The 72,089-nt window shown below is 41.9% G+C and overlaps 3 protein-coding genes across 4 annotated transcripts; 1 reads left to right on the forward strand and 2 right to left on the reverse strand.

Annotated features, from left to right (window-relative positions):
• Positions 1-22,460: 22,460 nt before the first annotated feature.
• LOC147903457 (uncharacterized) lies at positions 22,461-26,514 on the reverse strand. Its single transcript, XM_087371771.1, has 2 exons — positions 24,342-26,514; positions 22,461-23,510 (listed from the first exon to the last, which is right to left on the reverse strand). Exons 1-2 carry the CDS (start codon positions 25,731-25,733, stop codon positions 22,461-22,463), a joined length of 2,442 nt encoding a protein of 813 aa, XP_087227897.1. The 5' UTR covers positions 25,734-26,514.
• Positions 26,515-48,404: 21,890 nt separating this feature from the next.
• On the forward strand, positions 48,405-50,345 carry LOC147903458 (baccatin III:3-amino-3-phenylpropanoyltransferase-like). Its single transcript, XM_087372917.1, has 2 exons — positions 48,405-49,021; positions 49,148-50,345. The coding sequence occupies exons 1-2, from the start codon at positions 48,581-48,583 to the stop codon at positions 50,069-50,071; spliced, it is 1,365 nt and encodes a 454-aa protein (XP_087229043.1). The 5' UTR covers positions 48,405-48,580; the 3' UTR covers positions 50,072-50,345.
• Positions 50,346-55,392: 5,047 nt separating this feature from the next.
• LOC147903459 (peptidyl-prolyl cis-trans isomerase CYP40-like) lies at positions 55,393-72,059 on the reverse strand. Of its 2 annotated transcripts, none has more exons than XM_087399081.1 (9): positions 71,977-72,059; positions 70,772-70,962; positions 69,247-69,705; positions 69,051-69,138; positions 68,840-68,892; positions 68,656-68,760; positions 56,592-56,667; positions 56,383-56,420; positions 55,393-56,202 (listed from the first exon to the last, which is right to left on the reverse strand). In XM_087399081.1, exons 2-9 carry the CDS (start codon positions 70,940-70,942, stop codon positions 56,149-56,151), a joined length of 1,044 nt encoding a protein of 347 aa, XP_087255207.1. In that variant the 5' UTR covers positions 70,943-70,962; positions 71,977-72,059; the 3' UTR covers positions 55,393-56,148. The 2 variants fall into 2 exon arrangements, with proteins under 2 accessions (XP_087255207.1, XP_087255198.1); XM_087399072.1 differs by having other exon boundaries at positions 69,247-69,747; positions 71,977-72,055.
• Between the last annotated feature and the right edge of the window lie 30 nt (positions 72,060-72,089).

Below are 72,089 nucleotides of genomic sequence, written 5' to 3' on the forward strand. Positions count from 1 at the left end.
AGTTTGCAAGTTTGTGTATGAGGATATCTGTTGTTGTTATGGCATGCCCTTGAATTGGTGTCTCACAGAGGGCCTGGCATTAGGAGTGAATTAATGGATTTGCTCTATGATAAATTGAAAATCAATCATAGATATGCTACACCTTATCACCCCCAATGTAATGCTATGAATGAGCATTTCAATGGTGAAGTTTCAAATATCATGGCTAAGATTATGAGAACTTATGAAAAGAGTTGGGATCAAGCTTTGCCATCGGCTTTATGGGCATATAGGATTGCAGTAAAGGAGGGAACTCAGTTTTCACCCTTCCATTTGATTTATGGGAAGGAAGCACTATTGCCACTAGAAGTAGAGATGTCAGCTCTCCAGATGCTGATGAAGATGGAAGAGACACCAAATACAAGTGTCAGCATCATACACTACACACCGAACACCATAAAAAAGTACTTGATAGCCACAAGTAGCTATGGCTGAAATAGAGATAAGGTTCTTGCAAATTCCTGGAGCATAAAGCACATTCTCTAGAGTGACAAGACTGCCAGAAACAGAAGTAAGAGCAACTTGCCTAACACCTTTCACTGTATATGATGCATTATTGGCACATGTGACAGTCCCCCCCTTAAGATGTATGCTCAAGTGAGATAAATAACTTCTTGCAAGAAGTAATGTGCTTGCTAGCACCATTATCAAAGAACCAAGCATCAAATACATAAAAAATTGTCATGTAAGCATCATGAATATTATGAACATCAAGATTATACTCACATGTTAGAAAAGCCCAATACTGGTCTTGTGCAAAAGTAGCTAACTCATGTCGATATTTTGGACTAGGAGAACCAGATAATGCAAGACCAGACTCTTTCTTCTTTTCAGATGCAATTCTCTTCTTGCATTTAGAAATATCATACCCAGGTTTCCTGTAATAGTTGCATCTCTTCTTCTTCTTGTTATCCCCTGAAGAAGAGGCACTATGGGAGTGACCAGCATGTGAATGAGGGGGTTTACCAACTGAAACCTTGCCTTTGCCTTTGTTTTTATGTGGGCAGCAACGACTTGATCATCACTAGCCAAAGAAGCATTGTAGTTTGCATGGCTTTGCTCCTCCTAAAGTAGAAGAGCAACCAACTGGTCAAAAGAATAATGGTTGGCAATGCCACCTGCAACCAAATTCAATGTAGTAGCAAATTCCTAATAAGAGTCAGACACGTCATCTATATTAGCCAATTTCTCTTTCAAATCCTTCACACAAGTAAGATAGGCATCCATGTTACCACCCTCTTCAAGCTTCAAGTCCTTCAACTGCTTGCGGAGATAGGCAACCCTTGCCTCATTCTGCACTAGATATAATGATGCAAGCTGATCTCGCACTTGCTTTGTTGTCTTGCAAGACCAAATATGAGGGATAATGATCCTTTTAACTGAAAGAGAAATCAAGGCATATGATTTGGCATCATGACCATCCCACTGAATCTGCTCAAGGCAAAGTACCTCTAGTAGAAGATGCAACCTCAAGCTTCAAAGCTTATCGCTACAAAAGACTTTGCTACCTCAAGGTGTACCTGTTGCAAAAATTCCCCAAAAGGCAACATGAGGCCTTCCAAGGCAACATGAGGCCTTTCCAAAATGCAAATGAAGCAAAAATTGGAAAGAACCAATGCAACAAAGGCTTACCCAATGGTGGAGCTAAAAATTATAGTAGGGAAAAAGCTCGATGTGAGCAAAGGGTTTCACCCTTAAGGGAGAGATGAAAAAATACAGCAATGGTAATTAGGAATCCCAAGAGAGGGCTAGAAAAGAGAGTTACAGCAAGAAAGAAATGCTCCCACAAGGAGGAGAACACTTGAAAGTGATCCAATGGAGGGAAAATCATAGCCTGAGGCAAGGGAAAGCCAAAAGAGAAGGAATGGGTTCAAGGAAAGACCTCTGGATTGCAACAACAACAAACTCCAAAAACCAAGAATGAGCCACCAAATTAATAAATCGGCTATGTGGAGGCTTCAAATGCTGGAACACTTTACGAGCTAGGTCCATATAGCAATGGAACCCATCCACATTCAAAAAAGTGAGTTGTAATCTCATGACAAGGATGTGGAATGACCCAAATAGATTCTTGTTTGGGTTGGAAGATGAGGCTGATGAAGAGCTGCAAGCATTCTTGCAAAATTTCTTAGCTTCATAGCCCCGAATTTGAGCAAGAGCCTTCTTGCCCTGCAAGTTTGATTTTTAGATTTAAAAAAATAGCGTTTAGTAGCTGTCCATGCTCTTACATCAACGTCTTTTGCCCAAACTATGAGCAAGAGTATTCTTGATGCAGCTGAGCACCAACATTCTTGGTTATTGGGTAACCTTAAGAGCTGTTCTCTACTAAAAACAAACAAGAATTGTTCTAGAATACAATCAAAGCACCATCTTCAAGAAGAACATAAAAGTAAAGTAGTAAAAGATATGACAAAATAGATTGAATTGAGAAGGGAGATGCAACAAAGCAGTCCAATCCCACCTCCACTACCTAAATCACAACCTCCAAACCCCTGTGCATGGGTATCAATAGTGTAATGTTCATCATACAAATTGACAATCAACAAAAATAGGAAATACTTGATTTTCCCTCCCTCCCCCCCTCCCTCCCTCCCTCTCTCTCTCTCTCTATGTGTGTGTGTGTGTGTGTGTGCGCACATGTGCATGCATGTGTGAGTGCATGAGTGTGTGCATTCGTGTGTGCGTGCATGCATGTGTGTGTGTGTGTGTGTGACATTAGGGTTTTGATATTAGAGTTTGCTATTTTTTGCACATTGAAGTTTTATTTTAGGGTTGTTGCAAGTTTTAGGGCTTCATTTGATGGCTCTCTCTCTCTCTCTCTCTCTCTCTCTCCCTCCCTCCCTCACTCCCTCCCTCCATCCGTCCGTCTCTTTGTCTATCCCTCTCTCCTATCTCTCTCTCTCTCTCTCTCTCTCTCTCTCTCTCTCCAACGTTGGCCTCTATACTTCCCTGCAAAACACTCACACAGAGACGTGCAACATAATGTAAACATTCTCTTATGCACATAATATACAAAAACGTGGGTTACCTCAGGTCTCACTCTATAGATTATGTTCCATAGAGCTCTCCTTATTGAGTCTTCATCCTCACTCAAAACTTGGAAAATCTCCAAAGTAACTTTTTTATATGAGAAAAGAAAGAAAATCTATGTATAGAAAACCATATTGAATTTTACCTTGAGGATGACATCTCCACATCAGATAAGGAATCCTCAAAATGTTGGACATCGACCCGTGCACTAATGGAGTAAAGAATATAACGTTGTTCTTGACCATCATCTCCTATGACACGTGGGATGCCATTGTGAGGTATCACAATTCTAATCATTCCTCTAAGGTATGGAGCCATTGCATCATATGCATATAAAAGCTTCTCCTTGGCTATATCCATGCCTCCCAACTAAACAGGCAACAAAAGAGAAACATCCAGTAGAACAAGATTAGGGGTATCATACTCAGATTTGAGATCTTTAGAAAAGACCAGATGACTTTCATTAAATTGAGAACTAGGGAATATGGACATTGCATAAATATCCACATCCCAAATGCAAGATCCATTATTTGTAGCCAATACCTTGATGACCTTCCATTTCATAGTACTTCTTTTGTGGGTTACATGTACTTCATGGTTGTTTGTTAGTTACTTGGTCTCCAAGCTGGTGCCATTTGAAGATTTTTTTTTGTTTTCTCTTGTAGCAAATACTTCCATTGTTTGCATGAACCTTAGCCTCATGCTTAATTCTATCAAATTTTTTATTGCTTTTCAATTCGTCCTATAAGTTTTAGTTCTCCATTTTTCATGGACTATAGGCTGGTCATGTAAAGATAATAGACAATCTCCAAATAACGCAATTGGAATCATTTTATTAGAAAAGGAGTTTCTTTTGGGATTGAAACAATGTAATAATTCCATTGTTTATGACCCTTAGGGTTGGTGGTTTTGAGTCACACTCAAATTCCATTGGAAAAAGAAATAAGGGTTTATTTAAAGTAGCAGTGAAGAAACAATGATGGATCCTTTTGATTACACTTCAATGATAATATTTTAGATCAGGGTGTAGGGCATGAGGTGGAATCACTCATTGATGGATGTAGTGTCTACAACCAAATCTAAATTTCGATAAGATCAAGAGAATATTACCCTAATCACAAAATGGTACACTATCTCAGTCAGAACTTTTAGAATCCTAATGTTTTAAAAGTTCATGGTTATTTCAAGAGTTTTGGGTGATTTTTTAACAATATTTATTGGTGACTTCTTGTTTTTTCGGTTAAAGGAAAAGCATTTAGAGCATCTATTGCAAAGAGGTCTAGTTTTTGGTTAATCCATGAATAGTATTATTTATCTACTTTTTGAAGTACTTTAAGGGAATTGTATCTTAAAGGATGGGGTTCATGACCAAGAAAATGAAACAAGAATGCCACCCAAAGGTACAAGATTCAAATATTGTCAAATATTGCAACGTCACCTAAGCTTCTATTAAAGATGTATACACAAAATTTCCAAGATTTTAAAGGAAAATTTCTTATGTTAGTGAAGTATAAAGCTTGATGCATATAAGTCTTCTTAAGGGGATTGGATAGATGGTTATACTACAACATGGACTTTGACACTTTTGTTATTGCTGTTTAGATTTGATAGTGGTGGTTGATTATGAACCTATTACAAATAGCTAAAATTAAGAAGAGGCAAAATATTAGAAGACCTCCTAGGCTAAGTTAGTATATGGGTTTGGGTTGAGGTTTCTTGACGTGATAAAGTCAAAATAAAATGGCTAATGCACATAGAACAATTTATATTTTAACGTAAAGTAATAAGGTTTCACCAAAGTCAATTTACATTCTAAGGTGAAGTACTAATGTTTCACCAAAGCTGATGTGACCTTCCTTTAAAGCTCTTAAGACCATCTCGCTCCTCTTACTGCCCCTTCTAGAGTTTTGCTACCTTCCTAGCATAGTTTCTCTCTCCAAGCTAGAGATCCTTTTTGTTCATTGAATTTCACAAGTAGTCTACACACCACTCCATCAAGAGATAAACTTCTACTATAACCCCTGGGAACCTGCTTCAAACACCTATCTGCTTTGAGGAAAAATGCCAGTCTAGGAGCTATCTTCTATGCCTTTTCCTCCCCTGTCAAATATGTTTAGGTTGAAGGCTATGCAAGCTGAATTGGATTCTATCTATCAGAATAACACTTGGGAGTTATGTGACTTGCCTCCCGGCAAGAATGCCATTGGAACTAATTGGGTTTACAAGATAAAATGGAAAGCATATGGTTTAGTGGACCATTACAAAGCCCGTCTTGTTGCTAAGGGCTATGCTCAGAAGCAAGGCATTGACTTTGAGGAGACTTTTTCCCCCACTTCCAAGATCACTACTATTTGCATTGTTATTGCCTTTGCTACCCACTTTCATTGGGATGCACATCATACAGTGCGTCTTTTCTACACTTTATATTTATTTGCCTATTTTTTTGTCAATTAAGAATCATAGCCTTGCCTTCGAAGGCCTCAAGGAGCTACACCAATTTCTCCTTCTAATCAGGCATCCTCAAAGTTGGTGATCAAGTACAATTGTCACAAATGGAGAAGGCATCATATAGCTTGAAAGTGGTTGGAACGACCAAGGGTGCATGCAAGAGGGGCAGAGATGTGGAAGGTATGGCTGCAGAGCAGCCCAGTGGGACAAGGTGAGGGTAGGAAGCATGTTAGAGAGAGCTAAGAGCAAGCCTAGACCAGAAGGGCAGTAAATGATTACAATCAAGTATATATGATCAACATTCTTATTAGTGCCAACAATTTTAGTATGAATATAGATTCTCTCCCTTTGTCAGTTACACTCCATGACCATATTGTGGACAATTACATATGTGCAAGAACTGAAGTGATTTTCCCATTTTCCACTTTTGAGAGCTTGAAAGCAAGTGACTAGTATTGTGCTCTAGAGATTAGATTGAAGGAAGTGGCAAGTAGTTGTTTGCAAGCATGAAAACAACTAGTTGCCACTTCAAATATTTTCGAGGCCTTGAAGCAAGTGGCAAGTAGTTGTTTCATAGAGATTCGATTGAAGCAAGTAGCAAGTATATGTTTGCAAGCTTGCAAATATCATGCTTACAACTACATATCTAGTGCTCAATTTGATACCTACATTTTAAGTCCTTATATCTTTCTAGTCACCTATATAGGATGCCATGGGTGGTGTTATGGATAAATTTGACCAAAGTAAAAAGGCATAAATATGAGTGTGTGCTTGTATGTGTGGCAATAGTATAATAAAATATGGAGTGCAGAGGGCCCAGGGTTGAGGTGGTAGGGCATGACCATGTGCCACCCTTCCACGTAAAAGGACCCATAAGGTGTGTTGTACATAATCCATGGTAGAAATATTATAAAATGTTAAGGTGGCATGGCTCCTCCATGTGCCACCCCTCCACCTAGGCGGTCCCATGCCTACATTTAGTGAGATATGGCCCAAAGTCCATGGGAGAAGTAATATAAAATAGGTGGAGATGGATATTATATTGGGTTATTCCCTCCATATAGGATAGGCCCATGTGCGGGAGGTATAGAAGGTCCAAGAGTGCAAGTTAAATAATGGGGAAAGTAGGATGAGGTGGCAAGATTCCTTGTGCCAACCCTCCACTTGTCCTCCTAGATGTTTGAACGTATTATAAAATTGGGAAGAGACCAAGGGAGTATCATAGACTTGGGATATGGGAGTTGATATATGCGGAAAAATGTGGCCAAGCATTATCGCACACAATTGAGAGTGTGTAACCGCCTAGTCCACATGGGAGACTCTTCCACACACACCATGCATGTGGGAGGATGCATTTATTGGGAGAGACCCTCTCTCTTGGCTATAAAAGGAGGGGGCTATTCCTTGATGAGACATGCTCATTCTTGTAAAGCCACCTACCTAGTACTTTGATATTTCCCCTCATCTTTCCTTTCAAATAAAGCATGACCCTCTTCCCTTGATGTCTCCATCTCTACATTCCTCCTCCACCCATGTACATACTCCTCCTTCCCCTCTCCCTCTCCCCTTGTGCCATAGGCTCCCTCTTCTTTCCCTTCCTCTTAATCCCTTTTTCCCACCCATGTTAACGCTCCTCCCCTCATGTTCCCTATTCCTCTATGGCCCTCGAGCATCGCCATACCTATCCTCTAGCCTCTTATCTTGATTTCTTTTCCAGCTAATGAAAATGGTGTGGCTGTTGGGATCAAAATCTCCACGGCTAGTGGTGTAAAACTTGTTACTCCTATGACTGGGTGTGGCTCTGTGGCCTCTTCCGTGCATAGTTCTCTACTTTTACACCTCCAAACTACGTGCCTTCCCTGTCCCTACGGCTGCAAAACCCCCCTTCTTCTACGCTTCCAGTCTGCCTGTTTTCTACTCGCGGTTCCTACGTGTATTCTGACTGGTGAATCCTTTGCTCATACCGGTCACATCTGCAAAACTGTAACATTCGTGCTCCCTCTGAGTTCTCACATGTGCATTCGCACATCTACCATGTACACCCGTGAGCATCGCGGACAGATCACGACGGTTTTCTAGACTCCTATGTCTTCTGGTCGCGGATGGTTTTTCTTTGCAAAACTGTAACAGAGATCCCGCCCCCCCCCCATCCTTCTCTTCTCCTTCTCCTCTCCTCTCTTTTTATTAAAGAGTGGGATTTGAACCCAAGACCTCCCCCTTCACAAAAGGGAGACTTATCATTGGGCCAGCAGATAAGAAGTGATGAAAATGTAATGATTTTTTGTTATATATTGAAATCTCGGGAACTGTAACTCTCTAACCGTGGGGAGTTTTCACATGCTGTAAAAAGAAAAAGTACTTCACTTCATGTGCTCTACTCATATCTCCTACTAGATTGTAGATTCTGAACCTTTTCAAGTTCACTTCACGGATGCACACCACACGAGGAGGGTGGATATTTATGTCACTTCTCGACGAGTTCAAGGATTTGGTGCCTAGTCCTCCGCACCTTACGGCTACCAATGGGCAAGATCTCTTTCTTGATCTTCATGTCGATCTTCAACAATTGATTGTACAATGCATTGCTCAACGAGACGATGGGTGGGATGATACACCATGGATGATTCAAGGTGAAGAACTAGTGATACATTGGGAGGACTTTGATTTCAATTCTACTCATTGTGCGGTGATCGAGCTACTTGCTGCTTCGAAGGTAATTAAAAGGGTGTCCTTCTTCAAAGGGTGGGATGCTCCCCAAGCTTGGGGGAAGATTTGGCATATGCTTATTAATTCCTATGGATAAGCTCATCTTGAATGGTTTATTCTCAATCTCACTACAAAGGTTTCTAGGGCTCGGCTATGGTTGGTAATGTTTCGACCAAGGAATCCCTTTGTACCTAATCAACCCTTTGTGCCTCATTTTGAGATTCAAGTTGTAATTCTTTCTGGTCTAAAGATAAACTATCAACAAAGGATTGCAAGTTTATTTGGTGCTGAATGTTTGGCTCAAGTATTGAATTCTCCCCACCCTTTCCTTCTACCTATCTTGGACTACCGAGAAACTTGGGATGTCCGAATTTTAGTCTTGGTGTGATGACATTTTGGATCCTTCAATTTGATGGAGCTTACAAACCTTCGACCAAGGCTACTGGCACGGGTGTGAAGCTCACTTCACCAAGTGGTGAGGAGTATTGTTATAGCAAGTCTACACCTGCAAGTACATGCAACCAAGCTGAGTACTCGGCACTCATTTTTGGGCTACAAAAGGCACAAGAACATCACATCAAGCAACTTGAGGTGCAAGGAGATTCTCAACTAGTGTGCGAACAAGTTAGTGGAAGGTGGAAGGTGCCGCGCAAAGGCTTGGTTCCACGACATCAACAAGCATTGGAACTTTGCAACCAATTTGAAGAGGTAAAAATTCAGCATATCCCTCGAGCTCGAAATATAGTTGCTGATTTCTTGGCACGTGAAGCTTGTACTTCAATCACGCATGAAGCGAGTGAAAGCACCGTCCCAACAAAGCCGCAAGCCATGAAGGAGGGTGATCATTTGTAAGGAATGCAAAGGTTTTGGTCATCATGAATCTAAGTGTTGGGCATATTTGATACGAGTTTACCGACTTCAGAAGATCATCAGGAAGGTCCTCAAGGACATTGCTCAAAAGAAGGATGCCAGACCGCACCCCTTGAAGAAATAGCATGGCGATTAAAGAACTGGAAGAAGCTGAAAGTGATGTGCAAGCTCTCCAATTGTTGACATTTGTCATGGCATTCTTATTTGCCTTGATGAACAACCTCATGCAGCGCCATGTCTCTAACCCTCGCTTGTAAATATGGATGCAATATCATGAGGGTTGGTCCTTTTAAGATTGTCTATGAGCTATTCTATGATGAAGATTCTTCCTGTGTAGTATTTCACAATACACCAGTCACACCCTACCCTGCCTATGTATGCTTTGTGGATGTATCTTCACCTGATTTTTAGTTCAAGCTTCCTCTTTCTATTGTTTGTCAATAGATAAGCCTCATTTCACCTCTCTCTTTTCCATTTTCCAAGCATGGTAGACATTCCTGTGTTCTGTGGATGGGTTGAAGAAAATCCAAATGAGTATCTTGTGGCCTTCAAGCGCCATTGTGTTTCTCTCAACTTTCTTACTGAAGATAGATGGCTGTTGGTTCTTCCCACATTTCTAAAGGGTTTGGCTCAAGTGTGGTATGAGAAGCAGGCTGAAGACGTTCACCAAAGCTAGCTAAGGTTGATAGCAGCGATGATTGAGTATTTTGGCAAAGAAGAGGAGCCAGAGAACGTGTACCTACAGGTGGCAAACTTGAAGCAGCTAGAACGTGAGATGGCACATTGATATGTGGATCGAGCGATCGTGCTCTTGGACCATTTAATTGCCACACAAGAGGACAATGCCAGATTTTGAGCTGGAATGACTCAGCATGTGCTTGGCTACCTTGTAGTAGGAGCAAGTGATGAATTCTGCCTCAAGCTTAAATGGGAGAATCCAGAAACAATGGTGCTAGCACATGAGATTGCTCAAAAGTTTGATAAAGTTCAGTCTGACCCCGCTTCAAAGAAGACGATTGTCCCTCTACAACCCCCTCAATTCTTGCAACAACAAGCTGGGGGGTCTAACTCAGGGGCATACCCCCACCCCTCATCAGGGATGTATCCACCGCCTCCACCTCAAATTAATGGTCCTCCCTTAGATGCTTACCCTCAATAAGGAGTATATCCTCAACCTCCGCCTGGAAGATTTCCCCAGCCTTGCCCACAAGCCCCCCTCCTTCCTATTCCCTCGGCCCCTCTTGCTAAAGAACCCGGGGTCAATGACCTAGCCTGAATGATCTTTGGCTTGAGATGGTGGGCATCAAAAAATCAATCCAATCGCCCTCCAAGAGAACGTGCCAATGTTGTGTGCTACGAGTGCCACCAGAAGGGTCATTATCACATGAAATATCCCAATATTCCAAGAATGAATCTTCTAAGTGAATTAGGCTCTAAGGATTCTAATGTAGAGATCCTTGACCTCGGGAAAAGAAGTCGTACCACCTCGGACCCCTCTCCAAATCGTGGACCGGGCCACCCCAAGAAGAAGGTGTCCTTCTGAGAGCCCTCAGATGCTGAGATGGCAGACCGACCAATAGAGAAGACTAAAAGATCCCACAGGAGTAAGTGGTCACCCTTGGATTTTCCCATAGCTTGGAGCAAGAGGACTATTCGGTCATTCAAGACCTTGCTCATCGGTTTTTGAGCATCACGCTCCCTCAACTAATAGCATTAAGCCCTAAGGTGAGATGTGAGCTACAGCAAGGGCTCTCAACAAGGAGGAGCAAGAAAAAGGGAAAGGAACGAGAGGTCTCTTCTATCTTTGAAGAAATTGATCAGCACCCACATACAGTAGATATCATCATAGATAATTGTCGTGTCAAAAGTGTGTGTGTTGATGGGGGAGCTGCATGTAATATCATGGTGCCCTGAATCATGAAGAAATTGAATTTGAAATGCACAAGGCATTCCTCCACTCGAATCAAGGTAGCAGATGGTCGACGACTCGCCACCTTGGGAGTCATTGAGGATTTGCCCATCACTATCAATGGGTTGACCACCATCGTCAATTTCTATGTAGTGGACATCGAAGATGTAGGCAGGAGTTACCCAGCCATACTCGGGAGACCATGGTTGAGAAAGAGTGATGCAGTCAGCTATTGGAAGATAGGACACATGTCTTTTGGTGCTTCTAAGGAGAAGATCCTGATGCAACCAGGTGCCACGAAACCAGAAGAAGAAGAGGAGCAAGACAGTGATATTCTCTCATCCTCAGTGTCTGAATCAATGGAAGAATCAGATAGGGGGGAGGAGTTCTCAGAGGAGGAAGTTTACATGATGGGGGTGTCTCCAACCTCGCCACCTATAGAAAAGGTAATAGCTAATCCTCAACAACTTGAATCTATGCTTTCCCCAGACCTCACTCCAAGTGAGAAAGACGAGTTCCTAGAAATGTTCAAAGATTTCCGTGACCTCTTTGCAACTAGCTATTGCCACCTTCGCCATGTGACTGCCATAGAACACAAGATAGAGCTAAAGCCTGATGCGAAGCCTGTGGCTCAGAAGTATCGGAGATTAGGGCCCCTATAGACCGATGCTTTGCGCTTAGAGTTGCAAAAACTTATAGAAGCTGGGTTTATTGTTCCAGTTCACAATACTGAATGGGTTTCACCAGTGGTAGTCACCCCAAAGAAAAACAACAAGTGGCGGGTCTGCATCAACTATAAGAAACTCAATGCAGCCATAAAGAGGGACCATCATCCTCTTCCCTTTCAAGACCTCATTCTTGAGAAGGTAAGTGGTCATGAGATGTATACTTTCTATGATGGTTACTTCGGGCTTTATCAAATCAAAATTGCCGAAGAAGATGTGCTTAAAAACACATTTGCCACACTCTAGGGGACATTTGCATTCAAAGTAATGCCATTTGGCCTCACCAATGCTCCTGCTACCTTTTAAAGATTTATGCAGATGGTGTTTGCTCCTTATTTGGGGGATTTCTTGGAGTTGTTTTTAGATGATTTTTGTATATTCTCGTCATGTAAGGAGCACGCCATGAAGGTTAAGTTGGCCTTCCAAAGGGTCAATGATGTGAATGGCAGTCTCAACCCTGAGAAATGCACCATTGGAGCTGCTCAAGGTTACTGGGACATATTGTCTCATCCAAGGGCATCAAACCTGACCCCGAGAAGGTAGAAGCCATCCTCAAGCTCTCCCCACCAACAACCAAACATCAGGTATGCTTATTTGTCAATCTAGTAGGATACTATCGCCGCTTCATTGCTGCTTTGACATGACCCATGACTATGCTATTAAAAGATGGGGTTGATTTCTCTTGGGATGAGGATTGTGATCATGGGTTTGCACAAATCAAGAATGCTCTGGCTTTAGAACCCATTCTATGCAATCCTGATTGGTCAAAGACTTTCTATATCAATCCTGGGTTTGGTGAGCACACTTTGGTGGGTATTCTTCTCCAGCAAGGGGAGGTCGGTTCATGTATCCTGTTCGATTTGCTTCTCGACAATTGCTCAAAACTGAACGATGCTACTCTGAGGCTAACAAGAATGCCTTGTATTTGGTGTTTTGCATTGAGAAATTTAAGCATTATGTGGCTGGAAAGTCCTTCATTATAATCTCTAGCAATGGTCTTACAAAGCAGGTTCTTCAATCACCAAATCCCATGGGCCGGTTGGCCAAATGGTTGGCAGTTCTACAAGAATATGATTTTTCTTTCAAAATTGTAAAAGGGGGTTGTTCCAACTTAAAGAATGCTTTGATTGATTTAGAGGAATGCCTTGATGTAACACTTGTACCGGCCATAGAAGTTGGGGATCCATGGTATGGTGGTATCTATAGGTTTATGACTGCTTTCTCCTTTCCTCCAAAAAGTACTAGCTATGAGAGAAAGAAGATCCAAAGAGATAGTAGGCACTACACTATCTTTGATGGGGTCTTGTACCGTCAAGGCATGGATGGGGTACTAAGATGGGCCATTGATGCAGATGAAGTGCCTAAGGTATTGAAGCATTATCATGATGGATTTTGTGGAGGCCACTATGCCAGTGACTATACAGCTAAGAAGAATTTACATGCTGGATACTATTGGCCGACCTTGTTCAAGGATGCCACTTTGTATTGCAAAACCTATGAACCATGCCAATTCTTTGGTAGGAAGGATTTCTGTCCTAGGCAACATCACCCAGTGATGTCCATCCATCCCTTTCAGAAGTGGGGAATAGATTTTGTCAGGCCCTTGCCCATGACTGCCCGCAAAAAGAAGTATCTTTTGGTAGCCACTTAGTATGTCACTAAGTGGGCTAAAGCTATTGCCCTCCCCACTACAAATGGTAAGGTAGTTTCAAATTTCATATTTGAACGTATCTGCACAAGGTTTGGGACACCCATGGAAATAGTATCTGACCATGGGAGTCCATTCTTAAATGAAGCAGTGGAATTGCTCATGGATCACATGGGTATTGATCACCACACTTCTAGCATCTATCATCCAGTGTCCATGGGACAAACGGAGCGGACCAATGGCCTCCTTTGTAAAACCATGGGGAAAATGGCCACGAGGAACAGGAGCCAGTGGGATCAGAAGGTCACTGAAGTCGTGTGGGCTTACAACATCACCCATAAAATGTCTATAGGTCACAGTCCTTTTGAGTTGGTGTATGGTACTGAGGCAGTTTTACCACTAGAGATAGAGATTCTAGCCTTGATATTGGCACAAGAATAGAGGATGACAGAAGATGAACATGTAGAGGCCAGATTGGTACAACTTGAGAAGTTAGATGAAACCTGACACCTTGCACTACGTCAAATAGAGATCTAAAAGAATCGACAAAAGGCCCGCTTGGATGCTAAGATTCATAAGGGATGGGAAAGACACTTTGCTGAGGGGGATGTTGTGCTATGCTTTGATAACAGGTTGGACCACCAAATGGATAAGAAGTTTCTGCCACTATGGACCGGTCCATACAAAGTCATCAAGGAACGTAGCAATGGGTCTGTACAAGTTCAGGAGCTGCATGAGCCATATGGCAAGAAGGTGATCAACAAGCGTTATCTCAAGCCCTTCTTTGTGCGTGATGGTCCCAGGCATGGAAATGCTGTGCAGTCCTTGCCTGGGGGGGGGGGGGAACTGTTATGGATAAATTTGACCAAAGTAAAAAGGCATAAATATGAGTGTGTGCTTGTATGTGTGGCAATAGTATAATAAAATATGGAGTGCATAGGGCCCAGGGTTGAGGTGGCAGGGCATGACCATGTGCCACCCTTCCACGTAAGAGGACCCATAAGGTGTGTTGTACATAATCCATGGTAGTAATATTATAAAATGTTAAGGTGGCATGGCTCCTCCATGTGCCACCCCTCCACCTAGGCGGTCCCATGCCTACATTTAGTGAGATATGGCCCAAAGTCCATGGGAGAAGTAATATAAAATAGGTGGAGATGGATATTATATTGGGTTATTCCCTCCATATAGGATAGGCCCATGTGCGGGAGGTATAGAAGGTCCAAGAGTGCAAGTTAAATAATGGGGAAAGTAGGATGAGGTGGCAAGATTCCTTGTGCCAACCCTCCACTTGTCCTCCTAGAAGGTTTTAGAAACCTTTAGTAAAATGAATTCAAAGGTTTCCTTGAACCAATGGGGACTTTCAACAACTCAACAAGGATCTCCTAACAAGGCTACCTTCTAGTTTGCTTTAATGTTGACATCAGTCCTACCTTCTTACCACCGAGCATGACCACATCAAATGGAGCCTTCTCTTCACAGCTAGAGGAAAATCAAAAGCTGAGCAAATTCCTTTATGGGCTGCATTCCAACATCTAGTGGTACGTCCATAGTTTTCGACCATGGGACTCTGAGTGTGCATATGAGCTTGCACAGATCAAGCACAAGGGTCAAGGAACCAAACAAGTCAATGGTAAGAAGTCCATGGATTCCACTGCTCTTGATGGACGGAAGAAATCTGGCACATGGCAACAAAAGAAAAACTAGATGGCAAAAGGCAACAATGGCTATGGAGTGTACTTGGATGCAACAACCCGAGGTACCTATGCCAAAGAAAATCGATGCTTCTTTTGCCATGAACAGGGGCACAAAAAGCAGGATTACCCACGTTTTAAGAAGCTTCAAGCAGATGGAGCCACATCAAGTGGTTCTTCTATAGCTTTGACTCTAACCAAGACCACCTCAATGGTTATAGAGGAGATTGAAGATCCATAAGAGGGGGACTCTCAATAGTTTCCCTCTATGTTTCAGTTTCAGTTATACAGCTAGAAAGTCCTTATTCTTGTAGATTCAGGGAGTTTCGAGGACATTATTTCTACCAAAGCTGCTCAACGAGCCAAGTTGACTCTCATGCCCTCAAAAATCATCGCCTTGAATGGGGCATTCATAGGACAACAAGCGGAGAGCAACAAGGTGGCCTCGGCAACCACTCTGAAGATAAGAGGATGGGCAAATAATTGTACTTTCAGTGTAGCACAAACTCAAGCCACAGACATCATCTTGGGAGCACGATGGTAGCACCGGTTTGAGGTTCATCCAGACTACCAGAACCAGGGTTTGGATCTAAAAATTCACTTGGCCAAAGAACACTTTGCCTTGCCCTTTGATATCCATAATCCAGATGGCACAGGAGATCCGCAAGGGAGGAGAGGCATACATCGTCTATGTCAATGTGACCAGTACAGAAGTTCCATCCAGGACCCTCGAGTAGGAAGCTTTGCTTCAACAGTAGTACCAAGACATTTTCCTCACATCGAGCCTTCCTCCAACCTTACCACCGAGTCGGCCAGAGGACCATCGTATTGAGCTCTTGCCTAGATCATCACCCCCCAGCAAGCATCCTTACCGTCTGAGCAAGATGATGGAGGAGGAGCTTGAGTAGCAGTAAGAGGAGTTGTTATGTGGTGGCTTCATCTGCCCCAATAATTCACCGTATATAACTTCAATCCTTTTCGTCTAGGAGGACAACTCAGCTGGGATCTATGTAGTTTACCGCACACTGAACAAGCTGACCATCAAGAGCATGTTCCCCATGTCGAGGATCGACTACATTGGCCATCAAAACAGTAAGTAGTTAAACCAACCAAAGGTGATTACATTTTTAAAATGATTAAGGCATCTTTTGATACTTTGTTAAAGTTTTTAACTTTAATGATTTATTGACTCAATGAGCATTAAGTATTTCTGCACTCACAAGGTAGGGGGCTAAGGGGCACCACGACATAGGACCAAGTTTCCTAGATCCAACTGACAACCTGAAGAAAAATATGCTTATTTATTTTTTAAAAGTTTATGTTGTGGATATGCATATCCCTCATTGTCTGGTATGCATGATGTGATGTGCTCTTTCTTTGTTAATGTATTTATTGGTCCTTTGTATAGAGTAAGTTGAAATTGGTATGGGATGCTTTATGTAGTGTAGTATTATGATATCAAACATGAAAGAAGGGCTTGGTTCAGGAAGTGGTGTCTGGTTCCTATGCTCACAAGGCAAGGGGCTAAGAGGCACTACGACCTAGGACCAAGTTTCTTAGATCTAGTTAACAAGCTGAAGAAATGTATGCTTATTTATTTTGTAAAAGTTTCTATTGTGAATATGCATATGCATCATTGTCTGTGATGTGCTATTTCTTTGTTAATGTATTTATTGGTGCATTGTATAGAGTAAGTTAAAATTGGTTTGGCATGCTTTATGTAGTGTAGTATTATGATATCAAACATAAAGAAGGACTTGGTTCAAGAAGTGGTGTCTAGTTCCTGTGCTCACAAGGCAGGGGGCTAAGAGGCACCATGACCTAGGACCAAGTTTCTTAGATCTAGTTAACAAGCTAAAGAAATGTATGCTTATTTATTTTGTAAAAGTTTTTGTTGTGAATATGCATATGCATCATTGTCTGTGATGTGCTCTTTCTTTTTTAATGTATTTATTGGTGCATTGTATAGAGTAAGTTGAAATTGGTTTGGCATGCTTTATGTAGTGTAGTATTATGATTTCAAACATGAAAGAAGGGCTTGGTTCAGGAAGTGGTGTCTGGTTCCTGTGCTCACAAGGCAGGGGGCTAAGAGGCACCATGACCTAGGACCAAGTTCCTTAGTTCTAGCTGACAAGCTGAAGAAATATATGCTTATTTATTTTTTTAAAGTTTATGTTGTGAATATGCATATGCATTATTGTTTGGTATGCATGATGTGATGTGATTCTTCTTTTTTTAATAAGTTGATACCAATTTCATGTATGTTGGGCTGTGATAAAGTTGTTCCATTTCTTAGATTTAGAACTATTTTTGAATGCTCTTTTGTTTTGATCCTACATATGGTTTAGGGATGGAAGGATCTAAGCGTAAGGCTATTGATTTTGAGTTATCTAAAGGACAACGGAAGTATGTCAATCAGGTCCTTTGAGATGAGCTTCTTGCAGAGATAAATAACATGAGTACAAAGGAGATGGAGATGACCATAGAAAGCACTTCTAGATTGCATACTCTAAAGAGCAAAGTTGTTTTGAATACAAGGTGTCAAGTAGAACTGGATCCTAATAGGAAACACCTTGTAGGGATCACAAAATGGGACACTGATGTTATGCTATGGGTAGAGAGCAACATTGGGAATGTCTTGGCTCAGTTTAATGAAGCATGCAAGGTACCCAACATTTACAAATGATATTAATGAGGAAAAGATGCATTTATGGAATTCCTTCTGGGCTAAAAATAAGACAAAGGTTATAAGGTCAGATGTGAAAACCATACTAGCCATAAGTTGGGAGAAAAAGTCAGCAATTGCTTTTGGAAGGGCGGAGGAAGTAGCAAAGGCAGAAGAAAGTGCAAGGATTTTGAATGGAAAAATGCGAGAAGTGCAAGGTAGTGTTTTTCAAAAGCTACAGATCAGGGCAAGTCATATAAGCAATGTGTCCATGATGTACATAACTGAAAATGAGATCCAAGTTGGTGAAAAGATAGGTTCTGGCACATATGGATTTGTCTACAAAGTATAACTCACAGGTGCTCCAAGATTATTACAGCATATATGCTATGCTGGAAAGCAATATAAGGGTGACATACGGGATCGTACACGAGAGGCAAGGAAGGAGGGACAAATGCAAATTCGGCATCCTGTGCTTGTTCGTGTTATTGCAGCAACTCCAGAAGAGCCCTTGTGGATTATCACACCATATTTTAACAATGGTAGCTTAATGCACTTCATGAGAACTTTACCATATGAGCAAGGTAGGTTTAGGCACTATGTTGACATAGTCCTAAAAAGAGGCAAAGAAACGAAGGCAAGGGCACAAGGAACATTGGAAGATGTATGCACAAGGGAGAAAATAGAGCAAATTAACTACTTTAGTTCAAATGTGCATCACATTATACATGCACTCATTGCTGGATTAGCAAGGTTACATAAGGGTCAATGGATTCATACAGACTTACATCCTGGTAACATTCTCTTAGATTTTACAGCAAATGGTGCATGTAGAGTTGGCATAATTGATTAGGGGATGGCACTAGTTTCTTCAGAGTTTCTTCAGAGACTAGAAAAGCTTTTAAGGATATGAAGAAGACATCTCTAGCAACTGACCAACAATTTACACAAAGGAAGCATAAGAAAGAGCAAGAGCATGCACGAAAGAAGTGGTTTGCACCTGAGCTTAAATGTTTTTCTAGGAGAGGTGTGTATAGCCCTCAGTCAGACATATATGCATTAGGATGGATAATTACGGAGATTATACAGTTTTGGGAAGATGCAGTTGGGTATTTTGAACAGTCTCGCCACATGCCTGATAGTGCACTATTAAAGTGTATTAAAAAACATGCCTTTGAAAAGATGATGACTGAGAATTCTATAGAGAGAATAGCACTTATGGATAACTATAGTATCCTATCAACATTTGGATGTAATGCAAGTCTAGCAATGTGGCCCCTTGATGAGATGAATGTTGCTTTGAAGCTAGCAACATAGAAAATATACTCAGACTACCTTTGAATGTTGCATTAGCTTTTTTGGACTATTTGAACTAGACTTTGAGAATTTTCTTCCCCCATTGGATTTGAAGGATATTCATTATCCTTAAACAATTTTATGTTTTGCATACTCTACAGTATCCTAAATGCTAGCTATTTCATGTATTTTGAAATTATGTAAAACAGAAAAGACAAAGTTTTCAATATAACTAGTTTTTAGTATATTTGTGAAAATTGAAAGTTTTTTAAATGCCCTAGAATATTTAGCAACATAGAAAATATACTCAGACTACCTTTGAATGTTGCATTAGCTTTTTTGGACTATTTGAACTAGACTTTGAGAATTTTCTTCCCCCATTGGATTTGAAGGATATTCATTATCCTTAAACAATTTTATGTTTTGCATACTCTACAGTATCCTAAATGCTAGCTATTTCATGTATTTTGAAATTATGTAAAACGGAAAAGACAGAGTTTTCAATATAACTAGTTTTTAGTATATTTGTGAAAATTGAAAGTTTTTTAAATGCCCTAGAATATTTAGCCAAGTTTTGAAACAAAAATTATAACAAAAGATATAATTCGCCAATTCTTTGAAACTTTTAAAAATAATTTATGAAAAATTTTGCCAGTATATTATAATACTATATTTCTATACCTTCTATAATAACATCCCTGATGGGCTGGTGGACTGAGTCTAGTCAAACCCAACGGGCCTCTCAAGGTTCACATGATCAAGTCGCAAAAAAGGTGAAGATTTCCACGTGGGCAGGTTGGTGGCTCCGAAGCCCAATGAAGGGGGAACACATGGTAGTTTCTACTATTATCAGATCATGCCCTCGTGTCATGGGTCTTCCACAACCCCCACAAAATTGGCAGGTCCTTGGAGATCCCTTATAAATTTGATGAGAGATTTCTCATGTCAAAAAAGTTTTGTGTAGCTATTAGGGAGGAATGGAGGAAAGCTGAGCCATTGTGTCAAGATCTATTGGCCAAGTTGGACACGACAATTAGAATGACCCATCTCAAAGCAAGGATAGAAGATTGAGCTAGAAAGGCTGATAGAAAGGGGGGATAGGGAAGCTTTGGCGGCGGCCATTAAAGACCTACGAGCTACGAAGATGGCGGCCCCTAAAGATGAGTGCCTCACCACACTATTAGTTGAAATGGAGGTGGCCATGCAATAGTGGGAATGGGAAGAGTTGAACCATGCAAGGATGATCAGCCGGCAGCAGGCATGGCGTGCAGTAGGAGATTTTCCATCTAAAGCTTTTTTCCAATCTGTCAACCGAAAGCAAATGCATGAGACAATCGACCGAGTCAATGATGCTAATGGGAACGTGGCTATAGAGTTTTGGCACATCGCAGAAGTGTTCAAGCAAGAACATAGGCGAAGAACCCCACATTCAGTTCGTGAAACGAGGACACGTGATCCAATATCTAGAGGCCCCAATAGGGCTTGACATCTCAGGTAGGCAGCGGTCCAATTGGTTTTTAGATAAGCTTAGATCCAAGGAGTGGGATAGAGCTTGGATGGAATGCCCGCTTATTAGTAATCCAACACATATTGGCTATAGCCATGACATATATCGCAACCATTTGTGGGTTTAGCAAAGGAAGCTGGCTTGAAGTAGAGCAATTACCAAGGGCCATCCTATGGGTAGAAGAAAAAGGTAAACACAGGATGCACACCATTCTGTGGGAGCCCCTCAAAATCTTGAAACTTCAAGGAGGCCTGTGGGCATCTCGGATGTGAGAGTCAAAAACACAACACTGATCATGAAATGGCTCCCCAAGCTGTTTACGGAGGAGGCAACATGAATCAAAATTATGAAGGAGTCCATCTCCAAGGTAAAGTCGAGGCATAGGCTGGTGGCTGGACCTTACATTGTATGACAAACTCTTCTCTTTGTTTCCCTTAAAGATTATTGGCTCAGACCTCATCGCAGGGCTAACAGTGTGGAAGGAGAGCATTGGCCACCTCTCGTGGTGTGGCAGAAAAGGGCTTAGTGGTGACGCCAGCCTTCTAGAAGGCATTTGTTGGAGCGCAGCTCCAGGAAGGGTAAGTAGCCCCTTCGTTAAGCATGACCTGACACGGGCCCATAATGCTAGCAACAAAGGAATTAGATGATGGGCCAACCTTTGGAACCTGACAGTGGCAAATTGGTACATAGCGGAGGAAATCCAACGCAAACTCAACCTCAACGTCGGTGAAACATATCTCATAATGGTGGTCCTAGTGTGCATAGCAAAAGACTAGCCTATGAATTACATTCAGTGTGATTCGGACTGCAATCGGAAGTGGAAGCTGGGACACACTCAGCTAAACAAAATCTCCTCCAGCACTGCGTACCATGTCCTAGCATAGGCTCAATCCCTAGCCTCGGATCTAAATAAGAAATGGTCCTTGAGGTGTGGGCAAGTGTGGTGCAAGGCCAAGCTCTGGGAAGTGTGGAGGGGTTGCAAAGTAGGGAAGGCCAGTTCCCTGTTTCGGAAAATTATTCACCAATGGTTGTCTCTCAGAGCAAAGCTGGCAAAAAGGCTCCTTGTCAGCTCACAATCACCTGTACATGTCTGTGTATTTTGGAATTGCCCTGTGGCAGCGGAGGTGTGGCATGGACTAGAGAAGGCAATTTGCGATGCGTTAGCCAATGGAGGCTCTCTCTGCTAGGGGACGCCTCCAAGTTGGCGGCTTGTTGGCCCTATGTAAGAGCAACCATACTTCTCGCAATCTGACAAGCAGGTATTTCAACGGAAGGCGATGTTCGCTCTGGCAACAAATCTTAGGGACTTGAGCGTCGTAGTGAGGGATAGAGAACCTACAGCGCGCAGGCCTTAGTCGTGTAATCCATTTTGGGCCAATTTTTGTATCAATGGTCTTTCTTGAGAGTTGACCACCCACTTAACATATGCTGGAAGTTTCTTTTATTTAAAAAAAAAACACATACTATTTTTGTGAGAAAAAATATTTGAAATTTCTCGTTAGGACCAACTACTGGAAATTGTGTTAGTACGATTAATTTTAATTTTAATGTAACTAAGTAATTAAAACTAGTTTTATGCAACATCGGAAATTCGGAAAACGTAAATTTGTCAATCTCAATCCCATATCGGTTCACGAATCACAATGTTTGAAATTTGCATCGACCAAGACAACATGAGTTACATCTCTCAGCTCTGATTGCGGTGATGGTTATGGAAGTACAGAATCAAAGATCTTCTCGAATCGTTTTGTGGATAGAGAAGGACACAAGCTTTGTGAATAAGCGGATAACGAAATACGGATGTTTAGCCATGTGGACGGACTGGAAAGCTGCATCCTGATTCAGCTGCCTGGCCCTGGATCTTATTTTATGACGACAAAAGAAGTGGAAATCTTATTTGCAGTGATGCAACGTAGTCATTGACTACATTTTACTGTCCTTGCAAGCGTAGGTGGGCATGTTGCCAACCAAGGATCGGAGCTTCTCCACGGAACCCAGTGGAATGTTGTTCATCAGAATCTGCAGGGAGTCGTAATTGTGAGAGTGATAAGCGACGGCGGCAATGTTCACCTGAGGGGGGAGCCGGACGGTGTCCATGAAGTTGGCGGGCACACCCACGCCAAAGTCGAGCTCGCTCTTGTGGACGTTGGGGACGTCGGTGAGGAGGAGGACCTCGGGAGGGGCGAAGCCGCAGGGGCAGTGGAGGCGGGAGAATTCGTGGATGCAGGAGGAGAAGTTGTGGTGGAGGCGAGAGATGGAGTCACGGATGAGGCGGATGGCGTAGGAGAGGGGGCGAGAGAGGAGGTCAAGGGAGGGGGAGGAGGCGAGGCAGTTGAAGGTGAAGAGGCCATAGTAACCGAGGGGGGAAGGGGGGGAGGAAGGGGTGGAGGGGGGCGGGGCGAGGAAGAAGAGGTGAAGGGTGAGGTCGGAGGAGGGGCGGAGGGAGAGAGCGGAGGCGCGTTGGAGCCAGAGGTGAGCAGCCATGGCTTCGAAACACGAGGAAGAAGAAGGGACGGAGATCGACGAAGGGACGGAAATCGAAGCAGAACTCGACGGAACTGAGCTCGAGGTCGACGGAATTTGCTGCTTACTGAGAGAGACTATGGCTTCGAACGGAATCTCCATACTCACCATCGACGCAAACTCTTCACGATTCACCTTCGGATGCCCGCATGAGCTTCGAACTCTTCTTCCTCCTCCTCTTCCGTTAGTTGTGTCAACTTCCAGTTTCTTTTGCATCGGAAAATGTGGTACATGTAGCTTGTATGGCTTCAACTTCCACCCCACCTTTCGCGACGACGTACTTTTATCCTCCTCCCCCGCCGCCACCCAGTTTGGCATCACCGACACCCCCTCCACCCCCCTCGCCATCTCCGCCCACCCCCTCAGAAAATGCACCAGCCCTTCCCCGTCGCACACCCCGTTCCATAGCTTTATGCTCAGTATGAAACCTCCGCACTCCAGCTCCGTTACCTGATACCGTTCACATTCACTCACAGTCATTGCCCGCGCTCCTACCGCCAATCCACCGTTTCTTTCGATTTTTACAACAACCCGCGTTTTTTAGCGATTCTAGCTCATTTTGCATCCTAGATGCTGTCGGATCTAATGCTAGCGATTGCTGGATGGAGCATTCAAAAGAAAATCAGAACGAGCTTGTCATAAAGAGCGCAATTGTCGGAAGCATCGAGCATTCAGCGGCGCAAAGCAAAAGCGACGGACTGATCCATCAATTATCCGTTCATATCGGACTAGAACGTCGCGCAAATGGATCGTTCTTGCAGAGGTAAACCCGACTGAAACCGTGAACAATCGAGCAGTTTTCAAATCACGGCAAAATCTAGAGTGAAATTGTCGGAAACATCGAGCATTCAAAATTCAAGTACTGGAAAAACAAACGAAACTGTGGGAAGCATCGATCAATATTCAAAACGAGCAGCAAAGCAACAGCATGAAACTGTACAATGAGTATACAATCTTGAGTAGAGCTTCTAAGGAGCTCATGCAAGGCAATGTCGATGTGAATAAACTGAACCAGCTCAGCGACCGACTGGTCCGTTCAAATGAGACGACAGGATCGTTTTTGCAAAGGTAAACCGTGAATTTATTCAAATCAAGCAATTTAACCGCAAATCAAGCAATTTTTTTGTCGAAGATGAGAGGCAAAATCTCGAGCGAGTATCCCAAAAGTACTCGACATACTAACAAATACGTTCAAAGCTAGCATATTTCTGTCGGACTTATAGAATCGAGCAGTTCCGGCAAGAATATCAGAGCAGAAAATGAACGAACGATGAGACGCACCTGAACAGTGAGGGCCGGAGCTTCGAATTTGGTGATCTCGCGTATTGCTTTGCCGGATGGAATGGCGATTGCCTGATCTGATTTGCGAAAGCTTTCGACATCGTAGATTTTCTTCCGCTCCTCCTCGTGATGGATCTCTTCGACTAGGCGATGAGTCTGCTCATCCATGGAGACAAGGTGCTGTCGATCGGTGATGACGTCTTGCTGTCGACGGCTAATGCGAAGCTCACCAGAGGCTTTCTTTTCTTGCTCGAGGCGGATGGCTTCAGCGGCAGCAACAGCAGCAGCAACTTCTTCCCTGCTTTTAGCTTCCCATCTCTGTCGTTGAATGCGTTCTTGCTCGTCAATGCGAATTCGTTGACGAGCTGCAGCTTCCGATTCCTGCCGGCGAATTTTTTCTTGCTCGACGCGAACCCGTTCAGCTTCTCGCAATTTCTGCCGCTGAATATCTTCTTGCTCGCGGCGGATCCCTTCAGCATGCGCAGCAGCTGCTGCTGCCATTGCTTCTTGCTCGAGGCGCATCCGCTCGGCAGCAGCGGCTGCTTCTTGCGATTTCTGTCGGCGAACGCGTTCAGCTTCTTCCGATGTCTGTCGAAGAATCCGTTCTTGCTCGAGGCGGAGCCGCTCAGCTTCTTGCGCTTTCTGCCGTTCAGCTTGCTGGAGGCGAGCTTCTTGCGATTTCTGCCGGAGAATTATTTGTTCTTGCTCAATGCGAAGCCGTTCAGCTCGTTCTTGCTCCAGGCGAATCCGTTCAGCTTCATTCTGTCGGCGAGTCCGTTCTTGCTCCAGGCGAATTTGTTCAGCAGCTTGTGATTGCTCCTTTCGGATGCGTTCTTGCTCAAGTCGATTGCGTTCAGATTTCTGTCGCCGTAAGCGTTCTTCCTCCAGTCGAATCCCTTCAGCAGTTGCAGCGGCGGCGGCGGCGGCGGCAGCGGCAGCAGACGCAGCTTCCAATTTCTCCTTCCGTCTGCGATCTTCCTCGATCCGAGTTCGTTCTTCAAGAGTGACGTCCTCATACTTTTCCAGTTCGGTTCTCGCACTCGCCTTGCTCACTTCTGTCGCCAAGATGAACACCGCCCCCGTCTGATCACACACCACCTCCAACTGCCCTGTTTCTGCATTCCGCCTTATCCTCCCCGCTAATGGATAGTAAGGCACCAGCACTCGCTCTAACCCGGTCTTGATGATGTCCGCTGGTTTTCCCCGCATCGGCTTCTCCTTGCTCGACTTGAAAACCAGCACATGATTGCTGGTAAGCGTATTCAATCCCGCCATCACATTCACGCTCGCAAGAGGCAGCACTTGATAAGGCGTTGGCTCTGCCGGAGGCACCAGCATAGGGACCGACCTATCAACAACGCAGATGCAAGGGGGGCTCCGAGAGCTGTCCATGGTGAGAACCTAACTCAACAGGAGCAACTGCAGGCCAAATTCTCTCCTCAATTTGCAGAGTTTGAATGCATGCAAAGCAAAGGCAAACGACTTGATTGAAAATAGGACAAAAAACTGAGTCTAAGGCCTGTTTCTGGCTGTGGCAGGAGGCTAAAGATCTAAGGATTCAAGTAGCGCCACTGATGCACGGCCAATTCAGATAGATTGTGCACAGAACAGAACTTGATGATATACCAAGAGAATGCTGCTGATGGTTGGCTGAAAAGCTAAGTCGAGTTGCCCACCATGGAAGTCAGAATAAGATGCTGCAGCTCGCAAATCGCTCTTATCAAACAATTTTCTGAATCACCAAAAGAGCCTGAACAATGACAACAATCAGCCCGACAATAATATCAAGAGGCTGCCTATGGCGGGAGGCTGGAAAGCCTAAGCCGAGTTGCGTACAATGGAAGTCAAAATAGGATGCTAGTATCACCAATCAGCCCAACAATCACAACACAGAGAATTGGAAAAATAATATGAAGGACTGTCTATGCTGGACATACGCCACACAGAGAAATAGGTAATATATGGACTGCCTATGGTGGGTTGCTTACAATGGAAGTGCAGAATCAGATGCTGCACTATCCTTACTTCGTTGTTCCATCAGTTGCTTTAGATATGGTGGGAGGCTGCTGAAAAGCGAAGCACAAACCCAGTAACGTTGCCTACAATGGAAGCAAAACTAAAATGCTGTACTATCATTACTTCGTTGTTCCACCAATTGCATTAGTCCCTATATGCTGGCGATGGTGGAAGGCTGAAAAGCGAGCAATAAACCTCTCAGAATTGCCCACTTTGGACGTCAGATGGCCTAAAGCATTTTTCCAGGGGCTAAGCCAACGAAGCTGCCGTTGATGCAAGCAAAGCTAAGGTCCCGTATTGAGCTTTATGCTGCGAGTTAAGCACGCCAGGAAGGATATAAAAAGTAGAATGAGTGATGGCTAAGGCTTAGATTGGAGGATTGCGTTAGGATCGTGCAGCATCGATCGATCGATGCCTGCAATGTGTGCTGTTGTGCAGCATAACTATTGTTCAGCTCCTTAACTCTGAAGCAGCCTATGGAACATGTTCTGGCTACACAACAGCAAACTGATTGATACTTGCAACTGCTTGACGGGTGTTTTGGGAACCTGTTTCAATTTTGAAGCAATGGACTGAGAGCAAAAAGTATGCCTAGAAGTCCTACATTTGGACGCCAAAGGGGGAACATGCAAACACTGGGCTATCTTCATTGCTCACTGATCTTCTCTTTGCCAGAAGCAAGATCGTGCGAATTTTCCTGCGCCGCAGGCGACTGGCCGTAAAGAGACTCAAGCATTACACTTTACACTTTTGTACAATGCTCACATATATATCTTCACTTTGCCAGAAGCAAGATCGTGCGAATTTTCCTGCGCCGCAGGTGACTGGCCGTAAAGAGACTCAAGCATTCCTCTTATCTCTTACCTCTTCTCTTATCTCTTTCTCTTATATTTCTTACGGCTGTTAATCCCAAGCCAGCCACATGGCAGGGATTGGGCGGTTTGAGGATGAATTCCAGAGGTTCGGGGGAGGGTGTACAGGGTTCGGGGGAGAAGGAGGGAGGTTTGGCAAGGTTTGGGGGTTTTCGTGAGCAAAGCTATGTACCTTCCGCCACCTGGCGCAACACGCAAGAGATGCACCAACAGACCAACTAAGACTCGATGCCACATGGCGCAATGCGAAGGATCGAGAGGGTCATACCAAGACATGTGTCATCGCACGGATGTCTGCAGAGGTCCACGTAGACGCTTGCGCTTCCGCAGCCTTGCCCCGTCAGCCGCCACGTCGCCATTTCTCCACGTCAGCCCCCTTCTGCGCGTCAGCCAACTCCAAATCATCGGAGACAGTCTGACATGCGCTGTTACAGAGATAGTTTGCAATGCAGCAGCGTGCACAGTCTGACATGGCCTGCATGGAACCGCAGATGATGTGGCCTGCGCGGAACTACAACAGGCAGATGATGTGGCCTGCGCAGAACTGCAGCAGTAGCAGATGACGTGGCCTTCTCCGTGGTGCAATACGATGCGACGAGACACTCTAAGATGATGTGGCATAGCGCGATGGCATACATATATATATACATAGTTTATATAAGTAAAAAATAAATATAAATACATCTATATGTATATTTAAATATATAAATAAATATAGGTTTAAAATATATATTTAAGTGTATTTAAATATATGTTTATATAAATCAATATATTTGTATAAATATATTTTAAAAAATAAATTTAAATAAATATGTATTTGTATGTTTGTATTTATATTTATATATTTATAAATATAGATATATAAATATATTTAATATATATATATATATATTGAGATAGATAGATAGATAGATAGATAGATACAGAGAGAGAGAGAGAGAGAGAGAGAGAGAGAGAGAGGGGGGGGGGGGGAGGAGAGAAGGAAAGAGGGAGAGAAAGAGAATGAGCAAGCGAGCGAGAGAGAGAGAGAGAAGGGGGGGCGGGGGGGGAAGGAGATAAGGAAAGAGGGAGAGAAAGAGAATGTGCGAGCGAGAGAGAGACAGAGAGAGAGAGAGAGAGAGAGGATATATATATGTGTGTATGCATTGCATGCCTTGAATGGGAGGGCCTCGGCTGCACTGACAATGCCTTGAATGTGCAAGCATGAACTACTCTTACAAGACATGCCTAGAATGGGATGATGACACATGGTGCATCAAACCTGGCGCCACGACCATGTGGCAGCAGTTGGCAGAGAGGTGAAGAGTCAAGTAGAGAGATAGAGAGACACAGAGAGAAGAGGGAAGGGGGGCATAATATATTATATATTATTTAACATACATTAAAACATTATATTATATAGTATATTAAATATATGATATAGATATAATTTTGTGTGTGTGTGTGTGTAGAGAGAGAGAGAGAGAGAGAGAGAGAGAGAAGGGGGGGGAGGGAGATAGAGAAAGAAAGAGAAAGGGGGGCGGGGGGGAGAGAGAGAGAGAGAGAGAGAGAGGATATGTGTGTGTGTGTGTGTGTGTGAGAGAGAGAGAGAGAGAGAGAGAGAGAGTTTTCACACATCGCCCCCCCCCCCCCTCAAAAAGAAAAAGTGTGTGTGTGAGAGAGAGAGAGAGGATATATATGTGTGTGATGATGACACATGGTGCATCAAACGTGCTGCCACGACCATGTGGCAACTGTTGGCAAAGAGGCGTAGAGACAAGTACAGAGATAGAGAGACTAAGAGAGAAAAGGGAGGGGGGGCATAATATATTATATATTATTTAACATACATTAAAATATTATATTAATATATGATATAAATATAATTGTGTATGTGTATAGTATACGATGGCGGTCACTGGTTGCTAATCCACACAAACCACACGAGGCAGCAAAGCCAGTAGACATCTCGCCACACGTCATCCCATGCAAGTGTGCCCATAGTTCTACCACGTTGTCTTGCACCACGTGTCCCTGTTTTTCCTGCCAAGTCACATTTGCACCACAGTCTACTTGCCATAGTTCTGACCGCTAGACTAGAGAGAGAGAGAGAGAAAGAGAGAGAGAGAGAGAGAGAGAGAGAGAGAGAGAGAGTGAAAAGGATTACAAAATCTAACCACTCATGTCAAGGATAAAAAAGCTCAAATGGGAACTACATGGGGAGGGGAGGGGACATTGGCAAAGCTAGAGTGGCAGTTAAATTTGTTGGTGGAAAATGACTCACCACTATTGTGATTGTTCAAGGAGGAGGATGTTATGTGATGACATGGACTTCAAATGTCATTGGTGAAATGGGTGCAGTAGAATTAGGTTTATGTTCATGGAGGTTGTAGTAGAGGGCATCATAAGGTGTCGCGAGCAAGGAGGAGATGGTGTCAATAGCATGGTTGCTGAAGCACTAGCTCTAGAAGGTGGACTAAAGGAAGGTCTCTAGCAATGTGACGTATGGGAGTGTGCATGCTATGTGGTGGTGGTGGTAGTGGTGCTATGAAGGTAGAAAAATGTCAATTAGGGAACAAGCAATGAGTGGTGGTGGTAATGCTCTCTATACCATCGATCTTTGCCACAAAATAATGATGTTTGAAGCTGCTTAAAATTGCATTGCTCTAACAATGCATCCTATATTTTCTCTTCACCATCATGATGTAACATGCTTTAGCGGTCTTTAATTGTTGAGTCTAAATTTTAAATTTGGCAACAAGCGATCTTGATGAATGATAGCTTTCTTGCTATAGTCAACTATGGTCAGGCAAAATGGGATTGGACATTGCAATAGTGATTAACACAATCTCATACGTAGAAGCACTCAATCAAAAAGAAACTTCAGTCACAAGCATAGCCATATCTCATGAGGGACAAAGGATTTGAATCTCAAGATGCAATAGAGAGGTTGCAATGTGAAGGGTGATCACTAGGTTGCCAGGTTTGGTGAACTTGGTAAGCATCTAGGTGAGGAGCTCCTGATTGTTCAAGACCGACCTACACTCCAACTAGCAGAACATTGCTCATCCTCTTGCAAATCCATCTATGTCTATCATCATTCCCTCAACCTAATCCCACATCTTTGATTTGAGCTTGATTTGAGCTTGATGCTACAACATGGCATGCATGGTGTTGCTCAACTTAGGGTAGGTCCCTCCTTCATGATCAAAGTGCAATCAATTGCACAAGTAGAATGGAGGATACGGGATTTGGAACTAGGTTTGCCAGATATTTGTAAAATGATAGAAACAAGAGTCACCCATGCATGTAAACACATGCACAATTGTGCACATGCATGCGCACACACATATACACACACGTAAACATAGACATGCACATTCATAGAGACACATGTATAGCAACACCACATGCACACATACTAGAGATGCACTCACTCACATATGTCCAAATAATTAACACATACACATGTTAAATATATTTTCCATTTTTGAGTGCTTATTCCCCTTCCCAATCGATTTTCTATTCTTGCTCCCATTGGATGATGGCTTTTCCCTAGACATGATAAATTTATTGCATCCAATAGCATAGAAAACTAAGCTTGAAACCCATGTTTACTATTTGAGGCATTCAAAAGTCTACTAAACCATAATGCATAACACATTAATCTTCCAAGCATTTTAGAAGAATAAAGGTCACAATAACTACTCTAAAATTTTGCTTCCTCTATTTCCTAAGTAGCACTACAATGAGATTGATACTAAATTTATGGCACAATCTCAACAGTCGCAATTTGCAGATTGAAGTTTAGAGATGGAGGGCGCTTGAAACTTGGAATCTTCCTTAAAAATTAACAACATTTTAAGATCCCACTTTTGAGACCCAGCGGAGCGGGTCTTTATCCCGTCGTAGATGGGTCAGGCTACTCATTTGTATAATGCTCACATATATATCTTCACTTTGCCAAGCAAGGTCATGTGAATTTTCCTGCAAGCAACCTGGCCTTAAGCATTCCACTTTTGTACACACTTGACCACATAGTCTTGGACATATATAATCATTATCAAATTAAAGTTCCATTCAATCCAACATATTTGAGGATAGGTTGCAATCTACAAGGTCCACATAGTATTGGACATATGTATTCATTGTCAAATTCACGTTCCATTCAATCTAAGATATTCTATGGGTATCATTGGTTTTGCTACCAACCCTTAGGAGCACGAAGCAATCGAGATGCTAGCTGAGATATGATAAAGCTCAGCATTGTGTATCACCTTAGGTGTCTTCTTAAAAGCCCTTTTTTGGGGAGCTTAAGGACACATCAATTTGATATCTTTGAATTGGGAATCAAGGCAAGGGGAAGAGAAAATTATCTATTGTCTACCCTAGGTCATTCAAGATTAGGGAGGTAGTAGAGACATTTAACATATGCCTAACTAAGGTTCTCGAGTGGTTAACAATGGCGAGCATATGCATAACTTGGTTGCTCACCATTGTGAATCTTAAGCATATGCCTAAGGTTGTCAAGCATATTTCTATGCTGATTGAAAATGAAGCTAACCACTTTAGGCATATATACTTGGCTTATAATACAATGGTGCAAACCACTTAAGCATATGCTTCGCTTGAAATAAAGATTTGTTAGTTGACATATATGTTTCATAGCTTGATCTTATGGGATGGCAATGTCCAAGGAGTGGATAATATTGGTATTCTCAACACTCTAGGATATTGGTGGTTACAACCTTGTAGGAAACATCACATTGACCGAATATAACAATTTCTATATATCTTTCCAACAAAGATAAGACTTCTTCGAGAATGCATTTTATAGGGAGATACTTGGAAAAGATGTGCTAATGTACAAATATTTAATTAGTCGAATGACCCCTTACTCTAATTATTTGAGCTTCTAGTGAGATCTTTATTATCATTGCCTTGATGGTGGGTCTTATGTCCAACAACTCTTGAACAATCTGCCTCTTACTACTTTCTTATCCTTGTTTACATTTTTGTCCCATATATATACATAGACACACACACACACACACACACACACAATCACAAGTTTACTATCTCTCACATAAACATACTCACACACACTAGCATTTGTTGCACACACAGAGTGCTCACAAAGCCTATGCAATTATACTTTTTCCCACACAAACATACGTACAAGCATTTTTCTACTTGTGAACACACAATACTCACAAACTTATCAACAATTTTTAGCAAATCTCAATTTTTCATGACTTTGGATGCAAGGAGCTATCTCTTTGATGGACGAATGACAATTGATGACTATCAAGCTCATGGTTCTATGATTTTTGGTTTCTTCAGGATTTTACTATTGTACATGGCTCTTTTTGGGTTACCTTGAGCCTTGCTCTAATATAGTGATGCTTACCCCCTTGAGAATTATGTGTATTGTGAATGATAATAAGTAACTGGTCCATTCCCCCTTTTTTTGTGGTAAGTAATCATCTATTGTCTTGAAAATGATAAATTGCCATTCTTTTCTTGGTTCGATTTTCTCTGTAAGGGTAATAATAGATTCTTTCTAACTGACTAATTGTCCCTTGTTATAACTGCTTGTCTTGGTTTCCTTTAAACCCATAATTACTCTTCCTAACTAGGTACATGTTTATGATTTTGTACAATGTTAAAACTAACATTTGTTAATTAATAATAGTAGTACCTATACTTTAGAATATTTTAATATGGTAAAACTTTGGATATATTCATTTGTAATATTTGGGGTTGGCTTCTTGCTTGTAATCTTACCTTAGTCTAGTACCACCCTTGTCTCTAATCTTGCACAATGACTTGTTTGTACGTACATAGTGACCTCGATCTACTATCAACTTCTCTATTGCTCACTCTATTACCTCAACGCCCTCACATTGTATCTGCCCTTCTTTTGTAGTCTCCTTTGTCGTGACTTTTAACTACTATGTTACAACTGCGGCTCTTTTTCTAGTTATGTTCTTGCATTGTCTATGTTTGCTTCCCCTTTTTTTTGTTGTTAGTAGTTCTTGTGCTGCTCCAATGTTCTGTCTTTCATACAAACCTAGAGGAATATATATATTCTTATGTTTGTCTAGATTGCGTAGTAGATTGATCCAAGACTATGCTAAAATTATTGTTCCAATGACACAAACTAGCTTAAGGGGAAGGGAAGTACCTTCCTATGGGGTGCTGGCATTGCCTCTTGTGTGGTTACGTACTTAGCTACTCTCCCTTATGCCCTTATCCCTTATTTGTACTATGCCCTTACACCTCAGGTCTCAACGTATCCACTATGCTTAAGAGTCTGCGATAGTGGCTCCATCCCTTTCAGGCCTTGTGATTGCTTGTAAGCTCCTCTTGTCTTTGTTTTGGCTGTGAGCTCGATCCGCTTGGTTGTTGGCATACCAACCTTTTGATACTTGTTTTGCGAAGCATTGTATTGTCCACTCACGACTCGATTTTCTTCCTAGCTGTGTTTTGTGGGCTTTGCTCTATAGAATTGCTGCCATCTCTCCTATGCACCAAAACTCGCTTTGTCTCCTGTGCCCTTTACCTTCAACCACCAGCTGTTTTGATCATTGTGCCTACAAGTTAGCTACCCACTTGCAGTTTGATGCTGCTCTTTCGTTCTCCGTGCGGAGGTTTTAACATACTGTAGCTCCTATTGTAGCCGTAATGTCGACTCACCTCTTTACTGAAGTATTGCCTCTTTGGTCGTTTGCTCATGTTGATCGTGAAACTTGTTTGGGCTATTTTGTGATTGCATGGTAGTCACGTGTTGTTCTATTGAGTCAACCATATGGTTGACCTCATTCCTAGGCTCTTGTGACCTCCTCTCTTGTAAAGGGCAATTTTATTAGATTTTTAAAGTACCCCTTAGGGTATGTTGTTCGTTACCTCAACTTTAATGTTCCCTGTACTAATTAATTTCAGATTTCCCTGTACTAATTAATTTCAGTGTCTTTCTTCATTTCCTAAATGTTATAGCTTTCTTCTTAAGTTTTTTGGATTTGGTCATAATTACAAAGATCTCCATAGTTATGTTCCCGTCAAATTTACCCATTCCTCCCTATCCCTTGTGCTAATATTTTAAAAAAAAATTCAAAGTTAATTGGTTAATCATGTCCTTCCTTATTTGTTTTATTTCTCCTCTAGCATAGCTTTTTTTATTTCTTCATTAAAACATGAGCTTTTAATCATGTAATAATTTGCAACACACACACAATTGTGCACATACCTAGATTGGCCCCTAATTATATTATAATAATCCCTTTTAAGTTTTTGTTTGTTAAAAATTAAAACATTTATAAGAAAAGCGTTAACTAATGCTCTTTTAATTGCTAAATGCATTCTCTTAAAAATTTATAGCACATGGGTGTGGAATACCCCCCCTGGATCAAAAGGTTTTTTTAATATATACTTTTGATGTTAATAATGATTGATTGTCATTGGTTTTTTTTTTTGGTTTATGGGTGTAGAATACCCCCCATTTCTTAAATAGTTTCTCATTTATGGGAGCGAAGTACCCCCATAAGATTGTTTTTTTACATTTACACAAATTACCCCCCAATAATTATGCTTCATTTTCATTACTGCACTTAGTTACAAAGGGAAAATGTTTAACGGTTTCTTTTCTTCACATGGGTGTGGATGACCCCCCATAATTGAATTCATTTACTCTTTTTTAACCCCCTAGATTACACACACTCTTACTCTATCTTTTGGTCTCTTAGTCTTGAGTATGAATTAACCCCCTCTTTTTTATCTTGTTTACCCTTGTCATTGGACAACCCCCTGATTTGGTTGATAACTAAATTTAATAGGAAATTCCGGTGAAGAACTCAAACAAATTCCATAGGACTGCTAGGATGTCCGCAATCATAGACCCTGCCAAAATGGCCTATATTTCTCAAAAGATGGAGGATGCACGAAGGGAAATGCAAACTATTAGACAAAAAAATAGAACTAGACCATTTTTATATCGAAAATCAAAATGCAAGAAACAGTAGATAACTTATAGCATCCATTTTGGTGTTTTTTGGTATACATTTAGAATCTTTTTGTTGTTCTAAAGTTTCTTTGGTATAAGCGATAACAAGATGGGGAACATAGGCATTACTTGTCTTCCTACATGATGCCAAATTTGTTCTAACAAATTGTTTTCTGTGGATGGTGGCAGGTAAGTGAACCCTAACCAAGGTGCCTGGAACTTCAAAAAGATTCGGCACTTTATGTTATTCCTATATTATTTTCTCAAAGTCATTTGGAATTATTAATAAAAATATTTTTGGATATTTCTATTATGTCTATAATGCTCCATGTCTCACTTTATAAGTCTTGATTATCATGGTCTTATTTTTAACAAATTATCCTATTAATGGATTTAATTGTATGACTCAGTCAATGATGGGACTTTTTGAATTTAAACACACATACACACCCACACATACATATATATGACATTTTTGGTAATTAAACACTAAATAAATTGATCAAATAGTACAGATGATCAAAGTGCTAAAATAAAAAAAGAAGCTTTTACCTCGAAGATCTTAACAATATTTTTTGAACTTTGTTACATATGATCAAGCTTCTAGGAAGTCTAAACTAAAATAAAGAAGATTTCTCAATGAGCTTAATAACCAAATTGTAAAATCTTAGCATCATAATGCTTTTGAGAAACCAATTTACATGGCAAATATCTTAACTACTACATTAAATCAAGTGTTTCAATGATTTCAATGTCCTTTTTTTGAAAAGTTCGATTTGTATCTGTAGAACTATAAACCAGGTAACCTTGATAGTATCATTGATATAATTGTCAATACACAAGTATAGTGCCAATTATATCAATTGTTATATATATGTTGGTATCAATAAAATATACTTGTGTTGGTATTTTCCAAAACTTATTTTGATGCTTATATTGAAGTTATGGAGCTAACAAAAAACATGGTCAACATGGGCTTGCTATTGCATTTGCATTCATTCTAGGTATTGCAAGGCAGGTTGTCATTTCTAGATGGCCATATGACACATAGATCAGAATGATGCTACATGTTGCAACAAATGGATGAAGCATTGAATGCAAATCAAGTAAACATGCTGCTTATGATAAATGGAAAAAGGGAGTAGCGGCTTCCATATGTAGGGGTGGATCAACGAGTTGCATGGTCCACGGCCTTGGTCCAGCATGTTCTTCATTTCAATTGATGGCTAGCCATGTAGCTCTTTGCCCCTTTGCACTACCTTACATGCCCTTTGTCTCCCCGCCTATAATTTTTGTACATAATCCTAAATCTCCAAAGTCAGAAGCTTCACCTAGTTGATGGCTAGATGGGTAGCTCTTTATCCCTTCACACTACCTTACATGCCCTTTGTTTCCCTGCCTATAATTTTTGTACATGATCCTAAATCTCCAAAGTTAGAAGCTTTGCCCAGTTGAGTTGTGCTCCCACTATTGCCAATAGAGCTTTTTGGATCAATACCCTAGGCACACAAGTGTCTAGCATTCTCACTTGATTTTTTTCCAAAAGGAAATGGAAGTAATTGTTTTGTTCTAAGTCCTTGAATTTTCTTGTGATACGCCTTGTAGCCAAGCATCCTCTTAGAAGAGGTCATTACATTAAAGTGTTGAAGGCTCTTTGGTTTGTCATCAACTTGAAAGTTGAAGCGACTTTGGTTGCACTAATCGTGATTCACTTTCCCTTCACTTGGAAGGTCTTTTTTTTGCCAAACCATAATGTTATTTCTTTAGGTCCACTACTTTGTCGATGATGAGGCTCTCGCAGAACTTTTGTAAGCCCATGAGATGGACTCAATCTTTGCAGGTACGTGAAAAGTCACAATCAGTAAGTGTGGTGAAAATAAGGTTAACCTGTGGCCTTCTTGGCATGGCATTTGCAACCACATTATCTTTCTTGGCATATGATGGATATCAAAGTCAAGGGATCTCATATGCTGCCTTGTACTAGTTGTTGTGTAAGGACTTAGAAAATATTGCACACGTTCATTGGTTAACACCTAGAAGGTAACACTTCCAAATATTCAAAGATCGAATAGTGACTTATGAGAGTTGAGACTCAAAGATGCTTCGTTAAATTATGAAGTTTATTAACAAGAGTTGCTTGCGGTTGCATGGCTATGCAACTTTTAGCAATTTGTTTTCTTGCAAGTCTTCCAAGGTGATGGTCCCATTTTTGAAGAAATTTTTATTCGGTATGGTCTGACCATACACAACATAATTTTTTATTTTTTGTTGCTCCCAATGGTGCACTGTATAGCAACATGAGCATTGAACTTCCTTCTTGGAATGCTCTTTTCTTCATGTGGTGGTTATTCCAAGCCTTTCTCCTCCATTGGAATATGCTTTGTGATTCCTCAAATTGCAATTTGTCAGTTTAGGATAATTCATCCAATCGTTTTAAAAGCGTTTGTTCATGGCTATTCATATGTTTAAGAGCAATAGACTTGATACAAGGAATTCAACTAGTACCACTACTTCTAGAATGAACACCAGCTAGAATGGAGTGTGCTTGTCATGACCTTAAATGTGTTTTTTTAGGCCCATAGTGCCATGTAGAGCTTGTGATCCCAATCATTTCTATGCTTGCTCATTGTTTTGAGGAGAATCATTTTTTAGTACCGTCTATGAAGAGAGTGGGAGAGAAGTAAGGAGTCTCACTTGTAGCTTTCTCACATACACAATGGGGGAATACACACAAAGGTGGAGGCTGAAAACAGTTTTCCTCTTCTTAGTTGTAAAAGCCAAAAGAATCTCTCTTAGTACAAAAGGAATAGGTAAACCCTATATGTGGGTCTCAAACCAAACTCAGTTAACCTAGGTGGCATACTAACTGAGCCACTAACTAGAGTACATAAAGATAACTATCATCTAGCTATTATTCATAGGCGGTGTACCAACCACATCTGCAACTAACAAGTCGGTGACATAAATGCACAACGGTCACCCTGGCATATCACGAGTGGAGCTAGATATCTCAACACTCCCCCTCGAGCTCAATCCCAATTCCTACACACCAAGCAGGTCTCTGAACTTGCACAACTTCTCTGCACCCAATGCCTTCGTGAATATGTCAACTGCCTAATCCTCTGTGCTGACATAAACTAGATCAATAAAACCTACTAGAACCTTCTCCCGCACATAGTGATAATGCACCTCAATGTGCTTTGTTCTAGCATGATAGACTGGGTTATTTGCCAAGTGTATACTACTCATGTTGTCACAATAAATGACAATTGGCCCATCTATAGACTGATGCATATCATAAAGTAGCTTATGCAACCAAGCTGCCTCACATGCAGCCATTGCTGCACCCTTGTATTCAGCCTCTATGCTCGACAAGGCAACTGTAGGCTATTTCTTGCTGCTCCAAGTGACTGCAGCACTCCCAAAAGAAAACACATATCCACTGGTAGATCGTCTATTAGAAATACTACCAACCCCAATCAGCATCAGTGTATCCATGCAACTGTATAAACTGACTTACCAACACAACAGCATAGCTCAAATCTGGCCTGGTAATAGTCATATATATCAAACTTCCTACTATGCATCTGTACATATTAGGGTCTTCCAGAAGCTCACCTGCATCTGCGCTCAACTTCACATTCTACTCCAAAGGAACTGAAATAGGCTTACATCCTGTCATCCCATATTTGGACAGCATGTCCAATCCATACTGCCTACAAGAGCCATATCCCACTTGTGGATCTAATCACCTCAATGCCCAAGAAATAATGCAGCTCTCCCAAATCCTTCATCTCAATCTTCTGCTTCAATAGCATTTTCACATGAAGGATAACCCTAGGACTGGTTTTCTTGAATTTGTTGCATATTCTGATTTTTGCCATGGCCCCCAAATCGGCCTGCTCTACCTCCCTGCCTCTACCTCTTCCAGCACTTGAGTAGAAGATAGTTTCTTTTAATGTTGCTCCTGAAGAAGATGCACCACCATTTCTCTGCTCTTCAAAAATTAGAAGAGCAATCAACTCCTCAAAATCAGGAAATTTTCCACGGACAGCAATGGATGTCCAGAATTGTGCATAATCCTTTCCTAGACCATTCAAGGTCACAGAAACTAAATCATCATCTTCCACTGGCCACCCAATGGAAGCAAGTGCATCTGCAATCTTCTTCACCTTCATGTGGTAGTCATTGATGCTCATATTTTCTCTCTGCACATTATGCAAGTCCTGCTTGAGCTACATTTTCCTGGCTTGCATATTTGTGTTGTACATTTTTGTCAAAGTATCCCACACCTCCTTTGGCATGCTTGCATCCTGAATATGCACAATCATAGAATCTGAAATACTGATAGACAGCCAGTACATAACTTTTCTGGCTCTCTCATGCCATCCTTTAAATGCTTGTAACTCCTGTTGATTGGGAACATTAAGAATAACTGGTTCTTGTTCAGCTCCAGTAATGAACTCCCAATAGCCTTTTCCCTTAAGGAAATTCGTCGTTCTAAATTTCCATGCTTGGAAGTTATTCTTGTCAAAATTATCACTAACTATCCTATGAAAGAGCATTAGACACCATTACAAAACACTGCAAAAGTATTTTGTCACTGCAAAAAACACAACTTCTGCCTCACAAGGGCAAATCTGCAAAATTGACGAAAGTGCTATTTGACCACACAGTCACTTCCTAGTGACGATTTTGCATCAACAACCAATAAAAATGATTCTGTCACTCCCAATATCTCTGTCCATAGGCATACGATGCAATTTATGCGGCAACTTTTCACCGACTTGCGGACTCGTGCGATGCCGAACACATTTGCCTTCTACCGCGTGGTGAAAAAACATCATTTGACCACTCAAATTCACACTAAACTTGCATAAACTGATGGAAAGCATCATGTAACATGTATAATAACATGGGAATAGTAAAAGAACATAAAAATATATTTTATTCATTGGCCTCAAAGGGTAGAGATTTACAAAATGATTCAAGTTACACCAAGTGAACCTAAACAACATCTAGGGCCTAAGGGAGGGATCAGAGTGGATGCGCTTGGCGAGTGCAAGGTCTTTGTCCATCACTGTTACTCTTTTGGCATGGATAGGACATAAGTTCGCGTCTTCAAAAAGAACAACTGTCATCTGCTCCGTTGCCTCCTGAATTGCTCCCATAGTGCCTGAAGTGAAATGCACATCACTCTTGTAATGCTGTGCTATTTCACGTACAACACGCTGGAAGGGTGCACAGGGAATGAGTGTGTCTGTTGGGTCATTCGAGGTGGCCTCTCGTGCCTAGGGGTCTGCTTTGTCCTTGGTCTCTTTTCCTTTTCATGAGGTTGTGAGACAGTAGGCTTGAGGCTCTTGCTCAGCTCATACTAGAGGCTCCTCATATCTGATCATCTCGAGGCATAGAGGGTTGATAGTGCTCTTCCATGTGGTCTACTTGGTTGGAGGATTGGGGCCAAGGTTCATTATATCTACGAGCCCGCCAAATACTTCCTCTTGTTGTGGCCCCTGTAATCTCTCCATCTCCTCTCTTTTTCTTTCGTGCTCCCCTTGTTGGTCTAGATGCTCCATGCTAGGACCCCATGGAGGAGGGAGGGGCAGTTGATCAGGATTGAGTGGACTATTTTTCCCCTCTCGGGAGACCTCTCTACTTCCATGATTAGTTGTGTGGAAGGACTGAGAGGACCCCTCATCATGCTTGGATCCGATTCGGATGGTAAGGACTCGCGTTGCTTGGACTCCTGATGAGGAGAACTGCCTTCAGATCCTTGGTGATCATTGCCCTCTTGGCCACTGGGGCTTGCAGTGTGTTCGGAGGCCATGGCATTGTGAGGAGGACAACGGGTAGCGTCTAAATGGCGTCCAGTGGGTCTAGCAGTTTGTTTAACTCGTGCCATAGAAATGAGGGATTTTAGGGTTTTGAAGTGCTTTATATAGTCTTTTTTAAAGCACTTTAGGGTTTTTCTTTTAAATTAGGGTTTTCTGAGTGCACCTCCTCCCCCCCAGTCTTTTGTCGCTAATTCGGTAATACTTAATCTTCACCACCCTCCCTCCCAACCCACTCACCCCTCCACCCTGCCATGTCGCACATGCAATTCTGCAATTTCCAAACAAATTTGTGAATTTTGGAATCTATAATTGACTCAAAATAGTGTTAACTTTATTCATTAAACATTTTACATTTGGGGCTCTCTTAGGACCCAACGCCTCCCCTGTCTGACTCTACGTTGCAACCAAAGTGCAACCCCTTGGCTCCCTGTTGAGGGCTTCCAAGCAGCACATCTCCTTGTCTTCTTAACATGTTGAACCGCTTTTGCGAGACTTGAGACCCCTACCTTATCGCGCTTGAGAGTCCTAGCCTCTAGACATCTATAAAACTAATCGAACATTTCATGTAGTGCATTACTTCACGCGATACCACCCCCATGCCTTGTATTCTTGAAGTATGTTGCCTTTGCTCTGTAGTGTGATTTCTCCATTCCTTGAGTATTCCAAATGGACAGAGGGCCCCATTGCTCCACAAACCATGGTGCATGTGCGTAAAGAATATGCTGTAAAGAAAAATATTGTATTAGAAACATAAACTGACTCAAGTTTAAAGCACAAAATTTCAACCGAAGGAGGATTACCATGTAATGTGTAATATGTGACTCCCCCCATGCTTCTACCATCAATGATATGATTTCTCCCAATGTTGTCCTGAATCTCTCATAATAAAGCTCATCTGTTTGACCTTGTCTAAGCAACTTTATAAATGCATCAAGCTTTGTCCACAGTTTTTCTCTCAAAGTAGCAGTTTCCGGATGTGAAGCTTGATTTGTGGTGCACTCACACAAATCTTTCCAGTACTCCCAACCTAGGGTGCTTTCAGCCAATGTATGTTTTTCTTTATCAGCATTGTGGTTGGACAAGAACCTCCTTGCCTTTCCTCCACACTTGGAATTAGAGATCTATCAAATACCCATTTCAAGAATGAGTGTCTCTCTTTAGGAAGTTTAAATGTGGCAAGCCACTAAATGTGCTTTTCTGATTGCACACTAAAATCTTCCCTAATTTCCTTATCTTTGGCATGTCCAAGGGCTTTATTCATCAAAGTGATACTAACCCTCTCCAAATTGTGGCCTTTTACAACCTCACACTCATCCAATTTGATAAAACGAATACTAACTTTCCTTCACAATCTGAAAGATTCAAAGATTTACATGATTAGAAAAGATTTCAATAAAGATTCCAGCTCTCTAAACAATATAATTTTAACATATCCCATGCTTTCATGTTGTAAAACTCCACCATTGCAGCTTGGACCCTATGTACATCTTAAAAAAACATTATTATGCTCTGTGTACTCAAAGGTTCTTGGTCCTTGCTTTGCCCCTTTGGTAGTTGGTCCTCCTTTCTTTTTGCTATGTTGGACATTTGTCTTGTTTGTGCCTTCCAATGTCATGCTTTCTTAGATGTGTATAAGTCCACCCAACAAATCTTGAACAGTAGAATTTGTTTCTTTCCTTGCATTTCTAACGTATACTGGTCTTGGCAATAAAGGATTATTAATGCCTTGACCTCGAAGTGCATTTACAAAGACATTATACACATCTAAGTACCCTTGCCGACTAATGCCAGCAGCATCACATGCATGGACAATTCCAATGGATCTAGAAGATTCTCTAAATCAGTTGCAACCTCTTGTAATATTGCATGTCGCAATGCATGCCAAGACGAGGGTCCCTAAGAATAGAAGTCAAGAGTGATTGGTCATGCTGACATCAATCGCAATGCTGACAAGGTCATTTTGGTGAACCGCATGGCTGCCCTCAATGCCTTTGGAATGAATTTTCAAGGTATGGCATCGACGGCAGCAGCCATGTCCCTGGCCAGCAATGACAATAGCAATGACTCTCTATCGACTAGGTTTAGAGCTAGGAGTGTATTTGGGAATTCAAAGCCCGCCGATGTTCTTAGTGTTTTAGAGAAGAGAGAAAGGCTCTGGAGCCTTATTGTATAGAAAATTTATTTTATATGAATACAGCTATACTTTTGATACAGTGCCCCATTTTGTGTTCTTTTACAAAATTTATTTTATACTGTCATTGTATTTTGTAACTTTAATTGTTGTTGGCATTAATATTTTCATTCACTATTCTGTTCAAAAGCATGCGATGAGATAAATATTTGCACTATAATGGTCATTTCTGAGCAATCCAGTAAGAATCTCACCGTGCGACAGAAGGCAAATTTGTTCGGCATTGTACGAGGAGCCCAAAAATGGCAAAACCTACTATGGCACGTATGGGGCCTGTTTGACTTGGCCCCATATGCGCCATAGCAGGTTTTGCCATTTTTGGGCAAATAGGCCCCATACGCACGGTGGAGAGGGTATGAGGGGGAGGGGGAGGGGAGAGGGTATGAATGGGAGGGGGGGATGGGAGGGGGTGATGAGGTGGAGGTGGGGGGGGGGGGCTTGAGGAGGAGGAGGGAGGGAGGGAGGTGGGGGTGGAGGTGGAGGTGGGGGTAAGGGTGCATCATTAGTAGCACGAGCTCTCGCTCTTGCTCTCGAGGCTCTCTTTAGCTCACGTGCCTTCCTCTTCCCCTCCTCGTCCACAAGAGTATGAGTAGGGGGCTTCTTGCATCTATCACATCTATCGGATCTACGGCTTTGAGAACCCATCTCAATGAAGGTAGGAGAAATTGACAAGTGGTGGGAAGGCAAGAATGGAGAGGCCCAAAACAAAGGATGCATGAAATGAGTTCTAAAAAAGTAGTCTCTTATAGAGAGGTTGGACAATCCTCCCCTAGATCTTCATTGGATCTGATTGGCTTTCATTGGATGTAGTTTGGCTAAATCTAATGGTTATGGTGATTTGGTGGCTCTTCTAATCTGAATCTGGATTGGATTTGATTGGATTTAGTTTGGCTAAATCTAGTGGTTGTGGTGATTTGCCAAAATAAGTGGCTCTTCTAATTTGACATAATTTTATTTTTTTACACTAATTTTAAAGGAATCCAATGCTAATCAGATTTCATGTTTGCATCATATAATGGTATATTATTATGTTTAATTTTAATTTATTTCCAAATTAATCTAATGGTATGTCCCAACATTTTGATGATGTCATGCAAATATTATGCTTTCACCTAGTTTTATTTCCATATTAACTCAATGCTATGTCCTAACATTTTGATTATGTAGCAAATATTATATGTTAACCTATGCTAAAAAAATGGTGTATTGTTATAGTTATGTAGCAATACAATTCACCTATGCTAATTATTAAATCAAATTCCACACAGAATTTTTGGAGGGGGAAATTCTGCGCATATTTTTTTGCGAGGTAAATTCCATGAATATTGGCATAACCATGCGATTTGAATATTGGCATGAGCATGGTTGATGGGTGATGTGGCTCCATGGTTGCTACTAAGGTGGCACATCATGTGTCATGCCTCTAAGTCATCATGCATGAGGTGGCAAGCTGAAGTGGCCAAGGCTGTGACATGGCTTTATGATATGGCAACACGAGGTGGCAATGATGAGTTAGCAAAGATGAGGCGAAAGACCGAGGTGGCAGTGGCTAACTGATGACTAGGCTCCAACCATGCCTATGATATGGCTTGATGAGGTGGCACACGTGGCTAAGGTGGCACACGTGGCTGAGGTGGCAAAAATGTAGAATGGTGAGGTGGCAAATCATTGTGATGTGGCAAGGTGATGTGGTAGCTCATGTGATGATGTGGAAGAGGGTGAGCTGATGAGGTGGACATTGATGATGTGTGAGGTGGCAAGAGGTGGGGAGGTGGCATGGGTGACCATAGTCAAACTTGTTTACATGGCAGGATGATGATGCAATTTGGATGAGCTGTCTAATGAGTCAGCCTTCCACATGTGCACCAAGTATGAGGCCAAAGTGAGTAAGAGTTGGCAAGAATTAAAAGAGTTTTATAACATCACAAATTACATGTATGAAACCATCTTTGGGTATTACAATGAGTGATTAAAAGCACACTTGAATCCGAGCAAGCTCGCAAAACCAATGTTGCCTCATAATGCTTTGGTTTATTTAACTTGGATACATGACTCGGAGTTGGGAGCCTCCAAACAGGGACGAAAATAGATGCCATGGAAGACAATTGATGTTGGTGACAACTTGGAGGGGATAACAAGTGTGAATAGATATATGGACAAGCAAAGAATCAGAGTAGTTGTTCTTGAGATGGTCATTCAAGAACCTCATGAGCATGAATGGAACATAGATTCATTTGAAAGGTCCTTTGGGATGCTTGATGGAAGAACACTTGAAGCTTCAGGATATAGACTAGTTGCCTATGTTACACCAAAAAATGTGTTTTTATTATTACAGGCAATCAAAGGGTTGGACTATGCATTTAGCTACCAAGTGGGTGCATATGACAATGACTCCTCAAAATATGCTTTATTTGAGGATGCTCATGGTGATTTGGTTGTTTCTAGCATGGTTTACAAAATGACAAATGTTGAAATATTACAACATTTGAAAGAAAATCCCACCGAGCCCAAATCTTAGTTATGAGTTTTATAATAAGTATTCTAAGGAGGATGAAGAGAGTTACGAGGAAGAAGAGCACAAAGACTATGAAATGATAACTTTGTGTCATCTTTTATTGAATTCTTCTGCCCAGCAAGGTCAATGTGTTATGGATGCATTCACTAATGGAGTGGCTACAATGGAAACTTTAAAGCCACATAGAAAGACACTTGCATTTAAATGTAAGAAAGCATGAGGATAAGAACGAGGTAGATGGCAAGTGCTCAAAGCTAATCTCTTACTTCTAAGAGCTTAGACTATGGGCAAACTTGGAGGAAGATACTAGAGACAATCAAGAGGAGTCGCATGGTGTAGATGAACACCCTTCAAACGAGTAGCAAGTGACACCCCAAGTGGTATACTAGATGAAAACATCCTTAAGGACATTAAAAGTCTTGCTAAGTCCAAGGTTGCATTCCAAAGATTCGGTCAAAAGCCATAAATTTTCAATGGTTTCAAAAGCAATGTTGTAAATATCTATTAAGTTACGATGAAAACTTTTAGAGTGCATCTTCAAAATTCCTTAAGCCTTGAAGTTGATTGATTTATGTGCATTTTGCAAGTTTTAGTACTCTTAGAGGTAACTAAGAAGATATTGAGTGATTAGAGAAAAGCACATGAGAATATGTGTTTAAAAAATCTAATAATAATGCCAACAAAATGAATGAGCCACATGGTGTTAAAATACTAAACTTTAAGATACATCTTTAAATTGTATAATATGAAAAATAGTCTAACTAAGAACAACTTGAATCTTCGATTGTGAATGTAGCTGTTTGTGCAAATTAAAATAGTCAAACTCTTACAATTGAATGCACAACCTGAATTCGACAATACTACTAAGAATTAAAGATACAGGTTATAGCAACCTCAAATATATCCAAATGTACAACTCAAAGATATTACAAAGGCAATCAAAATTGTGGTCAAATGGTATCAAGGCAAAAATGTGTATAGTTTATCTTCATAACCACCCCTTCATCTCCTCTATGGGTCACACTACCACATCCTCATTACATTTAGAGTGTGTAGTTTTGTCAAGATCTCTCCCATAGTAGCTCTGTCTTTTGTATTAGCCTTGCATAGCATATTTTGACAATCGAGCAAGAGTTTGGACCGCAATCTTTCCCTTTAGCGAGCTGTCACCAAAAGCTCATGCAACATCTACGAGAAAGCTGGCTATTTCTTTAAATAACCAAACCACATCAAAGCAATTTGACTTCGGTTTCAAAGCGCCCTTGGGATTTGGACGTGCAAGTAGGCTAGCATACAACTGATCCGGTGCAAACCAATGAAATCTACTTGGAGAATCATGGACCAGATCTTGTTGATACTTGTTTTCAGTCCAGTGTAGGCTTCTTCCCCAATTCATGATTCTTACTCTCTCTGAACTATCATCCCATGTGAAATCCAACATGTTGTGAAAGAAGTATAGTTAAATGATTAAAGGGGAGGGGTCTGTTAGAATCCAAGAGCATGTGCCTAGCGTGCCCCCCGCCAAGACCGCTAGCACCTCACGGAAGTGCACAACCTTCATGGCCACTACGGAGGCTCTGGCATGTGTGTATGGCAGGTCCCCACCCCTGCCATAAGGCACCCTTGCCTAGCCAGCCCTCCAACCTCCACAAAAGGCAAGCTTGGGGGAATTGAAGATAGGAGGGGTAACTTGGACTATTTATGTCCTTTCATCTTCCACACACCTTTGTATGTGGGATAATTCAACCCTTTCTCCTTCTTCTTATCCCCTTTGTCCATGAGAGATTTGCACCTCCAACACCCCCCTCCAATCGATCATGGAGAGAGGTGGCCGGGGATCAGACCCGGGCTCTGATACCATGTTAGAATCCAAGAGCATGTGCCTAGCGTGCCCCCCGCCAAGACCGCTAGCACCTCACGGAAGTGCACAACCTTCATGGCCACTACGGAGGCTCTGGCATGTGTGTATGGCAGGTCCCCATCCCTGCCATAAGGCACCCTTGCCTAGCCAGCCCTCCAACCTCCACAAAAGGCAAGCTTGGGGGAATTGAAGATAGGAGGGGTAACTTGGACTATTTATGTCCTTTCATCTTCCACACACCTTTGTATGTGGGATAATTCAACCCTTTCTCCTTCTTCTTATCCCCTTTGTCCATGAGAGATTTGCACCTCCAACAGGGTCTTCTCCCCTCCCATATAGAGGGACTTCCCCACATTAATCACTCTCCTCTTTACCCCTCCCTTTGCCTTTCCAAGAGTCCCATCCTCATCAATACGTTTTAGAAATTTTGAATTTGGGTGATCCTACTCATGAGTGCCCTCTCATTTTTCCCTAATCAATACATTTTTTTTAAATTTGAGTGATCTGTTGAATAAGAGAAAAATCAGACAAATTGGGATAATAGTACGAAGGATAAAGCTTGAAGCACTAGAGAGGTAAAGTTCAATTGAGCAGGGAATGTTCAAGTGAAGCACTAGAGAGGTAAAGTTCAATTGAATAGGAAAAGTAGAGATCGCGTGCACGAGTCGCTTGAAGGAAGGCATCTCTTGCAGGTGTGCTCTGAAAATTGTTCTATAATTTACTTGGCTTTGGTCACGTGCCTTCCCTTACCATCTAGCTTGCCCTCTAGTATCGATTCCATCTCTTGCTTGCACATCTATATTAGCTTCATTTCTTGAATTTTGCTTTGCAGCTGATTCGATTTCTTGTTTGCTCATCATTGCTTGCGTTTATATTGCTTTCTCTGCAGCCGTTTCTGCTTATCTGCAATTGCTTTCTGTGCAGCCGTTGCTGCTTATCTGCGATTGCATATTCAGCATCGCCTGAGCTATGGAGGCCTGCTGCATCGACGTTCTGGTAGTGGTGAGGAATGCTCCCACTTTTATTACTCCTGCTCGGCCAACCAGGAGTCATGTCCTCGCCATTTCACCTATCAACGTCCTCAATGAATCCGGAAATGCCCATCGTTCCCATCTGCTGATCTTTACAGCCAAGCCCGAGCGTAAAGATGAGAATCCAGTAAAGGTCTTACAGCGCGAGCTCGCGGAAATTCTGGTGCCATACTACCCGTTAGCCGGGAGGATCCGGACTACAGCGGATGGTAGAGTGGAGGTTCAATGCAACGGCGAGGGTGCAATGTTTATTGAAGCTCACTCTACTGCAACACTGTCGGAATTGAAATCGCTCGACAAGGAATGCTGGGTACAGCTGCAAAGCGATCTTATCCCAGAGATAGCTAGCAGCTCCAATCCTCCTCCTCTGCTCGTTCAGGTTTGAGATCGGAACCAAGTTTTTAGCTGCCGTTGGTTATGTTGAACGTTTACATCGCTCTGGTTGTGCGTGTTGTGACTTGCCGAAATAGTTTTCTGTATAAATTCTTTCTGGATGGCGTCCCAGGTAACACGCCTTGGTTGCGGAGGCTTTATCCTGGGCATTCAGATCTTCCATGGCATTTGTGACGCTGCTGGGATTCTGCAATTCTTGAGCACTTGGGCTGGCATGGCGCGGCGAACGAACTTGTCACCACCTCTACCACTTTGGGGATCATCAGTTCCAACACCTTCACGAATGCAAGTGCACATTCCAAGCCTAAACTTGATGCACAACCCACAAGCGACCCATTGCCAGCACAAACGCCAAGATCCACATGCGTACGTTCCGGCAGTCGAGCTTCAGCTCTCTTACGAGACCATAGTTTCTCTGCGAAGAGATGTTGAAAGAGCTGGAACGACGAAATGCAACTCGTTCGACGTCCTGGCAGCTCATCTATGGCGAGAGCGAACCCGAGCTCTGGGAGTGGCAAGCAAGGAGGAAGTGAAACTCTTCTTCCTCGCAGACAACCTCGAAAAGGCCGGCCAGAGTATTAATCAAGGTAAACCTGTTGCTTTCTACGGTCTGTACTCGTTCAACTGCGAAGCCAGGGCGAAAGCGGGGGATCTGCTAGAGCGGCCACTGTCGTATGCAGTGGAGGTGGTTCAAGCAGCGAAGGCGGGGATGGAGAAGAGGTTTGGGGAGTGCTGGGTGAATTTTGCGGAGGCAAACTGTCCATGCGGGTGGGCAAAGGAGGAGGTGGTACTAATGACGGAGCTATGGAAGCTAAATTGGGTGGAGATGGATTTTGGGTGGGGAAATGCGGTGTATGCGTCGAAGGAGGTGAGGCTGCCAGGGAACGTGAAGGTGATGGCGGTGGAGCATCGATCTCATGCAAGCTACGATTCATTGCTTGTCACCCTGAACAACATGCCCGCAGCTGCCGTGGAGAAGATGAAGATGCTGCCTTCCCATATCCCCTTGACCTGCTGTGCCCAGCCTAAGCTTTGAGATTTACACCTTCATCCTATTATGCTAATTAGTCGGACTGTGAGCTTTCAACTTACACCTTCATTGTCCCTTCGCTATGCTAACTATCTATTATTTGCACTCAAGCTTTCAACTTACACCTTCATTATCCCTTCGCTATGTTACTTATTATTCGCACTCTCATTCATTCTCGCAACCTTCTCCAATCTGGACATTAGCTCTGTAAATGCTTCGCCAATGAATGCATGTTTATTTTTAATAGGTTGCTTCCTGTAAATTGCAAGGCATGCCTTTGCTTTTCTCAATTTTGAATGTAGCTTGTTTCTTCCATCTCTTACTTTCTTGTTTTTCATTATTCATGAACATTAAATGGGGAAAAGGGCACTCCTTGAGCAAGTGGTAATGCTACTTATCCCTAAGCAATGCTAACCCTTAGCAAGACTCAGCATTGGTAGTAGGAGTGCTAGTTTCTCCTCTTTGGACATAAGCTCTATAAATGCTTCACCAATGCCTACATAATTTTGATAGGTGGTTGATTCTATTGCAATGCATGCCTTTGCTTTTCTTTGCACACATAATTTGAATGATGCTTGTTTTTCCCAAGTGTTATTCCTCGTTTAATGAAAGGGGAAAGGAAAATTTTGAGCTACCCAATATTTATTAAATGTGGCATGTTTTCATTATCTCTATACAATATGCACCCCTTTTGCAAGATTTCCATTATATTACAATTTTACCAAACATGATCAAGTAAGAAAGGGCTTAGATTTAAAACATAGCACCACTGCAAAGAATAGGAAGGAGAGAGCTTACCAAAATACTATGAAACTAGTCTGCCACAACACAATTTTAAGTGTTTGCCTTATTTTTTTATTTTATTGAGCATCCACCTATGATTTAGGATTGTGAATCATGCATGGGGAACTCGTTCTTGATTTGCTTAATGACCCATTCTTTTTTTGCGACATCCTTAAATTTGGTCATGAGGAGGAAGAGAATGTGGTTCAAGGTCACATTTCCATTGAAATGTTACACTATGCCAATGCTATAATGGAGGGTTCATGGTTGTACTCTGAGACATGATGGATTGTGACCACATTTCTTCTATTCTTTCCTCTTACCAGGGAGAGGGTGAAGAACAAGGGATGAGTGGGAGATGGGATGGGGGAAAGGGAAGATGAGAAGGAATGGGAGGGATGGGATGGGAGGGATGGAAGGAGATGGAATTAGAGGGATGGAAGGAAATGGGATAAGAGGGAGAGGATGGGATGGCAGAGGGAATGGCAAGTGGATGCAAGAAAAGAGAATGGGATGCGATAGGAGGGGATGGGATGGCAGAGGGAATGGGGAGTGGATGCAAGAAAAGAGAATGGGATATGATAGGAGGGGATGGGAATGGGAATGGGAATGGAGGGGGGATGGATGCAAGATAGGAAGGGATGCCTGATGGGGAAAGGGGATGGAATCATGGGGGAGGGATGCAAGGTAGGAGGGAATGGGATGGGGAGGGATGGGAGGTGGATTCAAGAAAATAGAAAATGTGAGAGGGGTAAGGGCGGGGGCAAAGAGGAAATCAAAGATGATGAGGAAGCTGGGAGAGGAGATGAGAAGAGAACCAAGGGTGAGAGGGGATGAGGGAAGGGGGGGGGTATCTTCACCAATATGATGGGAAGTTTTGGTGTATCAAAGTCCTCAGACATGTAAAGCCATTTTCTCAGCAGAGCAAAAATCAACAAACCCTAGTAACCACCCCACCTATGGTGTCGAGATCCATATATCGTGAAATATATTGCTATTAATTTCTGCTCAACCATGCCACTAAGCTGGATAACAACTAATGTATGTTCAACCATGCTAGTTCAGGATAATCATATAACTGGCATGATTGAACTGAACCAGCCTACGGTTGCATGATGTTCCAACCACCGAGCTTGTTTAGAGAATCACATTTAGTCCAAGCTTGGTTTAAGAAATGAAACAAGTAAACTATCCCAAAGCTCAATCACAAACAACCACCAGGCTAGTTTAGGCACCACTGACCTGCATTGTATCTAGCATGTGTATGATGTGCTCCTCAAACACCTTGCGTCTTGTCCGCTTCTTATAGATGTCCTTTTTATTTGGAGAAACTCTTGTATTTTCTTGCCAAAACGTCGTCACTATAGCAATGACTTCTGACTTAGGCTATCTCTCCTTTTCTTGCATTCTATTGAAGCCCGCAGACTTCTTGGATTGGGATGATCATGCATGGCTTCTACTCTACGATCAACCTACGATCAACCACTGGAGCCACATTGGTCCTTCTGATTGACAACACCAGGTTCATGGGCAACAAACCCCTAGTGTAACCACTTCATGATGATATAGCTAGTCATTTGGAAGTAAATTTGGTTCATGGCCACCATAAGATTTTGAAGTGTGGATCCAAGTGGGCAGCATAGTTTTCTAGGAGGCTCCCTAGTGAGACCCTTACTTCTAAAGCACTAACATTATTGGCTTAGACCCAATACACGGGAGATATTCTCTAAACAACATCCGCCCGCATATAGAGCTATGTTTTGGGGAGAGAATTCAAAAATCTTGTGAAATAATGAATCTAGTCAATGCTCCTTTCTTGGTCCTTTCCTTCATAAAATGTAATATCTCAAGCTCCATATTATTTGATAGTGCTTCTCTTTCCTTTGTAGTAAACACATGGAGAATGGTTCTTGTTCCCAACATGACTTGATGAGAGGGGTAGTCATAGACAATCAATTGCTCCATGATGGCAACCCCCAACTATGCAAACGAAATGGTACTTCAACGTTGCATTGACTTAAAGAAGAGCCTTGATCGCATCTTCCTTCAAGTGATCGAGAGTGTTATAAGCTATCGTATGCCTTACAAAGGTTTTTCTTTCAAACTTATTTATTGGTCTATGCTTCCGAAAAAAAAATTGTGTAAGAAAAGGGTAGTGAGGATACTATATTTCTTATATCTACTATTACAATAATAGTTTAGATGTTGCCTAGATGTTGTAGAGAATCTTAGTTTGGGGCTCACGTGTTGCGAAAGGGAGTTGATGGTATGGGCACTGAGAATAAGAAGAAAAAGGTTTTCCTATACTTCCATGCCCTTTCCATGAGGTGGTGGTATCTATTTTGTTTCTTTTAGTGAGAGAATTAAATTTTCAAGGTTTCTCTTGTCTATTATTGGATTATTCAAGCACTACTTTCTCTTACTTTAACTATACATTTTTGACTATCTTGTTTAGCATTGAGGGATTTGTGAATCTTATTGCTAGGACAACAAACTTTGGATAGGATCCTTGGTCGGTCTAGTCGATTGCATGGAGACTATTATATGTGGTTTCTGCATGGGGTTTGGTTGATTGTAGAAAAGTTGGTGGTAGTCTTTAATTTAGGTTCCTAGTGGTTTGGATCTCCTTGGTGTCTAGCAAAACCATCTCATCTGCATGTTACCTTTCTCACCCTTAATTTCAGCTCTTGGATTCTTTCCTTGATTATACCTTGTGGTGATCTTTGGAAATCCATTTCCTTTATATTAGGATGGCACGGTGTTGTATCTGCTCAGTTGTTGTAGTATAGCTTTCAAGATGTAGTGACTTTCTTCTTCTGTTGACATACAAACTAAACTTTGCTTTTACGATGTCTATACTACTGTTAGTTTGTCATTTTCTTTTTTGAAAGATATTCCATTATTGCATGCATAGATTTCACTTACAAATTCTCAATTGTTATTACAACTAATACGAACATGCAGTCGGGATCATTTGAGTCAAGCAAACTTGTGACTTTCACGGGCCCTAACTTTCCATCTTGGAAGTTGATATAAAAGGATCCTAGTCGGTGGTTTCATGCATAGAGAAAAAGCCAATTAGAAAATCTTCTTAGAACTCTCCCAGAAAGGTGCTCCATTGGGAGATACAAGGTGAGAGAGCTCTTTGCATTCTTGCATGTAGCTCCAATGAAAGGTACAATCATTTGTACCTTCTAAGTTCTCATATCTGCATGTGAAATTCGGATGATGGGGGAGACGTTGTTTGGTCCTTGACTTAAGAAACTTGAAGTTTTCTGGAAGAAAGTTTTTTTAAGTCTAATAAAAGGAAGTTACTTTGGGAGAACATCTTAACCACATGCAAGCAATACTCCAGCAACTTCTAGACCTAGGTTTTCACGTTGAAGACAATGATACTAAAGCGGTATTACTCTCCCATCGACATATGATGATATGGGAAAAATGATTTGTGTCTACAATGACATGAGCCTTGTAGAGATAATTTCTACCCTTCTAGATGATGATTCATCACCGATTGAATACTGGTGTCTACAACCAGTAGTAGCAGACATATGTTTTCAAGGTGTCAACTGCTAGAGTAAAGTTCCTTAAGAAAGATGATTTGGCAAAGTACATATGTAGATATAGTGGGGTGAGCAAGGACACTACAAGAAAAGAGAAGATACTTCAAAGAAGAACAAAGAGGTAGCTCGTTTGGCTAGTAAGGATGTGGTAGATTGAGTTTGGAAGGACAAAGCTCTAAAGACAAAGCCTTTTTCTTTTTGAGGTTTGCATCAACTCTATAGAGATTGATGAATCATGTAGATACATACATGAATTGCTCTGTGAGAATTCAAATTGATGCATGATGCATTTATTTAAACACAAGCTATCTTTTGTTCATATTCACATTTTATGATATGATGTATTTTCCATTGAAGCACACACTTGCAATTGATATATTGTAGTCAATGCTTTCTCTTGTATTGAGATGTGCGTTCTAAGGAGTGCAACAACAAGCATTGTTTCAACTCCAAACGAGGAAAATTACATCTTTACAGGATTCAGGCATGGTAGTAAGATGCTAGTGATGGTTTTTTTTTCAGAACTTAGATGCTTTATATTAATAAAAGCATATGCATGTTGATGCTTATGCATGTAGTTTACCCACAGTAGGATATTCAGCATGCATGACAGCAAGCTATTGAGGATCATGAACGACAAGCTCCGTTTGAGCCAACTCACTCTTTTCAGGGCTCCCTTCCCATTGTCTTGTGGCTCAATAATAGAGGGTTTTTGCACTACCCTCTCTGGAGAATCTTTCATTAGATGGCCCCTCACCGCACATTAAAAGTAAGAACTGTGTAAAACATTGTAGAAGATCGTGTACATAGATTTTACCACTTAATCAAAGAAAATACTCGCAAGTTGCTCCCCTTTCCATGGCATCAAGTTTTGGTACTCCAACACACCTCCTCAAGACTTGAAAGCCTCTCTTCAGAAGTCTAAGGTGCACAACTATTGTGACCAATGTGTATTTCTATTGAACTGACTCTAGGCTGTTATCTTGTCAGATTTGATTGGCATTCATATGAAGAGCCAATATCAAAATTTGTGTCACAGTATCTCTCTCATAAAAGACCAACTCGTCAAATATTCATTTAAATGCCAACATGGAGCCCTTTTACAAGATCTGTGCAAAACATCTGAAAGGTCTTTCTTTCATTATGAGGTGAGTGCACCTCGAGTTAGAAACAGTTTACAGTAATCCCTCGATGTACCTGTGATGTGAAGGCCTGTTGAGCACACTATCCTCTGCCATAAATACATCACAATCCCCGCTCCTGCAGACATGAGCTACCTACCCAGAAACAATTAGCGAAAGGATTCGCATGACACCCTACAATGTGAGCAGGATTAATATGTTTTACCATGACCACTTGCAGTGAATCAGGTCAAATCAAAGTGACGACGTTGTACAAAACAGACAGATTCTTTGAAGCTGCCTGGGCCCTGGAGACTTGCAAAATTGAGCAAAGGTTGCCCTGAGCTTTTCTCAAAAAGCAAAAGGCACACATGCGTGTAATTCTTCTAGGAGGCCTGGAAAGAATGGTCTCCTCAGATAGTATTTCACCAAAGGTGAGATGAGCAAGGAGGCATACAGAACCAATCGACATGCAGCTAAAGACTGAGAAGCTGGCAAATTCGTACATTTGGATGTGATCAGGACATGCTAGTGTTAGCACAAATTGTATCTTTCCAAAAGACCGCAGTATCCCAAAAGGAAGGTAGTATCATCAGGAAATTTGGTAAGATACTTGTCACTGGAACATTTTTGCGAAAGCTCTCCTTTCCTTGTCCTGTCTGTCAGCTATCTGCATGTTTATAAAGACAACCCCTGATGATTATACAGAAACACAAATCATGCAAGTTCAAAGCCCTCTGGTCTCAGTAAGACACGATATCACTCAGTTACTCTTCACGAACCCTAAAGTCTAGCATGTCAAATTGAAGTCATCCCCATCCCAGAAACAGGGAGGGGGGGGACATCATACCTTCTTCTTCGCAACTCCAAGTTCTTTCTTTATTCCCACTGTAATCACAGCAGGCAAGCTGTTACAATCCATGCGAAATAACATATGTACCACAAATCTGTGCATTTACTTGATTTTCAGCATTTTAAAAATCATATACAATCTATATGAGAAAGTGTTCCCGGCCCAAGAACTAATAAATTACATATTTCTGTAGCAGCAGAACTCACCATCACTTGGCTGTAGCTCTAAAGCCTTTGAAAAGCTTGCGACTGCAGCATCCACATCTTTCAAAGCCATATATGCCTGTACAATACCAGTTAAAACGACATAGTCGTGCACTCACATACAGGTGCTTATTGAAAAACATAGTTCATACAATCCACAAACTGAAGATACCATACCTCCTTATCTTGAATGCTAATTTTAAATAGCTTGATTAAACTAGGGTCAAATGGAGAGACTACTATTACAAGGAAGGTGCAGAAGTGATAAAACTGTTAAGAAAACAAAAAATCCTTAAAACCCACCACTCCTAGGTGAGGAAAACTAGCCAACAAGTGCTCTACACAAAGATAGATAGAAACTTTCAAGAAAGTGACAATATCCTTAAACCACAGAACATTTCATGAACCACACCTCACACCCACACTTCAAGATATATTGAAAATTGTCAAAGCAGCTGTGTCCCAATGCTGGGTTCTAGAGGTCATGAACTGTATTACAGTCCTATTGAAGCATCTACCTGGACTTCCTGTGCTGGGCTATGGCTGTGCATCGGGTTAGGAGTTGCAAACTCTGGTCTGTTCGATGAGCATGAAGGGATCAAGTGGGAAATTCAACAAAACACATAAACCCATATTCCGAAAGGTATTTTGGCAGACCATCACTCTTTTTTTTATAAAAACAATTCTAGGAGCACTCACAGCTTGTCCTTGTAGGATGACAAGGAGCAGTAAATAGGGGGGCAGACTCAAAGCAATGGAAGATTCTCTGAAGAAGCTGCCCGCACCAGATGGCCATCCCTATTCAATGATCTCACCGTAACCCTGAAAGAGTATCTCATCATATGTCGAATTCCACAATGCAGAATACAAGACACTCCATGAACAATTTCACACAAAATTTGAAGCAGCAAGTGCATTGAAAGCTTGCCAAATCTAGATACATGGTTACAAAGAGTAGGTGAAGACATGCTTCAGGAACCTGTAAATGACAGCAAGCACACATACATTGGCCACATAATTTCAAAATTTTAAAGTGCTGCAGAAGGATCCCACAGCAGGGGGGGAGGGGGAGGGGGAGGGGGGGGCGCTTCTTTTATAGAGCCCAATTTGGCATGGGGGGCAGACTCTCTTGAAAATTGGTGGGCTGCATGGGAGCTGAATGTCGTGGTTCATGCCCCTCCACACATCTCCACAGGTTGCCATGTGTCCCATGCCACATGTCAGGGCTGTCAACTCGCATGCCACGTGTCATGCTTAAATTGTGGACTAAGGTTATTTTAACCACTCTTTTTATGCTTGACTTTTTTTTTTGCAAAGAAAGGAACCTTCTATTTCATACAAAACAGCAACCCCGAAGGTGCTGAGTATGGAAAAAACTGGAGAAGGCTGATAGAAAAAACCGGCCTGTTCCAGAGAAACCCAGCTCACTACCTAGGGGATCTTTGGTACTGGGGCTAACAACCAGGTGGGGGGACTATACAACCAATGAATCCCTCGCGGAGTTAAAATGTAGAAAACTCCTGCAGGCCAAGCCTTGCAGAATCGAGCACGCCTAGCGACAGTCGCCCTAGAGCCTGGGGTCCCACGCTCCCAGGTGGAGCGTAGGGTGTAGATGATATCCTGCCAGATGGCAACCAAGGTAGCCAAGGGTGGAACCGGATGCTCACCCATCACAAGACTGCAGCGAGCCACCCAAATGTTCCATGCAGTGATACTGGCTACCACCTCCCAAACGCTGTCCTCCGGAGGAGGAAGAGCTAGGCTATCAGGAGGGACTACCTCATGGAGCTCTATCCTCCGAATGCTCTGACCCTGTATCCGGTAAGCTGGGGAGATCTCATCAATCTCGAACGCATGTCCTCCCTCAGTCAACCAAGCCACCATCCCCCAAGTGTAGTCCCTCTGAAGACTCTACATACAAGTCATGATCCTGAGGGCTCCCATCCAAATCCTCGCTGTGCTACAACAGCTCCAAAGGCAGTGCGGGATCGTCTTCAGAAAACCAGCAGAGCAACAATGGCACTGCCCCTCCACCCGCATCTGCTCCAACTATATGCTTGACTAAAAATCCACTTTGGATTATTAATACTCCTCCGATTCGACTTCATGTTTAAAGGCCTATATGCAAAGCTATTGCAAATGTTCATGTTTAAGGGCCCACACGCAAAGCTACTGCAAACGTTCTTTTAAAGTTGTCAGGTCAGTCTACATTCTATGCATTTGATTGGTCTGATGTTTGGGTACTCGCGTGGGGTGGTCTTTACATTTCTCATAAAGAGATACGTCTCAAATTGTGGAACGTGAATGCCCATAACCCCTTCATTAGAGGTATGCAATAAATAAATATACCAAAGCAAGTAGGTATGTGTTTGGTGAAGAGAAGTGGCATTCCCTCCATCTTGACCTCAACTGAAGTGCTGTTCCTAAGCATCAAGAATGTCAAGAAACTCCTAACACATTCTTCTATCCATTTAGCATGTGTAGATTGGAATCCCTTGAACTTCAAGAGATACTTTTTTGTACGTCTTCCTGTGATGAAGTCATAGAACCAAAAGTATCTCATTATCCTCCACTTTTGGTGGATCTTCATAGACTGGATCGTGAGGAATAACCAAAAAGGATTTGATTAAACTGCCATGGAATACAACGTGTATCTTCCAATGTGATGGGAGATCGAGCCGAATTAAAACTTGATTCATAACCTCCAACACTCTGAAAGGGCCATAATTAAATACCTCTTCTGTCCCACCTTGGTTTCCAGCCAAAGCTTTTCAAACTTTGGTAAACCCCATTGTCCTTCCTTAATCTCAAAGGCCCTCCGTCTTTTATTTGCAGCTGCCCTTTGTTTTAATTGATCCTTTTGTATGGCTATGCGGCCTATGGCATAAGCAGAGTCATAACCCTAATTGATCAACGGCAAAGATCTCTTTGTTTGCATTAATAGAATTGATAAGAATCTGCCATAGATGATTTGAAAAGGGGTCTTTCCCCTAGAAGAGTGTATGGTATTAATGTAAGCAAACTCAACAATGGGTAGATACTTTTTCCAAATGATCTGTTGATTGTGTACATAGATTTAGAGCAAATCCATAGGGTGCTAATAGTAATTTCACTTTGGTCATCAATCTTAAGGATGAAATGCTCAAGAAAATGTTCGAAGCTTGTCAAACAATGCTTGCCAGACATTACTAGTGAATTTAGAATCTCTATCGAAAACTATAGATTAGAGTATAACATGATGTCTAAAGATAACCTAATGAATAGGTGTGCAGCTTCAAGAGCCTTTACGAGCTTCCGACATGGAATGAGATGAGTTTATTTACTAAACCTATCCACTATGGTCCAAATCATGTCATGTTCCTAATTAGTCTTAGGAATTCCAATAATGAAGTCTATGTTAATATACTCCCATGGTCTTTCTAGAATAGGTAAAGATTAGAATAGTCCTTTGGGTTTTCCTCTATCACACTTTGCCTTTTGACATGATATACATAGTGAAATATAAGCAACAATGTCTTTCTTCATGTCTAGCCAATAGAAGAGTCTACCTAGGGATGTAAATGTAGCCACAATGCCTCTATGACCAGCATAAGGTGGATTATGGTTTTTCTCTAAAGCCTTTGGTCGGAGTTCTTTTGTAATACATAGTTTCTCTTGCTTGTACAAGTATCCATCATTGTGTAGTAAGCATAGTGAGTGTCTGCGGTCATCAAATGTGCCCATACTTAACAGCATCTCTTGCATACATATCCTTAAGGGCTATCAACTGATCATGATATGTGACTGAGATATGTCTTGGCCTATGAGAAAGTGCATCAGCCACTGCATTTTCTTTTCCAAGATTGTACTCGAATTGGAAATGAAAAGAGTGTGGAACAATAGACCATCTCATGTGCCTCTCTCTCAAGAGGGGTTGCTTCAAAAGTATTGTAGGCTTTGATGATCAGTCTTAACAAGAAAGTGTATTCCTAATGTTTCCACATCCTGAAGGCATGTATTACTGCCCAGAGTTCCTCCTCATAAATGTCATAATGAAGTTCAGCATCTTTCAGCATTTTACTTTCATAGGCTACTACATGAGCATCATGGGTTAGAGCAGCTTCAATGCCGTCACTACTAGCATCAATTGCCTGGTTATAACACCTAAAGATATTCATAAAATTGCATTCGAACAACTAGAGTATCTTGTAATGCCTTACTAATGCACCAGCTACCTTTCGACAGCCTAATGGAATGATTGTTTAGAAACCATCAAGAATTCATAGGAGTTTTCTTCAATGACATTCTTATTTTTAGGAGGAATGAGGAGGAGCATAGAGAGCATTCGAAAACTATATTCAAAGTCTTATAAAATAAATGCCCTTCTATTGAATGAAAAGAATCCCTGGCAGAAATCCAATACCTAGGCCATAATTTCTACAAAGATGGTATCCGAATGGATTCAGCCAAAATACAAACAATCATGGAATGGCCCAGTCTAAAGATTCCTCATGAGTTTAGTTCATTCCTTGGTCTACGCTCATATTCATTTGGAATTTTGTATAGACAGGTGCAGCCCTACATGATCTCAATAAGGCTAAGTTTTAATGGAGTTTTGAAGAGAAAATTATTTTCAAAGTTGAAACATGCCTTAATCACAGGACTTGTTTCTCATCATTCTTGACTTAGGAAAACTATTCTCTTTAGTTCTATGCAACTGAAAATTGTACATCCTCCCAAGTCCCAAATTATCAAAAATGCCATCTATTCGAGGAATAGGGAAACAATTTTTTATTGTATGTTTATTCAAGGCTCTATAGTTCACACACATCCTAAAAGATCCGGACTAGCAAGATAAGAGAGCAAAAGGGGGAACTACTAGGTCAGACCAATCCTTTCTCCAAGAGTTCTTGAACTTGCTTGAAGATCTCATGTTGTTGTGTTCAACTAACTCAATATCCGTCTACTGAGTGAAGAACATCCGAGAACTAAATCAATCTTATGGTCTTCACGCCTTCCTAGTGGAAGCTGACTAGGTAACTCTTGTGAGAAACAATTCGAAATTTCTTTGAGAAAGTTTAGCAATTCTTGACAAGTGGATTTGTGAAAATCTCTTCTAGAACTTTCTTTCTAGTGGAAGCTGACTCGGTGACTCTTGTGAGAAACAATTTAAAAATTCTTTAAGAAAGTTTAGCCTTTCTTGACCAAGTGGGTTTGTGAAAATCTCTTCTAGAACTTCCTTTTCAACAACATAAATAAGAAAAGAACATTCAATTTCTAACCATAGGAACACCATTTCCTAAGACACCAGCCAAAATGCTAACATCCCGGCCCTTGTGTTGAAAGGTCAAGATGTTCTTTGCATAATCAATTCAAGGATTGACTTCCTTATACCAAGGCATTCCAAATATAACATCAGCACCTTGAATCAGGCAATCATAAAAGATAGGCGATCAAGATATGTTTGTCGATGAGAGGATATGCCTTTTCTTCATGACACTTGAAAGCACCAAGTGTTCGCCTTTGTTTTGACTCATGCGAGATAAATTATTATTGCAACATCATCGAGCAAGAAAGAGGCTGAATGATCTTTTACATGACCCGAAGTCCTAAGCAAACTATGGGTAGACAGATCCTCATCTTTATGTGGGAAAACCTCCATGTTATGGGCTGCCGGTGTTTCTTCCAAGCCTCCTTGTTGACCTTTGCTTTGGCAATCTACTTGTGAGGACACTCGTAGAAAGCCTCCATGTTATGGGCTGCCGGTGTTTCTTCCAAGCCTCCTTGTTGACCTTTGCTTTGGCAATCTACTTTTGAGGACACTCGCAGAAGTTGTGGCCTTGCTCTCCATATTTAAAGCATCATCCTTCGGAATAATATCTTTTCTTTTGTTGATGAGATAGGGTCTTTGAAGACTCCTCTTGCCTGTTGGATGCTTTTATATTCTTCTTGAATTCTTTTAAAAGCTCCTCTTCTTTGGATCACCCTTGGCAAGAAGAGTAGATTCTTCTCAATCTTTAGTGCCGCCTTAATAGTATCCTCCAAAGTCACGAGCCTGGCAATGTCGACTTATTTTTCAATAGTGTACCTCAACCCCAGCCAAAACCTCCTTTGTTGCTTCCTTAAATCTTCTTTACTGAAAGGTTGAACTTTCAGTAAAGTATCTGAAAAATGAGTAACATACATATTTTTTCGTCTTGTCATTATCGAAGATATCCAATTGCACTGTCATGTCTCTTTTGAACTCCTTTGGCAAGAAATGACCCTGCAATTTCTTCTTGAACTTTCTCCAAGTGGGCTTGCTGTCCTGCGCTGGACATAGCACCATAGAGAAGCACCATCTTGCAGGTGCAAGGCTGCAAATCAAATCTTGGCTTTTCTTTATATTTATCTCCATCAAAGAAGTAGTCAAGATCTCATATCCATGCCAACAAAATTTCGAGCTGATCTTCATCTTTGTATTTGTTGAGCTTGAACATCCAAGCTTGATCTTTGGCTCAACTAGTCTTCTCTTTCCTCTTATGTCTCACAGATATCATTTTCTTCCCCTTGAATGAGAGGCAGAGCGTGACTTACCCTTCCTTACACAATCTTGAATGCCTGGACGGCACCTTTCTTTGGATGGAGGCCCTGGCTTATGGGAGTCAACATGGTTACCTTCATGGACATGAATCTGATGGGCTATACTAGTCACAAGGTTACTCAACTCATTGAGATTGGAAGGCAAATGGAGACCATGGCTTGCTATGATGGCTGGTTGACTCAATGAGAAGAGAAAGAGGGTCAATAAGGGCGCACAGAGATTTGGGGATCACACTATCGTAAGCTCTGATACCAATGAAATCTCCCAGTGCTCTCTTAAAGGAAAAGGGAAAAGATTGCACAAGTTTGCGGAATATTGCTTTACTGCATAGATTTGCATGAAATGCACATATCAAAGAAGTTTGGTCAAAGCAAACAAAGTCACCATCTTCATATCAGGTTTATTTAGGATTGCACACCACTACAAAATAAATATTGCCACTCACAAGACTACTCCTGGTGCTGTGGCAAATCCTGATGGAAGGGTGATAGCTGCACTAACTAGGGAATGTGAATTGGGACAACTGTCGTGCCTCTGCTTCTCCACATTGAGAAAGACCCCATACTCTTTGTCCTTGGCTTGCTATTTGCTAATAATCGCCTTGAAACTTCCTTGGGTTGAGATCTCCTAATACTACTTGTTGAGAGGGCCTTTGCGTCCATGACCCCCCTTGCTCATGAGCTCAAAACTGTGAATGAGCTCAAAAGCTATGTTGTACATTTTCAGCCTAAAGCTTCGAACATACTATTGGATATCAGAACGAAGACCTTGTAAAAATGTGTTGATCCGGACCCCATCTGCTACTTTTAACTGTATAACCAATTGTGTGAAGTGATTCATGTAGTGATTGCTCAACTCCGTTGCTGTTTCTGTCAACTTAAAGAATTGGGCATGGAGATTGTCCATGTATTGAACTTAAGTTTGAGCATGCCCTTGTTGAGAATAGGAATTTTGCAATGATGAATTTGTACTTGAGCGTCTGTAGTGATATCTTTGCGAATTCGGCTTGAGAATGCTGCAACTTGTCTATAAGCGTCTGCTATTAAAATATTTTGCCACCTACTTTTCAACGTCAGTTGCATTCTTGTCTGCAACATAGTACGTCCAAGGTCTCATTCCATGAAGGGGGAGATGAAAGGGGGGCTTGAGTATACATGGTTGTAGCATGCTCGAACTAAAGTTCGAGCATGCAACATGTTTTGAATTTGCTAACATATTTTAAATTAGTTGTGGCATGCTCCCTACAAAGACTTTCATGTGCACAAGCTTCAGTCGGCAAATTGTTGGTTGGATTACATGAATTGTGTTGCACTATAATGTCACTTGTGCCACCAAGTGCATGGAAGTAAGGATATTTCTCGTTGTCTTGTGTCTGCATAGTGGAAAAGTAACTCTTGAACTAGTTGAGCCAAGACAAGAGTACTAATGGTTATGTTTTCCGTTGTACTTGTTAAAATTCAGCTTTCTAGAAAATGGGAACCTTATTAGGGACAGATTGGTCGGGCACTCTTTGGTACTCTGCTACTCCGACTTGGAATTGTCTATTCCAACTATTGAAGGAGGATCTTCACGTAAAGACAAGTCCAATTTGGTCAAGTGTGCATTTGTCCAGGTATTGGGTGCAAACATTGGAGGAACCTTGTGTAAAGGCAACTCCAATTGAGTCAGGTGACACGTGTGTCCTTGGTCAATTGATGCTAGGCCTTATCAGGCCTGCAAAGTTTCTTTGGGATGAGGCTACTACGACCAGAGTTCATATCCTAAATCATTCACCAACGTCTACTATTCCCAAGGCAACTCCTTTTGAGGCCTATTTTGGCAAAAAGCCCAATGTTTCCTATTTCTGTTTATTTGGGTGTGACGCCTTTGTACACATTCCAAAGAAGCAAAGGGGGAAGTTAGATGTGAAGTCCACTCAGACGATCTTTGTCAGTTACAATTCTCAATCTACATGTTATCGGCAGTATGACCCTTCCAAGAGAGAGATTATCCTTAACAAGGATGCTATCTTTGATAAGCACATTCCATCTTCAATGGTTGATGTCAACCTTGATATATGCTCAGAAAGGCAAAGCAATTCATGTTGAAACCACCAACTATGCTCTTATGACTACTATCATGGTTACAAAAGAGCCAGTGTACTTTGAAGACATAGTTGACAAGCCAGAATGGCAAACTTCTATGAATGAAGAAATGGAAGCTTTATACAAGAACAATACTCGGAAATTATGCGACCTTCCACCACGAAAGAAGGCCATAGCAAACAAATGGGTATACAAAGTGAAGTACAATCCAGATGGAAGCATTGAAAGATACAAAGCTAGACTAGTTGCAAAAGCATTTACACAACAATATGGTCAAGATTATGATGAGACTAATGCTCCAGTAGCAAAGATGGATTCCATATGGTTCTTGATATCACTAGCAACACTCAGCAGATGGAATGTATACCAGCTCGATGTCAAAAACATATGGCTCCTAACCTTCACCTTGCACAACAGGTAATCCTCAGCTTGTACTCCTTAAAGTTGGGAATAGGCATACGTAAGATCTTTCTACAAGAGTGCTTTCATTAACCGATCCACATGACAATGTTTGACAGGATGAAAGAAGCCACTATATTCAGCGAGATGGATTTGAAGAGTGGCTATCATTGAGTCTACATAGTTCCCTAGGATATCCATAATGGGCTCTTGTGACGTTAGCATTTAATAACTTTCTAGTTAACTAGATTTTTTCTCTAGATGTGTCTAGAGTGGTCATTTGTGTATATTTGAGGACTAGAGCTCTAACAGACTGCACATGGTATTATCCCATATAGCACTTTATCTCAGGATGCCACATGTTCTATATAGGATAATCCATAAGCATATGTGCTATTTGTCTAGGTCTAAGCACTATAAAAGACAAGGGACCCCATCGTTGGAAATAACTATTCTGAGATCACTATTATCTCACTATTCTGAGATCACAATCCAACAAGGATTTATCTTCTTATCCCTCTTGGTCTGCTCTCCAACAAGATGAGACTCGCCTTATAGGTTTGCTACAACACAATCATCTATCTACAAGCTACCTTCTAACATCGAGAGGATGGCAGCTTATGCTTGGGTACTGAGGAGAACATAAGCCTAGCTTTGCTTACTAAGTTTTTCTTTTTTGGTACTTTCTTTTTAAAAGAAATCAAAATTTTATTTTATAATTTTCTCATAACTTTGTCTAAAGTCGCTTACGAACTCCCTTGTTTCCTTTGTTCTTTAGCTTGTTCTATACAACATTATAATTTGTAACATTTGGTATTCTAGTCTTATGAACGTATATATATCAAGAGGAGTTAGAATACGAACACAAGACACACATGGTGTAGGCTAGCATGTCGCCATCCCAACCATAGATCTTTGCAAGGATCATCCCCGAGCTAGCAACTATTTGCAGTAGCCTTGGTTATGGGCCTATAAACATGAAGAGTCAAATAGATAAAAGACAAGACGACAGACTAATAGGCCTAATAGGTTATGTGAGAAGGCCAACCGAATGCAAACTAACCCTAGACTAGCCCTTTGGATAGAGCTAAGTGCCAGAAACCTAAGGGCGAAAATAGAATCCAAATCAGAGTAGTATTGATTACCCAAACTGAATTTTCAGTCCGGCAAATACAGAATGGTTAAAATAACCTTAGTCCATGATTTCAGCATGACATGTGGCATGATGACTGGTCATGCTGAGGTGGCAGCCTTGACATGTGGCATGGGACACATGGCAGCATGTGGGGACATGTGGAGGGCCATGCATGAACCACGGCACCACTTGTCACGACAGGAACTCCAGTCCCCATGCAGGCCTCTATGGTTCAAGGGAGCTAGCCCCCCATGACAAATTGGGCACAAACTCCTATGTTTTTGAAGCTGCTGCCTCCTACATCTAGAAAAAAACACTCCCCCCCCCCCCTGCACACATTTTCTCTCCCCCTCTTGTTGGTGTATTCTCTCCTACAGCCTCTCCTTTTGCAGCAGCTCCCATCCTGCCTCTACAGCTCCTTCCCCACGCAGTCCAGCAGCAGCTCCTTCCTCTGCAACAGCTCCTCCTTTATCTTTTGCAGCAGCAGCAGCCCCTTCTGCTCCTTCCTGTACAGCAGCCCTCTTGTTGCTGCTTCTGTAGCAGCAGCCCCTCCGCTCCTTCCTCTGCAGCAGTTCTCCTGCTCCTTCTGCAATAGCAGCAGCCCCTTCTGCTCCTCTCTGCAGCAGCAGTCCTCTTGCAACACGCAGCCCTGTTGGTACAACTCTTGCAGTTCCTCGTCCCACAGCCCTGCATCAGCCTCTTCCCCATGCAGTCCTCATCCCACTGTTGATGCAGCTCTCACCCTATGCAACATGAATTCTTCATCTCCTAGGGGAACCTCTTACTAAGGCACACATGCATGCAGCTGGGCGCACATGCAGGCTTCCTTCTCACTCGGGCACGGATGCATGCAGGTTTTCTTCTGTAGGCGGGCACTACTTCCAGCCCACGATAATACTTAAATAGCGAGGGAGGGGAGGGCAGCACTTTTAATCATGTGTTCATCTTTCCTCAAGCAATGCTGTATTCTTATTTTTCTCCTAAAGCTTAAGATTGGACTAATTATCATAACTAAATGAGCCACACATTGAGCCTCAAGCAGTATTTGACAACGTATATTGAGTGAACCCTATGGAAGTAGGTAGTTCGAGCCTCAGCTGATGTGGATTCTCTTATAGGGACCACTCTTGAAACAATATTTCTCCTAATGGGAGAACCTCCAGGAGAAACAGTCAGCGAGGTTCTCATTGATATGTAGCATGACGCAAGGTCAATTTTCTTAATTATGACCACAGTTCAGTGAATTTGCTCGATGACTATGTGGTTGCCAAGCTCAATATCCCCACAGAACATCCAGCCAAGGTGCTCAAGCTGCACAGTGTGTTTGGGAATTCTCAGCAACCAGTTAGCACCAAAGCAGTAGCACAGGATGTCAAGCTCCATATCTAGCAATAAAGGACCTTCAGTGTCGCGCAGTTAGGCCCAGAAAACATTGCCTTGGGTGCACCATGGCCTGCCAACAACAGAGTAGTCGTCACTTAGCAAGACCCATTGCAGTGCAGGATGTAGACAGAAAGTCCTCCAAAAGTGGCCCGCAGAAAGCTAGTAGCCAGTCTATCGATGACCCAACACGAGCCTTTGAGCTATTGGAAGTGCAAAAGATGATGGACGACCCTTCCCTTCCTCATTCTCTCCCTCTAGTTTCTCCTTCTATGCTCCATGTCCTGCATTGTGATATCTTCTCCCCTTCTCTACTTTTGTGATGATGTTACTTTCATAGCAAACTATGCATCTTGCCTGTACTTGACAAAGTTATTCTTGCTTCATCTAATAAGTTTCAAAGCATGCGGCTATTAAAGAAATAATCGGACACCTGTTTTCCCAATAATAGCTGGAATACTGGATAAAACCCTGACGGAAAAAGGTTTGGAATGCACGAGCACTAACTTGGCCCTGGCGATACAAAGCCTTCACATTATCTTCTCCAGTCTGCATTGCAAATTCTGTGTCCAAGAGAGCACCCTTTGCATCTCCAAGCTTTAACTTGCTTGCCTGAAGTATTCAGGTAAAAGTAAGGTACAGCCCAACCTGTTTTCAATTCACACTTTCACGGTAAGACCTTCATCCTTACCGAGCTATTGGTCAGAATTTGCGACTTTAATTTCCTTAAATGATTGCTTTTCTCTGTTCATCACAAAACAATGAGAAAATAAGAACAACAGAAAGAGAATGATAGCATGCATGGGGATGAAAAAGAATATTGCAAGCTTAGCATACAAAAAATTTATCAAAACCATCTTTCCATTCAAATCATCCACATGCATTTCTCAGCCATCATTGACCTTCATCGACATTATCTTTCTCCCAGCAAACATCCCAGTATCTCAAGGCTTTTCTGTATTTCCGCAGGGCCCTTTTGTAGTCACCCTTCTGCCAGAACAACACACCAGTAAGGATAAAGGATCCATTACTTCGCTTCCAAAATGTACCAACTTACATAGCTCAAAGGATGAAGCCACATTCAATATTCCAAACAACCTTGTAGCTGTCATTTCCAAAACTCTTGGCAGAGTCTACTGCACCAATCCACCAGGAGCAATCGGAAGGCTTGTCATCGAGATCAGCTGGCCAGTCTGGATACATATCTCCATCGTTAAAATAGCCAGCTACACCATCGTCCTGTCCTTCAGGAATCTCACCACAATCTACTATAAGGATATCATTCAACGGTCGATCTTGTTCATCAGTATGAACATGCTCCATACTGCGCACTACACCCATGCCTTTGACAACCTTTCCAAACACCACATGTTTCCCATCCAAGTGAGAGGTGCGGGTGGTTGTTATGAAAAACTGAGATCCATTTGTGTTTGGCCCCATATTTGCCATCGATAGCATCCCTTTTCGTTCATGCTTCAACTGGAGATTCTCATCATCAAATTTGGGCCCATAAATTGACTCCCCCCCAGTGCCATTACGAGCTGAGAAGTCACCTCCCTGTATCATAAAGCCTTTAATCACCCGATGAAATGGAACGCCCTACAAGATTCAAGTCACACCATTTAGGCACCTACCTAATGAATTTGAAAACAAACTAAACTCGACTTGCAAAAGTAAAAGATATCAAATCTTCTAATAGACACCCAAAACAATCACGTCAGCCTAAATGCAACCAACAGGGCATGCTGAAAAATGTATGACATATGCTCTCACATGCGCACATCTAAACCTCACTGACGTGCCAAGGCACCTGTGCACACAAGCACAAATATAGAAGGGGCCTCCTTGCTTGCTTGGAAAGATGCATTATACAAAAAGTTTTTGTACTGTGTTTCTGTCAAAGCTGGAGATGAAGAGCAGACTCATACGAAATGAGTACTGACAGAGAAGGCTTAGAAGTCGAACAGACTGTAACAGGTAAAAAGTACTTAACTGCAATCTTGAGTCAAGCTTCCCTCGACCTTGGGACTCACACAAGCACAAATACTCCTCCTTGCTTGCTTGGAAAGATGCATTATACAAAAAGTCTTTGTACTGTGTTTCTGTCAAAGCTGGAGATGAAGAGCAGGCTCATATGAAAGGAGTACTCACAGAGAAGGCTTAGAAGTCAGACTGAAGAGGTAAAGAGTACTTAAGTGCAATCTTGAGTCAAGCTTCCGTCGACCTTGGGACTCAACATAAAGATGCTTGAAAGTCAAGCTTCTCCAAACTAAAGCTAACCCACTCTGAGTGTGCACAGAGGTCAGGAAGTTCCTCCATTTAATAAGTGTACCAGGACTAGTAACACCATATAACCGAAAAAGAGAGAGAGAAATACTATAGTCGCGTCTTTCCTGTATCAGTCATCTAATATTTAGCACTGCCGACAGCAATCTATAGCATCGATCCAAGTCGTGTTCTTCCAAATATGCCATGTAAGGGAAGAGTAAACAGCTTACTAATTCTGGATCTCTCTCTCCCCCCCCTCTTGCGCCTTTCTTGCGCCTTTCTTGCATGTACACTCTATTGTCATAAGAAGAGCACACACGAACCAGCGTCACGAAAGAAAGGGATAAGGGGGTACCTTGAAATGCAGAGGGCGACCCGTTTCAGCACCGATGCCCTTCTCTCCGGTACATAGAGCCCTAAAGTTTTCTGCAGTCCGAGGAACTACATCGGCAAACAGCTCAACAACTAGCCTGCCTTCCAGCTCGCCGCCAATGCTGATGTCCAAAAAGCACCTAGGATTCACCATCTTTTAGAGACACTCCGAGCCTGCGGCCAACAGAATATGATAGCAAAGTACTGTCGTTAAACTTCATCCGCAAACAGCACAGACCGCTGCAGCAAGATTGTATAACCAAGCAACACAGCGTCCGCACCGTTATAGTAGCCTGCAAATTAAAAGAAGGTAACAAAGGGACACAATCTTAACAATATTTCCCAAGGGACCGTATGCAAGAAGCTTTTAAACGGAGATAACGACACAAACAAAAAATCTAAAAGAATGAAAGTGCAGAAGCGAAGTTCGCGATCAAAGTGATGATTTTCCGGAACAAAATCCAATTCAAAAAACATTAAGCAAACTAACGTCATACCGCGGCATTGAAGCGGTAAACAACTGGAAACGGAGCTCGGAAGACGGCCGATGCACCAAACTTACCCTGGGAATAATTGGTTAAAACCCAGACGCAGCTCGCACCAAAAGCAGCTCCAACGACGAGAAAAAATGCATGCACGTCAAGGATGAAGATGGAAAGGCAGCAAGGCAAGAAAGCCACGAAACTCTGTAGCAGTTATGACCGGATATCAGAACAAGTAAAAATGCAAGCCTTAAGGGAGGATGAAGCGAAAGGGGCAAATGGAGACGGAAGGAAACGAAACTCAGAGTGCTCAATGGGATTCAATGAACTGCGAGCAAGTGAGAAACAACAAGAAGAGCAGCAGCAGCGTGGAACATGGAAGCAAAGGGGACGCTCCCACAAAATTCACAAACTGAAACTCCGGCAACTGCAATTTGAATTGTAAATGAACAGGAACGGCAAGAACGATGTCAAGCAACCGCAAACGTTCCCAAACAAATACTCGCATCGTCCGTGAACTGCTGCGAGAGAAAATGGGAGTGGAGACGAGGAAGAAGTTGACTTTTCTGGAAGTCCGACGATCTTTGAAAAAGCAAAGCGAACGGGAACGTTTCAACAATCTGACGACTCAACCCGTTGCAATCGGAAATCACGAGAGTGCATGCGAGTGCGAAACAGCAAGACAAAACAGAAGAAAGGGGCTTACTGTCCGACGGTCGAGACTACGTCGACGCAATGAACGACGATCGAGATTCCGTTGGCAATGTTGACGAAATGCTGTGGCATGAGAATCGTCAGGAGCAAGAAACGGAGCAGAAA

Source organism: Dipteris shenzhenensis, chromosome 3, assembly GCF_047967505.1.
Source record: "Dipteris shenzhenensis isolate YYH24624 ecotype China chromosome 3, Dip_SZ_1.0, whole genome shotgun sequence".
Classification (NCBI taxonomy): Eukaryota; Viridiplantae; Streptophyta; class Polypodiopsida; order Gleicheniales; family Dipteridaceae; genus Dipteris; species Dipteris shenzhenensis.

What these genes read in the sequence shown, in the direction of transcription:
- LOC147903458 (XM_087372917.1), top strand. Translation starts at nt 48,581, where the DNA reads ATGGAGGCCTGCTGCATCGACGTTCTGGTAGTGGTGAGGAATGCTCCC. An exon ending in CTCCTCCTCTGCTCGTTCAG is followed by an intron (nt 49,022 to 49,147) that starts GTTTGAGATCGG and finishes ATGGCGTCCCAG; the next exon opens with GTAACACGCCTTGGTTGCGG.
- LOC147903457 (XM_087371771.1), bottom strand. Translation starts at nt 25,733, where the DNA reads ATGGACAGCTCTCGGAGCCCCCCTTGCATCTGCGTTGTTGATAGGTCG. An exon ending in CTCCGGCCCTCACTGTTCAG is followed by an intron (nt 23,511 to 24,341) that starts GTGCGTCTCATC and finishes GAACGGTATCAG; the next exon opens with GTAACGGAGCTGGAGTGCGG.
- LOC147903459 (XM_087399072.1), bottom strand. Translation starts at nt 70,942, where the DNA reads ATGGTGAATCCTAGGTGCTTTTTGGACATCAGCATTGGCGGCGAGCTG. An exon ending in CTTTGTATCGCCAGGGCCAA is followed by an intron (nt 56,668 to 68,655) that starts GTTAGTGCTCGT and finishes GGTATTGTACAG; the next exon opens with GCATATATGGCTTTGAAAGA. An exon ending in TTGGAGTTGCGAAGAAGAAG is followed by an intron (nt 56,203 to 56,382) that starts GTATGATGTCCC and finishes ATAAACATGCAG; the next exon opens with ATAGCTGACAGACAGGACAA.